Here is a 59,911-nt window from a genome sequence, read left to right on the forward strand (position 1 = left end):
AGGTCACTACTGGTATGTCGGTCAATACCTCTAATTCTATTTTGCATTTTTCCAATGATGAGATTATCAATAATGCAAATCAGCTAGGAATTTCACTAGGTAGTAATGATAGTGAAATTTCAACCTCGGTTAATGATATGTTGGATTTAGAGGCCGAACGGGCGCTTGAGATGATTCGTAACTTAGTTGCGGTTAAACCCATGAATAACTCCGATATCGATGCTTTGGGGGTCAGGGTGCTCGATAATTTTTGCGCGGATCTTGCTCATCCGTCTCCTGAGCCTGAGGAGGAGGATGAGCGAGTGGACAATGTGGAAGTGCGCACCTCTGAGACTGGTTGTGAGGACCAGCTGGAGAGTTTCAATATTCCTAAACGCAAATGGAAGCGGAAGATTTACCCAGATTCCGCAGTGCATAGGAGCGCTTGGATACGAATGGCTAAAAAATTCCATGACGAGATATGAAAGGAATCTTTTGGAATAGCAGAGGTCTGAAAGACTTGGCTAAAAGAAGGTTTCTTGCTGAGGCTTCTATTGAGCATAAGTTGGACTTTATCGCTTTGTCGGAAACTGGTAGAGCCAACTTTTCGACACAATTTCTCAATACTGTATCGGGAGGTATTGATTTTGACTGGCATTGTCTACCACCGCGAGGAAGATCGGGTGGGATATTACTCGGAGTTAGAAGTGATATGTTAGAAGTCCGAAGCGTGGTTATGGGAGATTTCGCTGTTAAGTTTAGGGTGCGGTCGAAGACCAATGGGTTTAACTGGGCTTTGGTGGCGGTATATGGTGCCGCACAGCTCGAGCTTAAACCAGATTTCTTGGCTGATCTGGTTAGGATTTGCAGTTATGAACAACTTCCTATCCTGGTGGGGGGGGGGGTGATTTCAATATCATCAGAAGGCGTGATGAGAAGAATAATGATAATTTTGACGGCAGATGGTCGTTCATGTTTAACACTATCATTGAAAGCCTGGATCTACGTGAAATAGAGCTTTCGGGCAGAAAGTTTACCTGGGCTAACGCCATGCCAAATCCGACGTTTGAAAAGCTGGATCGAGTCCTGGCTAGCGTCGAATGGGAGCAGAAATTCCCATATGTAACAGTCCAGGCACTTACACGTGGTATTTCTGATCACACGCCTTTATTCCTTGACTCTGGGGAGGCCACCCATTTGGGAAATAAAAATGTTTTTTCTTTCGAGCTTGCTTGGTTTGAGAGAGAAGGTTTCTTGGATCTCATAGCCAGAGAATGGGCTAGGGATGCAGGAGGTAGGACTGCGCTCGAGCGCTGGCAGAGTAAAATTAGGCATTTGAGCAGTTTCCTACGTGGGTGGGCTAAGAATCTCAGCGGGATTTATAAGATTGAAAAGGAACAGCTCCTTACGCTTATTCAGTCCCTTGATGTAAAAGCCGAAACCATGATCCTGCCAGCCTCGGAGCTTCATGCCAAGCTTGACACGGAGATGAGGCTGAAAGAGCTCCTTCGTGAGGAAGAATTAAAGTGGGCGCTTCGGGCCAAGGTCAGAAGAGTTGTCCACGGGGACGCGAACACACAATTTTTTCACATGATTGCCAATGGTAAGCATAGAAAGAAGAGGATCTTTCAGCTTGAACAGGATGAGGGAACGATTCTTGGTCACAAGAACTTAAAGCTATATATTACTGAGTATTACAAGCAGCTGTTTGGGCCTCTAGAGGATAACTGTGTGTCGCTGGATGAGTCTAGGATTGAGGATGTGCCTCAACTTACGGCTGTTGAGAATGATATTTTAGCTGCTCCTTTTTCTGAGAAAGAGGTGTATGAGGCCATTTCCCAGATGAAGAATAATAAGGCTCCTGGCCCGGATGGTTTCCCGACAGAGTTCTACAAGAAGTGTTGGCATATTATTAAAGGAGATCTATTGCCATTGTTCAATGATTTATTCTCTGGCCAGCTTCACCTTTTTCAGCTGAATTTTGGAACGATAACCCTTCTTCCCAAGAAGACAGAGGCAGTGAGGATTGAGCAATTCCGGACTATCTGTCTTCTTAATGTTAGTTTCAAAAAATTTACCAAGGTCGGCACGAATAGGCTCACACAGATTGCGTATACTGTGGTGCAGCCTACTCAAACTGCTTTCATGTCGGACAGGAACATCCTCGAAGGGGTTGTGGTCCTATATGAAATGCTTCATGAGATTCACACGAAAAAACTTGATGGAGTTGTTTTTAAGGTGGATTTCGAGAAAGCGTACGGTAAGCTCAAATGACCTTTCCTTCAACAGGCACTATGCATGAAGGGTTTTGATGAAGCTTGGCAATGCCAAGTTGAATCTTTCACGCAAAAAGGGAGTGTTGGAATTAAAGTGAATGACGATATAGGTCATTATTTCCAGACACACAAGGGCCTGAAACAAGGTGATCCAATGTCTCCTATTCTGTTCAACATTGTCGTTGACATGTTGGCAGTCTTGATAGGTAGGGAAAAGGAGGCCGGGCAAGTGGGTGGCTTGGTGCCTCATCTAGTTGATGGTGGTGTGTCGATCCTGCAGTACGCCGATGATACAATCATCTTTATGGAGCACGACTTGGCAAAAGCGAGAAATATGAAGCTGGTGTTGTGCCTTTTCGAGCAATAGACCGGTCTAAAGATTCACTTCCATAAAAGCGAGTTGTTCTGTTTTGGTAGAGCCAAAGAGGAACAAGATGCATATAAGCATTTGTTTGGTTGTGAATTGGGAGCACTACCGTTTACTTACCTAGGTATCCCCATTCACCATCGTAAGTTGACAAACAACGAATGGAAGTGTATCGAGGATCGGTTTGAGAAGAAACTGAGCTGCTGGAAGGGCAAACTCATGTCGTATGGAGGCCGATTGATTCTCATTAATTCGGTGCTCACGAGTATGCCTATGTTTCTTTTGTCCTTCTTTGAAGTACTAGTTGGAGTTAGGAAAAGGCTGGACTTCTATCGGTCCCGTTTCTTCTGGCAGAGTGATGAACTTAAGAGAAAGTACCGTTTAGCTAAATGGGATGTCATCTGCCGACCAAAAGACCAAGGGGGTCTTGGTGTTGAGAATCTTGAAGTCAAGAACAGATGCCTTCTCAGTAAGTGGTGATAACCCACAAGTGTAGGGGATCGCAACAACTTTGGAGGGTGAAGTACAAGCCAAATTTATTGATTTGACACAAGGAGAGCCAAAGAATATTCTTGAGTATTAGCAGTTGAGTTGTCAATTCAACCACACCTGGATAACTTAGTATCTGCAGCAAAGTATTTAGTAGCAAAAGTGGTATGATAATAAAGGTAACGGTAGCAAAGGTAAAGATAAATATTTTTGTGTTTTTGTAGTAATTGTAATGGTAGCAACGGAAAAGTAAATAAGCGAAGAAAAATATATGAAAAGCCCGCATGCAATGGATCAGTGATGGATAATTATGCCGGATGCGATTCCTCATGTAATAGCTATGACATAGGGTGACACAGAACTAGCTCCAGTTCATCAATGTAATGTAGGCATGTATTCCGTAAATAGTCATACGTGCTTATGGAAAAGAACTTGCATGACATCTTTTGTCCTACCCTCCCATGGCAGCGGGGTCCTAGTGGAAACTTAGGGATATTAAGGCCTCCTTTTGATAGAGAACCGGACCAAAGCATTAACACATAGTGAATACATGAACTCCTCAAACTACGGTCATCACCGAGAAGTATCCCGATTATTGTCACTTCGGGGTTGTCGGATCATAACACATAATAGGTGACTATAGACTTGCAAGATAGGATCAAGAACACACATATATTCATGAAAACATAATAGGTTCAGATCTGAAATCATGGCACCGGGCCCTAGTGACAAGCTTTAAGCATAGCAAAGTCATAGCAACATCAATCTCAGAACATAGTGGATACTAGGGATCAAACCCTAACAAAACTAACTTGATTACATGGTAAATCTCATCCAACCCATCACCGTCCAGCAAGCCTACGATGGAATTACTCACGCACAGCGGTGAGCATCATGAAATTAGTGATGGAGGATGGTTGATGATGACGACAACGATGAATCCCCCTCCCCGGAGCCCCGAACAGACTCCAGATCAGCCCTCCCAAGAGAGATTAGGGCTTGGCGGCGGCTCCATGTCGTAAAACGCGATGAAACTTTCTCTCTGATTTTTTTCTCCGCGAGACGGAATATATAGAGTTGGAGTTGAGGTCGGTGGAGCTCGAGGGGGCCCACGAGATAGGGGGGTGCGCCCTAGGGGGGAGGCGCCCCCCTGTCTCGTGTACAGGCCCTGGGCCCCCTGATTTATTTATTTCGCCCAGAAATTCTTATTAATTCCATAAAGTGCCTCCGTGGATTTTCAGGACATTCCGAGAACTTTTCTTTTCTACACATAAAACAACATCATGACAGTTCTGCTGAAAACAACGTCAGTCCGGGTTAGTTTCATTCAAATCATGCAAGTTAGAGTCCAAAACATGGGCAAAAGTGTTTGGAAAAGTAGATACGTTGGAGACGTATCAAGTGGCTATATAAGTTAGCAGCTGAGACTGAGGCAACTTGGGCGCGGATTCTTCGTAACAAGTATCTGCACTCTAAGACTTTATCGCAGCCGACAGTCAGACTGACCGATTCGCCGTTTTGGAAGGGGCTAATGAGAGTCAAAGCTACTTTCTTTAATAGAACAAAGTTTATTGTCGGTGATGGCAATAACACTCGCTTCTGGGAGGATACTTGGCTGGGAGAAACGCCGTAGGCGCTTCAGTATCCGTCGTTGTATCGTATTGTGCAGCGACGTGATGCTCTGGTTGCAACGTGTTTGCATTCCACTCCCCTTAATATTCAGTTTAGGAGGGTGCTTGTTGGTGACCTGTGGGAAGCCTGGATTCATTTGGTGAGTAGACTGATGGAGGTTCAGCTCATTCATCAGCCCGATCAGTTGTGTTGGAAGCTTACTAGATCTGGTGAATTCACAGTCAAGTCGATGTACATTGATGTCATCAATTCTAGTGTTATTCCTAGTTCCAAACATGTTTGGAAAGTTAAGGTTCCTTTGAAAATCAAAGTGTTTATGTGGTTTGTACATAAACAAGTCATCTTCACGAAAGATAATTTGGTTAAGCGCAACTGGACAGGCTCTACTAGGTGTAGTTTCTGTGATCGGGATGAAACTATCGAGCACGTTTTCTTTGATTGCCCGTTGATGAGGGTGTTGTGGCGCTCGGTGCAAATTGCCTTTAACATTACTCCTCCGAATTAGGTCAGGTCGTTATTTGGAACGTGGCTTGTTGGGATAGAGTCCGAAACAACTTGACAAATTCGCGTAGGAGCATGTGCGTTGTTATGGGCAATTTGAAACTGCAGAAATGATTTGGCTTTTAACAGAACAACAACTATTCATTTTTTGTAGGTTTTATTCCGGGCTATTGCGCTAATCCGTATGTGGTCCTTACTCACTCTGACGGAGGCCAGGGAGCGTTTGGTTACTGGATCTGTCCGGTGGGAGATGATAGCGTGGGATATCTTCAACCGGTTTGGATGGCGGTCATGTAATAGGATAGGCGATTAGTTTACCTATCTATCTTATGCGAGCCGGTTGTGGCTTTTGGGCCTTTTTTGTTTTTGTAGCTCTTTGTGAGCCAGCCTCTTATTTGTTTGCAGACTGCAAGACCTTGTTGTACTACTTTATTTATTTATAAATGTGGCCGTATGCATCATTCTGATGCAGAGGCCGGGGAGTCCCCCCTTTTCAAAAATAATAATATATGCCGGTTCAATGTTCATATTTTCCAGCCTTTGAACTTCACCCTGCCCTTCTAAGAACCAAGAATAATCTTTTTTAGTGCAATTCCTCATGTGTGTGATACCTTTCTCTTGATCGATAGCCTTCTTCATGTTCGTAACGACAGATTTCTTCATTGCATATGAAGTTTTGTTAAAAGGTTCTTGCGAACACATACAAACTTCATTGTGTCCTTTACATCGCAAATACTTAGAAAAGTAATTTGTCACATCTATATATTGTAAAATTTCCGGATAAGTTCTCTGCCTATGTTTTTTTTTGAAAGATCCAACATGTTGCTTGCTTGCATTGATTAATGTAGCAGGTTATATATATCCATAATATACACTGCCACTTTTTATTAATTTTTATCAAGCAAAACTTGTTGATTGATTATCACTGAATATATGTGTTTTTCACTTAAATATTTCAACACCACTACTGATGCTTTACCGCCATGCCCACTCTGTATGTGACAATGGCAACTTTGATTTGCTATGTCTATCTCTAATCCCGATTTTCTTTCGCCAACTTTCTCTCCCACTCTAATACACTCAGTAACTTTCATTCAACTCTCTTTTGCATGATACTTTATTATTGCATTTGTTCCAGCTCACCAATTATTTCATAGTTCGTATATTTTCCTATCAATACAAGTAAAATATTGGACAAGAACTCTTGCCAAGAACTAATTGCTTTTGTTTCTCTTCACAATACTTTCAGGTGGAGTACACCGAGGACAAGATGCAGAAATATATTGACAAAGAGAATGACACGCGTTTGTCTACCACTCAAGCTCGTACATGGAATCCTGAGCTGTGACACGCGTTTCATCCTTGGAACCGACAAGAGGCCCCCCATCACGACGAACTGGTCATGGTTTTGCCACCACGCCAACATGTAGGAAGTTGACATTTGCGTTTTCAATTTCAAGCGCAAAAGAAGGGCGCCGTCTCTCCCTCACCGTCCATCGTCTCTAGACGCAATCGCCTATGCATATCACTTGTCTATCGTTTTTAGCTTATCTCTAAGACTTGATATTCCCGCGCTGTGTTGATCCGATCAGCTCTGCCTCTCTTTTGGATGTCAAATGCCATTTGGAGCATTTTAGGCTTTGATTTCAATCAATAGTTGTGCTCTAGCATCCATGTTGTAAGACTATGACCTACCTGTTAATATGGATCTTCTGGCTGCAAGACTATGACCTACCTATTAATATGGATTTTCTGGCTTGATTAAATTGTTATGCTATATGAATGCACACTATAATGATCTATTTCTCTTAGCTGCGCTGGTTAAAAAATATATCTGACGGTCATCTAGGCCGCTTGCTTGACGATTGCACACTTTCCTTCTGGAATTGTGCGAACTGTATTCATATGTTAACAACTGTGCTTCTCTGACACTCATATGCACATTTACAGCTGCACCACTAAGGCAGATGCGCGCACAATTGCCCAGGAGGCGCGCCCAGGGCAATGCCCCAACCACTAGTACTATAGATTGTAAATGATGGACAACCAATTTGGACAACAACAAAGACAAGTGCTAGTGGGACGAGAGCTGGAGGTGCGAAAGAAGAAGTCGCCACCGTGGTTGTTGACATTCCTCACTTCTTGAAACTCGGCTTCAACCCAAGCCAACGTTGGTCCCTTGCCGACTAGGTCTCATGATGCGCGACATTCTTTAGTAATGCTCCCAATAGTAGACATTATCGAAATACATTTGGAGAAGACTGAAGAAAGATGCATAATTGGGGTAGTAGTTGTGGTCGGCACGGGCTTAGTAAAAGTCGAAGTAGTACTTGTACCCAATTAGATTTGCTCAAACAAAGTGTGAGCTATGACATTTCACCCTGCTTATAAACGTTTTTGGTTGCACTAGTAGAAAAAGGGCTTTTAGTCCCTGTTCATAAGGGCCTTTAGTCCCGGTTCTGGAACCGGGACTAAAGTGTCGTTACTAAAGCCTGCCCCTTTAGTCCCGGTTCTTACACGAACCGGGACTAAAGGCTCTCCACGTGGCCACTGCCTGGAGGTCCACCTTTAGTCTCGGTTGATAACACCAACCGGTACTAAAGGAAATTTTATGATTTTTTTTCATTTTCTTTTTTGAAAAGTTTTTTTGGAATATTTTTTTTGATTTTCAACTTTCTAAATTATTTTGACCTCTCATCTCTAATCACCCCTCATCACTGCTCAATTTAACCTCTAATCACCCCTCATCATCTAACTTCCCGGACGGTCACTGTCGGTGTCAAAACCGGCGGATCTCAGGTAGGGGGTCCCGAACTGTGCGTCTAGGCGGATGGTAACAGGAGACAAGGGGCACAATGTTTTTACCCAGGTTCGGGCCCTCTCGATGGAGGTAAAACCCTACTCCTGCTTGATTAATATTGATGATATGGATAGTACAAGAGTAGATCTACCACGAGATTAGAGAGGCTAAACCCTAGAAGCTAGCCTATGGTATGATTGTTGTTCGTCCTATGGACTAAAACCCTCTGGTATATATAGACACCAGAGAGGGCTAGGGTTACATAGAGTCGGTTACAATAGGAGGAGATCTACATATCCGTATCGCCAAGCCTGCCTTCCACGCCAAGGAATGTCCCATCCGGACACGGGACGAAGTCTTCAATCTTGTATCTTCATAGTCCAGGAGTCCGACCAAAGGTCATAGTCCGGTCATCCAGACACCCCCTACTCCGGGACTCCCTTAGTAGCCCCTGAACCAGGCTTCAATGACGAGGAGTCCGACGCGCTAATTGTCTTCGGCATTGCAAGGCGGGTTCCTCCTCCGAATACTTCATAGAAGATGTTGAACACAATGATAGTGTCCGGCTCTGCAAAATAAGTTCCACATACCACCGTAGAGAGAATAATATTTGAACAAATCTAATATGCTGACGTATTCCGCAGCGTGACATCATGCCACGACCAAGCTTTCATTTGAATCATTTTACTGTCCCACCTCAGCGCGTTTAGCGAGGCGGTTTCCTTGGCACGTCTTGTCAAAGCAGAGATCGTGTCCCCTTATTCTGAGATTCTCATCAATACGGGCGTGGGTAACCCAATCGTGCCTGTTGGTATGTTTTCTCAAGCGAAGGCGAGTCCCAAACGGTCACGGGGAGGGCCTTTGGTATTCAACCTCTTTATAAAGAGGCCAAGGCTCGACTCCTTTCTTTCAATCTCAATCAAATCCGCCTCTTACCTCGAGTTCTAACACCCAAAGCTTCAGATTCAGGCGCTTCGGACTTTCGACGATGTCCGGCTCCGACCTTCAGGGCCGGTGGATGCCTTCCTCCGTTACGAAAGAAGACGTGTTAAGGTTAAGAGATGCCAGGTATCTTACCGGTGAAATCTTGCATAGGCTGCCTGCTCAAGGGCAGGACATTCCCACTCCCAAGCCCGGTGAGAGCATGGTGTTCGCGTCTCACTTCCTTCGGGGGCTAGGCTTCCCGATTTGACCCCTTTGTGAGGGGGCTCATGTTTTATTACGGGCTAGAATTTCACGACTTGGCTCCGGAGTCCATCCTCCATATCTCATCGTTCATTGTCGCGTGTGAGGCCTTCCTCCATATTACTCCTCACTTCGGATTGTGGCTCAAAACCTTCAAAATAGAGCCGAAGATGATCGAGGGGCAGCGCGCGGAGTGCGGAGGTGCTGTTATAAGCAAGATTGCCGACGCTCCATGGCCCGAGGGCTCTTTTCAAGAGGAGTTCGGCTTATGGCAACTAGAGTGGTTTTATATCACCGCTCCCAGGGGCACCAAATGGGTGGCGCCACCTGCTTTTCGCTCGGGTCCCCCACCACAGCTAGCATCATGGGTCACTAAAGGGCTAAACTGGGGGCCGTCCAAGCACGTGCCCTTGTTGCAGGGTCGCGTTCGAGATCTCCTAGAAAGAGATATCAATCTGGCCGTAGTGATGCAGGTTATGTTGATTCGCCGCATCCTGCCCTGAAAACGCCGCCCCCTCTGCTTGTGGGAGTTTAATCCGGAAGGACCACGAGCCCTCCAACATTTTGCGGGCGCGACGCCCATGGAGATGTACAATTTGTTCTTCGGATCACAAGCAATGTGTCCGGATTCATCCGAGGACGCAGGTCTGAGCTGCAATCATCCGAACACTCAAGTAAGTAGCCCCATACCTGGACTCGCTATACGTATATTTATCATAAAATTTCCCTTAAAAGAGCTGTCCCTTAAGCAGGAGTGGATAGCGAAAGCAAAACTAATCAGGTGTCCGGCTCCCCTCCCCGAGACTACTCCAGATCCCATGTTAACCAAGATGCTGGAGGTTGCGCCTTTGGAAGAAGGCAAAGAGGGGAACAAGGAAGCTACCGCCTCCCCGAAGGGGGCTGTCAGGGAAGGAGGAATCAAGAATTCCTCCAACCAGGGAAAGAAGAGGACCGCCTCTGAAGACCCGGAGGCCATGGCCTCAAAGCGGGGGAAGAAATCTTCGTCAGAGGGTCCGGCGCCGGGAGGTGCCTCGGCTGCATTGCGTCCCCAAGGGGATCAGCTCTCCACCGAGCCGTAAGTAAAGAGGGGGGTTTTAAAATGAGAGATATCCCCGTTCTATTTCTGAGGAAGATAACCGAAATTTTACCTTGTAGTTCGGATCTTCGCCCTTCTCAGCAGAGCTCATCTTCAGGGGATCTTCGTCCGGAGATGATGGAGAGCGGAACGCCTCCCCCTGCCGTACCGCCTCGCGAGGCGGGCGGCCATGAGGTGTTGTCACGAAGGGTTTCTCTGAATCCGGCAGGGCCGGAAGGCAGTCGTATAGCCCCCCCCCCAGGACCCTCCGTGTCCGGCCTTCGAAGAAGGCCAGCGGACGAGTCCGGCACCGTCCGATGCACGGTCGGAGGAACTGAAGGATCTGCTCGGGCGAGCATCTATCTCAGAAGAGCATCGTGCGTTGATGGATACGGTGATTGGAAGGATTTCATCCGCGGAAAGCGGATTGTATGAGGCCATCAAAAGTTTACTAGCGGATTTTGAGGTACGTGAAACGATGTACCTTTTGACAGATCCGCATATATAAGATGCGTCCTGTATAGATAGTAGCCCCTAAGACTCGGTGTGTTGTCAAAAAAAAGGACGGCGCGCTGAGGATCATAATCCCAGGTATAATATTGCGCCTTTCTTATATAGGTGGCAAAGTGTTCGGTGGCTGGCCGGACTGATGAATTTGCCGAGCTAAAGCGGCAACTTGACGTGGCAGATGCCGACATCGCACTTATCAACAAGCAGCTTGACGAGGCACAAGGTATATAATTTCTCCGAAGACACCTGGTAAGAGGAGATTGATGCCCGTTCCTTACAACATTTGTGCTTGATGCAGATGGTGCCGCTGCCATGGAGAACCTTCGGGCGGAACTTGCCCGAGCCAAGGAGCAGGCCAGGAAGAGCGATGCGGCTGCCTTAAAGGCGGCTGAAGAGCTGAAAGCCGAACATGCTGCTCACTGCCAAAGTAAGAAGGAAATGGCCGAGATGGCTGAAAAGTTGAAGAATGCTGCCGACCGCTACAAGCTTCTTGAAAAGGAAGATCGGGTGGCACAAAAGGACCTAGAGAAGGTCACTGCTAAGGCCAAGGACACACGCTCTGCGATGAGAGCTATGAAGGAGGAGCTACGTCAGGCCGGAGATATCACGGCTGGGAAGCCCTATATGCTGCGGATGAAGTTCGGGGACCCTAGATATGCCCCGTTGGACCGGAAGTGGAGTGCGGCGAACACTTACCTGGACTTGGCGGCGTGTGCCGCGGACGCGGCCAAACACTTCCGCGATCAAAATGACCACAAAGTGGAGAAGCTTTTTTGGTCGCAGTTCCACAATCCAGAGCGCCCACTTTCAGTATCTGATCGTTTGGCCGCATGGGCAGAGCTGAATAGGATATCCGGACTCGCCATGAATCATGTTGTGAGTCATCTATGGCCGAAAAGGCCCGAGCCGAAGAGTTATTTTAGCTTGGTGCAGTAGTTCCTTGGTGCAGTGCCACATATTAATGCAACTAAGAGGTCAACATGCATAGAGGGTGCATAGATGGCTCTTGCCCGTGTCAAGACATACTGGGCAGATATGAAGGCCAGTGCTGTTGCATCCCAAGATTCGGACGAAAGCCGAGTACCTGCCGAGCACTATTTTCAGGAAGTTCTGTAGGGCGCTCGTTTAATAGAGACACAGTGCTCGCAGGATGTTATGTTCGAATAACGTATATCATTGTAAAACAATGTTTCGATGGAATATAAAAGCTTTTTATACTTGTGTTTTGAAGAATTAGAATACCTCCTGTGCGGCCGTTGATGTATATGTGTATATAACCTGAAAGATGGCAGTCTTCGGCTTCAGCCCCCATGCATATAATGTGGGGGTGTTCGCAAAAGGCGCATTTTCACACTTGATCCAACGTCTTGGTCCTATAAAGGAGGTGACAGCGCAACAAACTAGGCAACCGGACTATAATGCTTTATCACTTTCACTTAGCCATAGGAGTTTGACAGTGGGGCTACTATATAGCCCCTAGGGGCACTATGCTCTCCCGAATTCGGGGCACGTATGTGCCTGACCGGGAAACGGCCCTTCGTTAATGCGGAGGAATTCTAAAGATTCCGGCGGGTCATCGAGTGGTTGACCAGTCTCGCGCTATATCATGACAGTCAGTTTTCGGCTTTCTCTACTGAGGTGCTGGCCTAGCCGAACCGGGGCACAATCACAGTAGTTCTCCTGGTGCCGCCTTAGCCGATAGAGCGGAACATAAGGCAGTAAAACACAGGAGCCGGGCAAACCCAACATTTGACCAAAGACATGATTCGGAGCTGATGCATATAAGGCCAAACTCGCGACGCCGAACACTCCCTAAGGTGTTCGGTCTTTATGAAAACGGGCCAAACAACGCCCTTGGTAGGAAGCCCCTGGTGTCCAGGTACGCGCAAAATTCTGACGTGGCCAAATGCCAAGACACCAGCCTCCTCCTCGGTTATGGAAAGAAACCGGGGGATGTTATCAACAAGAGACAGTAAAAAAGGTTTACGCAGGGTCTTAATCTGAAAAGAATCCTTGGGACGGGTCCCTACTGCATGTCTGCGCCCGTGTCTCCGTTGTGCCGTATCCTGGACGGGTGTAGCACGATGCTCATCTGTAAAAGAGAGGAACTTAGTTGAAAACAATCATGCGAAAATTTATGTTATATTAAATAAACAAAGTATAGTTTGGGAAATGGGTAGGATTGAGCTTGATTGTCTCTTGTTGTACACGCGCGGAGCCCCTTGTACGGGGGTATGCGGCTAATAAGCCTTTGCATGTTTACACCAGACTCGTCTAGCCATGTTCGAGGTTTGAACGACCTATTTAGGTGCTTTAACTAGTAAAGCTGGTTTAGTGTGTGGCTGCCAAGGCAGTCGCACAGTATTCCGCACTCGAGGAACAATCGATATTTCCCTTTAATGAGATGATGCCTCGCGGACCGGGCATTTTAAGCGTAAGGGATGCATAATGCGGTATTGCGTTAAAGCAGGCGAAAGCTTCGCATCCCAGTAGTGCTTGATAGCTACTTGTGAATGGGGCGATGTGAAAGGTTAGCTTTTCGCGGCGGAAGTTGTCGGGGAAGCCGAACATAAATTCTAGCAGGAGAGAACCCGTACAATGGGTATCTGGGCCTGGTGTTGCCCCTTGAAAGGAAGTGTTGCCATGGAGAATTTTTGTTGGGTTTATCCCCATTTTGCGGATTGTATCCTCGTATAGCAGGTTTAGATCACTGCCGACGTCCATTAGGACTTGTGTAAAGTGGAGTCCGTCAATTATCGGATCTAATACCAAGGCAGTCCAGCCTGCATTCCGGATACTTCTAGAGTAATCCTGATGGTCGAAGGTGATTGGTTGTAACAACCAGTGGCCGGACTCGTCTGGAACAGGTCATATGGCGCGTGTCTCTATAGGCGCCACTCTGTATTTCCCTTTTGTCATGTGAAGTGACTTTACTGTTTTGACTTCTTGTGGGAGTTTCTTTTGTTCTCTGGTGCTCTGCTTGTGGGGTTCGTCATCATCCTCACTTGGTATGTCGAGCCCCTTGTGTTCGGCGTTAAGTTTGTCGGATTGCTTGAAGACCCAACAATTTATGTGGGTATGGTTTGCAGGCTTCCCGGGAGTATTATGGATTTGGCATGTTTTGTCCAAGATGTTGTTTAGGTTAGATAGCTCATCCCTGCTATCCTTGAGGGGCAGCTTTTTCTGATTCTGCCGAGAGCTTTTGAATCCGGCATTGACTACCGCGCTCTTCAGGCTGTTTCCCCTGGTTCGGCGCTGGTCCTTGCTATGCCGTGATTTCCCGTTTTCATCCCTGACTTCGGATGTACTTGGGTCGCTGGTGCGGCTTCTTGCCAATCAGCTATCCTCTCCTGCGCAAAAGCGGGTCATGAGGCTTGTTAATGCGGCCATTATTCTTGGCTTTTCTTGGCCGAGGTGTCTGGCGAGCCATTCGTCTCGAACGCTATGTTTGAAAGCTGCTAAGGCTTCGGCGTCCGGACAGTCGACTATCTGGTTCTTTTTAGTAAGAAATCTATTCCATAGTTTCTGGGCTGACTCTCCGGGTTGTTGAGTTACATGACTTAGATCGTCTGCATCCGGAGGTCGGACATAGGTCCCTTGAAAATTTGCCCGAAAAGCATCCTCAAGTTCTTCCCAACTTCCAATGGTGTTTTCGGGAAGGCTTTTAAGCCAATGCAGGGCTGGCCCTTTGAGCTTTAGGGGTAAGTATTTTATGGCGTGGAGGTCATCTCCTCTAGCCATGTGTATGTGGAGGATATAGTCCTCAATCCAGACTCCAGGGTCTGTTGTTCTGTCGTATGCTTCTATGTTTACGGGCTTGAATCCCACTGGAAATTCATGGTCCAGCACCTCATCGGTGAAACATAGGGGGTGTGCGGCACCCCTATATTTGGGTATCCCATGATGTTCGGATACTTGTTGCGTTGCATTGCTTACTAGAGCTTGCTTTCTTGGCCCGTAGATAGATCTGGCTGGGCCGTCTTTTTGATGCGAATCCTTGTGCGGATCGCGTGCCAGCTTGAGTGCGGCGCCCCTTGCCGCTCTATGTTGGCCGTGGGGTTGTTTATCCGACCAGGTGTCTTTTTTATTTTTTGATTGCGGGGGCTCTAAGGCCTCCTCATCAAATTCCGGCAGTAGTTTCCGCTTCGGATAGCTCTTTGTGTGACGACTTTCGCCGTACTTGTTTGTGGTGTCGAGTACTTTGCCCCATTTAATTCTGAGTGCATCTTCTGCTGTTTTGAGCTTCCACTTCTGCTTTTTCAGGCTACGCGCAGTGGCGACGAGCCTTTTGTGGAGGTTCTTATGCTCCAGCAACTTGTCCGGCGTGAGGTCGTCCGGACTATTATCTTCACCGGGGACGGGTTGTTTGGTTTGTTTACCCAAAGTGCCCTGTTTGGATGATTGCTCGATGGCATGTTCGTCGTCCGCCGGTTCTCCCTGCTCGTTGGCTGGGTTTCTGTCGAGGTGGGGTTTGGCGCGGTGCTTACGCCACCGCTTTGATTGCTTGTCAAGGGAACGATCCCTCGTTGCGTCCCTTTGTTCCTCGCCATCGCTTCTTTTAGGTGTGTCCACCATGTATACATCGTGAGATGAGGTGGTAGTCCAGTGCCCTACAGGCGCTGATTCCTGTTCGTCTCCTGCATCGTCGTCCATACCGTCGATGTCTTCGGAGTCGAAATTGAGCATGTCATTTAAATCATCGACAGTGGCTACAAAGTGGGTGGTGGGTGGGCTTTGAACTTCTTCGTCGTCCGCATCCCAACCTTGCTGGTCATAGTCCGGCCAGGGCTCTCTTGATAAAGAGAGATACTTTAGTGAATTTAGAATGTCGCCAAAGGGCGAGTGCTGAAAGATGTCAGCGGCGGCGAACTCCATGATCGGCGCCCAATCGGGTTCGATCGGCAGGGGCGCGGAAGGTTCGGAGTCCGGCACCTTGGAGTCACGAGCTTTGCAAAGGACAAGGCTGGTGTTCAGCTCGATCGCCTTGGAGATTGCAGCCCCCGAGGCAGTGTTCAGCCACCCGTCCTCGATTGGCGCAGTCGGCTCCGAACTAAGGGTCAGAGCGGACACTGGGGCGGCCTCCTGGGCACTGTTCGGCGACAGAGCTAGATCATGCCCACCGTGACAGTGCGGGGCGCTTGGCCGTGGCTCGAATCTGTCGAAGATCAAGTCTCTGCGGATGTCAGCTGTGTAGTTCAAACTTCCAAATCTGACCTGATGGCTAGGGGCGTAGCTTTTGATCTGCTCCAGATGGCCAAGTGAATTGGCCCGCAGTGCAAAGCCACTGAATACGAAGATCTGTCCGGGGAGAAAAGTCTCACCCTACACCGCGTCGTTGTTCATGATCGGAGGAGCCATCGGGCCTAAAGATGACGACATAGAGGAACTCTCAATGAAAGCGCCAATGTCGGTGTTAAAACCGGTGGATCTCGGGTAGGGGGTCCCGAACTGTGCGTCTAGGCGGATGGTAATAGGAGACAAGGGACACGATGTTTTTACCCAGGTTCGGGCCCTCTCGATGGAGGTAAAACCCTACTCCTGCTTGATTAATATTGATGATATGGGTAGTACAAGAGTAGATCTACCACGAGATCAAAGAGGTTAAACCCTAGAAGCTAGCCTATGGTATGATTGTTGTTCGTCCTATGGACTAAAACCCTCCGGTTTATATAGACACCGGAGAGGGCTAGGGTTACACAGAGTCGGTTACAATGGGAGGAGATCTACATATCTGTCGTGGAATTGTCACATCAGATGTCCTCGTGAAAGGACTTAGTTGTGGAGCCATCGCAACTAGGAAGCTTGAACGGGTTAAACGGGACAAAGGACACAGGAGGGTTTATACTAGTTCGGCCCCTTACGGTGAAGGTAAGGCCTACGTCTAGTTGGGTTGGTATTGATGTTTCGATGACCAGGGAGCGGGATACGCTATGCCCGGTTCTCTATGAGTTGTTTCTTGCCCTAAGCCGCCCTCAGATCGTCCCCTTATATACACGGGTTGACGCCCTGCGGCATACAGAGTCCCGGTCGGCTTATAACAGTATCCGGCTCGATGACTAGTTAAATCTACCTTATGATACAAGTCATGCCATTATGGCGGTTTACTACAACGGGCCTTAAGTCGCCTATGGGCCTTAAGCCCTTTATTGAACCACCATCTTCTTGTTTGGTCTTGGGCTTCTTTCTAGTGAACCTTCTTTGCGTAATCCGGCCCCTCCTGGGCGGCTTACAAATAGTTATATCCCCAACATTAGGCCCCAGATTGATTTGACCTCTTCATGTCAATCTTAAAATACCTTAAAACATAACTCTTCAGTCTTCTGACTATGCAAAAACTTTAACCCGTCGTGACGTCATCCTCTGGATCCAGGTCAAATCACCATGACGTCATCTTTAATAAAACTCATATTTTATTCCAACGGATCTGTTCCCTTACTGACCATCCCGAGAATCGAGGCATCGGGGCCGCTGGATAATGATGTTTATCTCCTTGTTTCTCGCGCCGTCTCAGTCAGCCTCTCCTTATAAATAGGCAAGACCTAGGTCTTCTCCATTCTCCCCCTTCGGTCGTATTCTTCCTCTTGCTTCCTCTCGAGCTCCGCCGCCGCCGCCGTCGAACCCATCGTCTTCACTGACTCAGGCTGCTGCATCAACCTGACTCTGACCAGAAATCGACGGCAAACCTTCACAGCTCGTCCGCATCTGTGAGTTCCTCTCCTTCCTTTTCTTAGATCTACATTGGAACTTTGTTGAGTTCATCGGCGTTTATCACCGCCCGACACAAACCCTCGCTAGTTTTCACCTCCAATGCCTTGTTTAGATCATAAAAACTACGTAGAACTGCTGCGGTAATGGTTTGTGTTTATCTTGCATAGAAACAGATCTCATTTCCCTTGTTTGGAAACTCTCTTCGAGTGTATGAACTTCTCTGCCCTGCTTTTAGGTCTAGAAAATTTTCTTATCAGAACAAACCTTTGATCTCAAATTTTAGCAGAAGATTATGAAACCTGTTTTTATCACCCGGAAAACTTCTTCTGGTAGATGCCCTTAAACACAACTGTCCAGGTGTCCGGTTTAAATAGATGACACTGATCTATGAGCCTTGCTTGCTTCTCATGACTTTAAGAATTTTTGAACTGCTCTTGATACTCGTAGCGGCTTAAGTATTGTTGCACAGTCATCCTTATGTCATTAGGCCCCTTCGTAAGCCGCTACCTTAAATAATTTGGATATGTCTCCCGGTTTAAAATTTGAACCGGAACTTCTTATTTTGTCATAGGCCAACTGTCGTCATGGCTCCTAAGGCGGCCAAGGCCCCTGTGACCTGCAATTGGGTCCCATCCGTAGTCACCAAAAGTAAACTGGCTGAGTTCATGAAGTCTGGCCACCTGCCAAAAAAGGAGGTCATGTCTTATCGTGCCCCTGACCCGTCTGAAGAGAAGCCTCAACCCAAAGAAGGGGAGGTGGTAGTTTTCACGGATCACATGAACCGGGGATTTGCCCCTCCCGGCTCAAAATTCTTCAGGGAAGTTCTGAATTTCTTTGATCTTAGACCTCAAGACATTGGACCCAATTCCGTGTCAAACCTTTGCAATTTTCAAGTCTTTTGTGAGGTGTATCTGGGAGAGGAGCCAAGTCTGCTTTTGTTCAGAGAACTTTTTTACTTGAACCGGCAGAATGAACGGGCCAACGGGCCTAGTCTTGAGCTTGGCGGCATCTCGATCCAGCGACGGAGGGACTGCCTTTTTCCTTATGCTGAGCTGCCGAGTCACCCAAAAGATTGGAACCAGACATGGTTCTACTGTCAGGACACTTCTCCGGCTGATGAGAAGCCTCTGCCCGGCTTTCGCGCCCTGCGCCTTGAGTCCAACCATCCGCTGGCGGATAAACTGACCGCTGTTGAACGTCTGCCTCTTAATCCCACCATCAAGAAGATTAAAGCTCTTTTGGGAAATGGTTTGAATGGCATCGATCTGGTCCGAGTCTGGGTCACTTGGCGAATACTCCCATTAAGCCACCGCTCCGGCTTAATGTGTACTTACATGGGCGAAAAGGAAGATCCAATGCGTCATAGTACAGATGACATACCAGATGATGTGGTAGATGCTACAACCCAGTCACTGTTGAAGGAGGGCACTGTAACCAGTAACACCTTTGGCTTACTTCCCTTCTGCAAGAAGAACCCGGCCCCTGCAGTGAGTTATCAATCTTTAACAATACTCTCTGCTTCGTTATACCTTATTTGATCTCATAATTCTTTATCCTTTTCCACAGGACAATGACAACTTCTGGAAGGTCAAATATGATCATGACGCTGCCAAGCAAGCCAGGGCAGCCTTAAAAACTGAAAGGAAAACCGCCAAGACGGGAACCTCAAAGAAGAAGAAACCCAGCACCTCTGAGTTATTCAAATTGGATGTACTTCTTCGGATGATGAAGAGGCAATCCTTTAACTTTCTTAACTCCCTTGTCGCTATTTTACTGACATTCTGTCTTTTCAGGAGGATACAGGGAACAGTCAAGCAGTTGAAGAAGAGGTAACTATAATCTCTTCCTACTCAGAGCCTTTGCCAAAACACAAAACCCGAAGGGTGACCCAGAAAGTAAGATTTTCACATCCTCTAGCTTATCAAGATCCTCAATTTCTTTTGAAGTAACAGCAACTTGAGAACCAGAGGTAGACTCGGGCCACTCAAGATGCAGAACTCTCCTCCGGCTTACCCGATGTAACTAGGAAGCGTCGGGGTTATCTCCGATTTACATTCTATTTTACCTTTGGCGGGTTTCATTCGTTAACCTCTCAATTCATATGACTCTAATTATCAGGATACCTCTCCTTCTTCCGACGAGTCTATGCAATCAAACATGCCGGCTTTCAAAACGGCTCCCGGGTAATGTAGCCTTACCTACTTTAAGTTTTACCATACTTTATGCTTTAATACTCATCCTTCTTCCTTTATTGATAGCCTGCAAGTGAAGCCCAGCAAGAAGGCGAAGAAAAATAAGCCGTCCCAAGACCCGGTTGTCATTAAATCGGCGCTTGACTCGTCCGCTCCTGCTAGCTCCACTCATCAGCCACCGCCTAAACTGGCTTCTGATATTCCGGTGCCAACCTCTGACCCGCCTGCAGAAAATGTTATCCACAACTCTGATAACCCGGAAATTCTTAGCCCGGCCAAGACGACTGACCAGAAGTTTTCTATCTGAAAAGTCAATTTGTTGAACCGGGGCGGCCTACTGTTCTTTCCCAATGTACTGCCAAGGAAGAATTTGCCGAGCGTCGAAGAGCCAAACAGGACATCACTGACTATACTCACTTAAGAATTGGTGATATAGTCTCGGGCTATCTGAATCAGGTGCATAATAGTCGTGACCTGGAAGTTGACATGGTGAAACAAATACAGCACAAATCTGAGGTATAACTTATGCTATTTTCCTGAATCTTACTTACTGTACCAGCCCCCAAGTCTATTGCTTATGAAACCATATGCTGTAGACTTAGAAATCTGCTTATTGTTTGTTTGTCCGGTTCAAAGAAAATATATTTAACCCAGTTATAACATGATAGTTTTGAATTTGCGATATGCATTAGTCCCCAAGGGTCAAGTATCTTTACTTGTAAAGTGCTTGAGACTTAATATGTGTGACCCGGTATGACATGTTTAAAATTCTTCAGCATACATTAGCCCCCAAGTGCCAAGTATCTTTACTTGTAAAATGCTTGGGACTTTGAATGTTACCTTACCGTGATGCTTACCATAACCTGTTTTCAATGCAGGCCACCATAAGTCAATTTGAGTCGCAGATTACGGTCCCGAAGAGTCGTCTGGAAACTCAAGAACTTGAAACTCAGAAGGCCAACTCCAAATTTGAATTCAGTGTCTCTGAAAATGAGAAGTTGAAGAAAAATTTAAAGTCAGAGAAGAAAGCTTGGGCTGATGAGAAGGCTTCACTGGTGACCCGGGCCGAGGCAGCAGAAGCATCTCTTGCAAAGGCAACAACCGAGCTGTCCGACTTAAAACGGCAGATATCTCAAATGGTCTCAGCCATCTTCAGTAAGTTACTGTGCAAAAACTCAAACATTGTAATCTTCCAATGACTATTGTAATAGTTACCTCCGGCTGACTGTTATATTTGTGCACACACAGGCCCCACGAGTACCAACCTTAAGCAAAACATGCTGACCAAATTGAAAGCAGTGTACACCTTAGTGGAACAGTTGTACTCCGGGTCACAGCATGCCTTGGCTGTTGTAGCTTTATCAAACACCCCTCCCCGCCTATTACAAGACGTGCTGAAGCATCTTGCCGTGCTACCTCGGCGAATTCTGGACTTAAGACGGGCATCTGCAAGAGCCGGAGCCGTAGCTGCGTTGAGCCGGGCAAAGGCATGGACGCCAGAGCTTGACTTAGCTGATCTCTCTCTTGGATACCCGAGCCTTAAGGAGGACGGTACTGCATTTGATGAGTAGGATTTCACCGCTTGTGTCAAAGTCGTACGTCCCTTGGCTACCCTTATTGGGAATGATACTGATCTTACTAAGTATTCGTCGGGCTACGACAGCGAGAACCGGAGAATTCCAAACATTCCCTATGACCAAGTCAGCCTGATCCCTCCAACGCGTAAGCATACCTTTGCCCCTGAAGTGGACCTGGCCAATTTAATAAATGATGAAGCTGAGTTTGAAGCCTTGTGTGGCATTGACTGGGCCTCGTCCACCTTCCAGGACAAAGCAATCGACGGAGAGGCGGAGAAGGATAACCCGGAGCCTTCAAACCCGCCGAAGAAATGAACCTCCAGGCATTTTATAACTTCGGAAAAACAATGCTCCACTTATTCAGACTCGAGGAGTCTTGTAATAGGATAGAAAAGACCTCTCTATGTTTGTCATGCCTTCACGCATGTTTTTGGCGCTTAATACTTTCATAAGCCGCCATTGTTAAATACTTCAAGCTCATGTTGATCGTTTGTCTCCTTGATGTTAAATTTGCTTGCCTCATCCTGCAATTTCTTTGGTAATCCCACCTGTTTATGTGACCTTCACCATGTGGATGGATTCAACTCCTGAAAGTTGGAACATATAATACTCACCTAGCACTTAACAACCTGGGATAATCGATATTAAGCCGGAAGAATAAAAAGCCACCTCACAGTGCTTTCAAAAAAGGTCTCAAAATAGTCAAGTAATTATACTTATAACATATAATAAACAATGTTCAGAGGCTTCTGATTCGAATACGATCAGCAAACCGTTCCAAAGGGGTTAAGCTAAGATTCAGATACGATCATATAGCCCCCACTGGCTTTGGCGATGCCGATCAAGTGGGTATCAACAACTATGTTCTCGTTGGTTCGAATACGCCCTATGTTTGAACAGGAAGCCCCCAAGTGACCATAAGAGTTGTTTAATGGCGCAGATTCGAATACGATCCACGTCAGAGCCAAAGGAGTTAAGCTGTGATTCAAATATGACCAGGAAGCCCCCAAGTGGGTTTGGCAGTGTGCCGATCGAATGGGTATCGACAGCTATGTTCTCTTTGGTTCGAATACGACCTATGTTTGAACAGGAAGCCCCCAAGTGACCATGGCTAGATTCAGATATGATCATAAGGCCGACCAAAGGGAAAGCCGGATTCAGATATGATCCGCTCCCTGTTGGTAGTTTCCACCACCTGACAAAGAAGACATAAAAACATTCTTTGAGGGAAAAAAGGAAAGAGGTTCTGCTTTATTGCTTTATATAATATATACATCGTCAAAAATATATACATCTAAAGAGTCGGTGGCTCAAGTATAGTAAGGCCGAAGATGGGCAATATTCCACGGCCGGCGGGTCTCCTCCCCCGACTTATGTGAGTCTTTATGCTCTCGAACATCAATGAGGTAATATGACCCGTTGTTTAGATTCTTGCTGACCACAAAGGGTCCTTCCCAAGGCGGAGATAGCTTGTGCATGTCAGATTGATCTTGGATGAGCCGGAGTACCAAGTCGCCTTCCTGAAAGGTTCTGCTCTTAACCCGGCAACTATGATAGCGGCGCAGGTCTTGGTGGTAAATTGCCGAGCGGGCTATTGCCAAGTCTCGCTCCTCATCCAACAAGTCAAGTGCGTCCTGACGAGCCTTTTCGTTATCCGCCTCAACGTAAGCCACCACGCGAGGTGAGTCGTGTCGGATGTCACTTGGAAGAACTGCCTCTGCTCCATAGACCATGAAGAAAGGTGTGTAACCCGTAGATCTATTAGGCATAGTGTTGATGCTCCATAGCACAGAGGGTAACTCCTCCACCCAACAACCCGGAGTCTGTTTTAAGGGGACAAAGAGCCGAGGCTTGATGCCTTTCAGAATCTCTTGACTAGCTCTTTCCGCTTGACCATTGGATTGAGGATGAGCAATAGCCGAAACATCAAACCGGATATGTTCTCGTCGACAGAACTCTTCCATGGCTCCCTTGGAGAGATTTGTGCCATTATCAGTTATAATGCTGTGTGGGAAACCAAAACGAAAGATCACTTTTTTCTTGAACTGAACCGCTGTGGCCGCATCACACTTACTGACTGGCTCCGCCTCAACCCACTTTGTAAATTTATCCACTGCCACCAGGAGATGTGTCTTTTTATCCTTAGACCTTTTGAAAGGTCCAACCATGTCAAGCCCCCAGACTGCGAATGGCCAAGTAATTGGGATCATCCTTAATTCTTGAGCCGGCACATGAGCACGTCGTGAGAACTTCTGACAACCGTGACATTTACTGACTAGATCCTCCGCATCAGCATGAGCCGTGAGCCAGTAGAAACCATGACGGAAAGCCTTGGCCACAAGAGATTTTGAGCCAGCATGATGTCCACAATCTCCTTCATGAATCTCATGCAGTATCTCTTGTCCCTCTGCAGGCGACAGCAGTATCTCTTGTCCCTCTGCAGGTGACACACAACGTTGAAACGCCCCAGTGGCACTTAGGTGATGTAACTCACCGTTAACAATCGTCATAGATTTGGAGCGCCTAAGGATTTGTCTTGCCAAAGTCTCATCCTCAGGTAACTCACCCCGAGTCATGTAAGCCAAATAGGGCACTGTCCAATCCGGGATAACGTGAAGAGCCGTCACCAGTTGTGCCTCTGGGTCTGGCACCACTAGTTCTTCCTCGGTAGGCACCTTGACAGAAGGGTTATGCAAAACATCGAGAAAGGTGTTAGGTGGCATCGGCTTATGTTGAGATCCCAGCCGGCTTAAAGCATCCGCCGCCTCGTTCTTCCTTCAATCAATGTGCTGCACTTGATAACCCTTGAAATGTCACGCCACGGCACCTACTTCACGTCGATAAGAAGCCATGAGAGGATCCTTGGAATCCCACTTGCCTGACACCTGTTGAGCCACGAGATCTGAGTCGCCCAGGCACCTTACCTGGCTTAAGTTCATTTCCTTGGCCATCCGGAGACCATGGAGTAAGGCCTCGTACTCTGTTGCATTGTTAGTACATGAGAACATAAGCCGGAGTACATAACGAAATTTGTCACTTCAAGGGGAAGTTAAAACAATTCCAGCCCCCGAGCCTTCTAGCTGCCTGGACCCGTCAAAGTGAATAGTCCAATATGTGTTATCTGGCTTCTCCTCAGGTGCCTGCAACTCCGTCCAATCATTGATAAAGTCCACCAAGGCCTGAGACTTAATAGCAGTACGTGGCATGTACTTCAAACCATGAGGCCCCAGCTCAATAGCCCACTTGGCGACTCGTCATGTAGCCTTCCTATTCTGGATGATGTCTCCCAAAGGGGCAGAACTTACCACAGTTATAGGATGACTTTGAAAGTACTGCTTCAACTTCCGGTTGGCCATGAACACTCCGTAAACGAGTTTCTGCCAATGTGGATATCTTTGTTTAGACTCAATGAGCACCTCACTGATATAGTAAACCGGCCGTTGAACCAGATGCTCCTTGCCAGCTTCCTTACGCTCCACCACGATGGCAACACTGACCGCTTGTGAATTAGCAGCCACATACAACAGCAACGGCTCTCTGTCAATGGGAGCCGCAAGAACCGGTGGCTCAGACAATTGCCTCTTCAAGTCTTCAAGGGCAGCATCCGCAGCATCGCTCCACACAAAGGTGTCAGTTTTCTTCATCATCTGATATAATGGAAGGGCCTTCTCACCTAACCGGCTTATGAACCGACTTAAAGTGGCAACACGACCCGCCAGTCGCTAAACATCGTTGATGCACGCTGGCTTAGCCAGAGAGGTAATCTCCTTAATCTTCTCCGGATTAGCTTCAATGCCTCTGTTTGACACCGGAAAACCTAAGAGCTTGCCTGCAGGTACACCAAACACACACTTGGCCGGGTTAAGCATCATCTTGTAAACCCGGGATTATCAAAGGTCTCTTTCAAGTCAGATATCAAGGTTTCCTTTTCTCTGTACTTCACCACAATGTCATCTACGTAAGCATGAACATTACGCCCAATTTGATCGTGCAAACAGTTCTGCACACACCGCTGATAAGTCGCCTGGGCACTTTTGAGTCCAAATGGCATAGATACATAGCAGAGGGCTCTAAACGGAGTGATGAAGGCTGTCTTCTCCTGGTCCTTAACTGCCATCTTGATCTGATGATAACCAGAGTAAGCATCCAAGAAGCTCAAACATTCACAACCCGCCGTAGCATCAATGATTTGATCAATATGGGGGAGAGCAAAGGGATCGGCCGGACAAGCCTTGTTTAAGTCCGTGTAATCCACACACATCCGCCAAGTGCCGTTCTTCTTGAGCACCAACACCGGGTTAGCCAACCACTCCGGGTGAAAAACTTCAACAATAAACCCGGCCGCTAAGAGCCGGGCGACCTCTTCCCCAATGGCCTTCCGCCTCTCTTCGTTGAACCGTCGGAGAAACTGCCTGACTGGCTTATACTTTGGATCCATATTGAGAGTGTGCTCAGCGAGTTCCCTTGGTACACCCGGCATGTCAGAAGGTTTCCAGGCAAAGATGTTCCGGTTCTCACGGATGAACTCGATGAGCGTGCTTTCCTATTTAGGATCCAAATTAGCACTAATACTGAACTGCTTAGAAGCATCTCCTGGGGTAAAGTCAACAAGCTTTGTCTCAGCGGTCGATTAAACTTCATCGCCGGGTCATGCTCCGTAGTTGGTTTTTTTAGGGAGGTCATATCTACCGGGTTAACATTATCTTGATAAAATTTGAGCTCCTCCGTAGCACAGGCAGACTCAGCATAATCCGCATCGCCATCTTCACATTCCAAGGCCACCTTTTGACTCCCATGCACAGTGAAGGTGCCCTTGTAACCCGACATCTTGAGCTGTAAGTAAACGTAACATGGCCGTGCCATGAACTTAGCATAAGCCGGTCGCCCAAACAGAGCGTGATATGGACTCCTGATTTTAACCACTTCAAACGTCAGCTTCTCAGCCCTAGAGTCGTACTCATCTCCAAAGGCCACCTCCAATTCAATCTTACCAACCGGGTAAGCAGACTTACCTGGAACCACCCCATGGAAAACAGTGTTGGATGTTCTCAAATTCTTCTGAAAGGTCTCGTAGTAGAGGATATTGATGCTGCTACCACCGTCCATGAGTACCTTAGTGAACTTATATCCACCAACTTGGGGTGCTACCACTAAGACTAACTGACCCGGATTATCGACCCGTGGAGGGTGATCCTCTATGCTCCATATAATGGGCTGTTCTGACCACCTCAAATAACGAGGAATTGCCGGCTCAACAGAATTCACGGCCCTCTTGTGAACCTTCTGGTCATGTTTGCATAAACTAGTGGTAAACACGTGATACTGCCCACCACTCAACTGTTTCGGATGGCTTTGATAACCCGACTGCTGCTGCTGCTACTGCCCTCCTTGACCAGACTGTTGCTGATTATTACCGCCTTGATGCCCCTGAAAGCCGGAATTTGAACCACCGCCCGGGCCATGAAAACCGCCAGCCCCTGAGCCGCCGCCAGATCCATGACTACTGTCAAAGGTGTTGGAATTTTTAAATGCCTTCATGATCACATAATTCTTCCATAGGTGTGTGGCGGGGTGCTCCCGGGTGCCGTGTTTCGGGCAGGGCTCATTGAGTAGCTGCTCAAGAGATGGGCCTGACCCGCCGGATCGAGGCGGCTTACCATTATATCTCTTATTGTTACCTTGCACATTAGCATTGGCCACAAACTCCGGGTTACCGTCCGCCTTACGCTTATTGCCGCCTTGGTTCCCCGGGTTATGCTGTTGACCCTTTCCATTGCCGTTCCTTTTTCCCTTCCCTGTCTTCTCATCGTCAGACGCGGGATCCTTGGTACTATCAGAATCGGCATATTTGACTAAAGCCGCCATCAGCGTACCCATATCATTGCAGTCACGTTTAAGGCGCCCCAGTTTCTGCCTCAGCGGCTCAAAGCTGCAATTCTTCTCCAACATAAGGACTGTAGAACCGGCATCCATCTTGTCAGATGAATGAATTATCTCCTTGACCCGGCGCACCCAATGGGTGGTGGATTCACCTTCCTCCTGCTTACAATTCGTCAAGTCCATGATCGACATAGATTGCTTACAGGTGTCCTTGAAGTTCTGGATGAAACGGGCTTTTAATTCTTCCCATGAACCAATGGAATTGGGTGGCAAACCTTTTAACCAAGACCGGGCCGTTCCATCTAGCATCATGGTGAAATATTTAGCCATTGCCGCATCACTGACTTCCAACAGCTCCATGGCCATCTCATAACTCTTGATCCATGCTCCGGGCTGTAAGTCGGCCGTGTAATTTGGCACCTTTCGAGGTCCCTTGAAGTCCTTGGGCAGGCGCACGTTGCGCAAAGCCGGTACCAAACAAGGAACACCACCGGTTCTAGTGGCTACTCCCGCCTCAACAGAAGTCGTTGGATACTCTGGGATATCCTGATAAGCCGCCTGTTGAGCCGCCAGCTGAGCCGCCCGCTCGTTCTCCTGACGTATTCGGTCTTGCACCGGGTTATAGCCACCATGTTGGTTACGGCGTTGGGCGTTGCTTGACAAAGCTTCGGATTCCATGTGCCTGATGTAACTCGGGCTCCGGTTCTGACGAGGCGGTGCTAACCAAGGCGGAGGAGTTGAATGAATCCTGTCCCTGCTGTAAGAATAGGTCTCTTGCTGAGCCAGGGCCGTCTGGAGAAGCTCTCTGACCCTCCGGGTCTCCACCGCTGTCGGGTCATCACCGTCCATGGGCAGAGCCGCCAAGCGCGCCGAAGCTGCGATTAAGTTCTCCATGGGGTTGGAAAAGTGACCCTCCGGTATCGGCACATAACGCGGTGGTGCCATGCTCACATGAGGAGGTGGCATCTCTCGAGGCTGAGCCGGTCTTCCTGCCCCGGCTGTCATAAACTGATTGGCATCTGGCGGGTTACTTGGGCCGGCCCCGGGTGTAGCGAAAAGAACCCGAGGGTCGTAATTCAGAGGCAAACGAGATCGGGTTTTCTGGTGTCTCCTCCTCATTACCTCATTGGACGCGTTTAAGCTCATCGTGAGTTGGTAAGCTTCTGACTGAAACCGCTGTGCCCGGGCATCGAGAGCCGCCCGCTCTGTAGCTAGTCTAGTATCCTCAGTTGCCAAGGCTTCCTTGGTGTGAGCTATCTCCTCACGCACCTGTGCCACCTCCGCGTCATGCTCATCCTTGTTCGCAGGGATCACCGTGGCGGCTAACAGGGTCGTAAGCTTGTCCATGAGGTCTATCAGCACCTGAGCCGGCGGGCGCACAGGGCCACCTGCCCCGGCTGTCCCTATTCCGTATGTTATTGCTGCAGAAGCCGTAGAGTTAAAGCCGGGCAAAGTTCCAGCCATAAAGATTCCTGCCCATCTTGGCGGCTCATAGGGGTCTGGAATACTGATGGCATCGGAACAGCCCCCGAGCACGCCGTCTTGCACCTAATACAACGAATCTGTTGAACTGGCGGATGAATCACCATCTGAGAGGACGGCCGTCTCACCATCATCTTCAGATCCTTTAGGAAGTTCCTCTCCGTGGATGCAGCCCACGAAAGCACGCTTCATCACGGGTTGAGCTCGGGTCTTCTTCGCACGCTGAGCCGTCTCGATGAGGTCGGTGCCGTTGTCCGGCTCAGGTCCCGGCTCTCCGATCCGGCCGATGAAGACGTGGATTCCGCCGAAGGGGACCCGGTACCCGTACTCAATTGAGCCGGCGTCGGGGCCCCAGCCTTCGTCGTCGATGTAGATCTTGCCGCGACGACTCTTGGTCATCCGGCCCGTTACGTATCCCTTGAGCCCTTCGAAGTTACCCTTCAAGAACTCAAATCCACCGTGCGCTGGCCCCACGGTGGGCGCCAACTGTCGTGGAATTGTCACGTCAGATGTCCTCGTGAAAGGACTTAGTTGTGGAGCCATCGCAACTAGGAAGCTTGAAGGGGTTAAACGGGACAAAGGACACGAGAGGGTTTATACTAGTTCGGCCCCTTACGGTGAAGGTAAGGCCTACGTCTAGTTGGGTTGGTATTGATGTTTCGATGACCAGGGAGCAAGATACGCTATGCCCGGTTCTCGATGAGTTGTTTCTTGCCCTAAGCCGCCCTCAGGTCGTCCCCTTATATACACGGGTTGACGCCATGCGGCTTACAGAGTCCCGGCCGGCTTATAACAGTATCCGGCTCGGTGACTAGTTAAATCTACCTTATGATACAAGTCATGCCATTATGGCGGTTTACTACAATGGGCCTTAAGTCGCCTGTGGGCCTTAAGCCCTTTATTGAACCGCCATCTTCATGTTTGGTCTTGGGCTTCTTTCTGGTGAACCTTCTTTGCGTAATCCGGCCCCTCCTGGGCGGCTTACAAATAGTTATATCCCCAACAATATCCGTATCGCCAAGCTTGCCTTCCATGCCAAGGAATGTCCCATCCGGACACGGGACAAAGTCTTCAATCTTGTATCTTCATAGTCCAGGAGTCCGGCCAAAGGTCATAGTCCGGTCATCCGGACACCCCCTAATCCGGGACTCCCTCAGTCACCCATCCTCTCACTACTCGAGCCTGAGCACGCTTAACTTCCGGGTTCTATTCTCCCTCGTTTCCAAGTCTGCACTTGTTGTTTTCTTGACAATAGTAAGATGTCAATCCTATTAACCTCAGGAATTTAGCTTGAGCATGAAGTCACACATTTCACTGTTTGAATTTGAAACTATTGTTCTAAAAAATAACACTAATATTTAGTAACACTAATATTTCTTGAATAATTAGTTTGACCATTGTTTGACCACAGTTTGACCATAGTTTGACCAGATTTGACCAAAATTCAAAAAAACTGAAATAATTATTTAGTAACACTAATACTTCTTGAATAAGTAGTTTGACCATAGTTTGACCAGATTTAACAAAAATTCAAAAAAAAAGCTAAAATTTCAGCATAACTTTTTTTCCTTTTTCATATTACGTATCATATTTTGAAAAACAATTCCCGAAAAAAAATTCAAAACTAATTTTTTTTTCTGTTACTAGTGGCGCAACTAGCAAACGGTGCGCCACTAGTAAGTTTGAATTTTTTTGAATTTTTTTGCCTCCAGATCTTAAAAGCCCCGTAACTTTTTTTCTGTTAGGTTTTTGAGGATTTTGAAAATGTTTAACGGTTCGTGGGAAACTTTTTGATTGGAGGATTTTGAAATGCGATGCCACGCGCCCTGTTAAATTCGGATGTAACTTTTCGAGTAGATGATTTTTCATATAAAAAACTTTTTCATCCGAGTTAGTATGCAAAAGTTATGCCCATTTTACAAATTTCAGAGATTTTGCAAATAAAGTCGAAATTCACATTTGCAAATTTTCCCAACAAGTAGACCACATATCACATGGGAAACTTATTTTCTTTTATTTTTTTGACATTTCCATCATTTTCTTTTATTTTTTTTAAACTGAAAAGGCGATGGGGGGGTAGAGTTTGAAAATGGGACCTTTAGTACCATGAACCGGGACTAATGCCTCAAACCCCATTAGTACCGGTTGGTTGCTCGAACCGGGACTAAAGGTCTAACCTTTAGTACCGGTTGGTGCCACGAACCGTTACTAATGGGCATCGCACCCTTTAGTCCCGGTTCGTTGCACCAATCGGGACTAAAAGGTCCAGACGAACCGGGACAAATGGCCCACGTGGCCCGGCCGGCCCCCTGGGCTCACGAACCGGGACCAATGCCCCCATGGGTCCCGGTTCTGAACTGAACCGGGACTAATGGGCTAACCCGGCCTGGACCAAGGCCCTCTTTTCTACTAGTGTTGTATCCACACCCAATCCAAATCTATACTACTATATAGTGTACCGGTTTTGAAATTTTGAATCTCAAGACTGGCAGTGAATGTGAACCGTTGATATAGTCCATCGAATGGTTCAAAATGCTGGGATTCACATCTACAGTACTAGCTACAATGCATCTACAGTAGCAGTGAAGATTCTGCTGTTCTCCGGGACCATCTATAGACGATCAATTTAGGGAAAGGTCACCTGCTTGCTACTGTTGTGCATCTGTGTGTAGCAGGCCGAGCGAGCATACGCATGGACATGCAGTCTGTGAACGCCCGGCGGCGTGTGTGCTAGTCGCATTAGCAAGGAACGAGGTGATGTTTAGGGAGAGTTCTAGAGTTGGCCTTAGTGCAAGGTACTGACAGACTTGGGGAATTGCGTGGTTGGCATATGCTTATTCGATGGGATGATTAGAGAGTTTCGGATTGAGAAAGAGAAGCGAGAGAGTCTCAACCATGGAACACAACTATAAACATTTTTTTGGACAATATTGAAGGGGGTGGAAATAAGAACAAAACAAAAACTTCTGCTGTACCTCACAAAAAAACACTTTTGCTGTACTCCCTCCGGTCCTTTTTACTCTGCATATTAGGTTTGTCTGAAGTCAATCTCATCCAACTTTGACCAAGTTTATATAAAAAATTATTGACATTTACATAACAACACCAATATCATTAGATTCATCTCGGAATATATTTTCATATTATGTTTATTAGATATTATAGATGCTAATAATTTCTAATATAAATTTGGTCAAACTTAGCTAAATTTGACTTTCGGCAAATCCAATGTGCAGAGTAAAAAGGACCGGAGGGAGTATATAAGAAAATTTCATACAGGAAGTGTATTCATGTAATAGTTTATATTTTTTTATATCACAATTCAGAGATAATGTACAAGAATAAAACAAATATAGTCTCTCTAGAATCTTTTTTATGCAGACCCGTGTATGTATCATTTTTAAAATTTTAAATTCAATATTTTTAAATAAATTTATAGTCAGATAAATGTTCTTCTCACAATGTAATAATTCATATATATCTCAATGGACGACTTATTGAATTCCTTTATTGCTTGCCACACTGACAAAAAACTTGATAAGTTTGCAACATTGTGATAATCAATAATGAAGTTTTAACATATTATGAAATTTAACATTGGGATGGAACTAATTCTAAACACCTGCTGCATGGCATACTAGTACTACATATTTGAGAAACAAAGCAAATTAAAATAAGAAATAGTTTGTTTACACAACCATTTTATACCAAACATTTGTACTTATTTAAGTGTATTTTAATTGTATTACAATATTAATAATTATAATGTCTATTATTTAGTTGACATAGTTAATCACATAATAATATAAATTTCGTGTTGAAATCACATAACTATGTTATTAATTATTAATTATAATTTTATTTTTTATCATTTGTAACGTATCGCTGGAATTATGTTACGACTAAATTTAAATTATGTTTTATAGAAAAACTTATCTTTGAATTTTTTTTGACACTTGCATAACTTATATAGTGCATACGTATATGTCTGTGCACATTTGTTTATATATATTTTAATACCATCAACTATAATGATATAGATCTCTAAAGTGTATCGTCTAACTATTATCTCAATAGTGGTTCTACTGTATTATTAGGTAACTATATTCGTAGAATCTTCCAGAGTATAAATTGAACAATTCCTAAATGTGTGGTTCACTAAAAAGTTTCCAATGTGCGCATGTTTCATAATTGGCATTGAAATACCATTAATCACCGACAAGCAAAACATGTCATCAATTTGATTTTCATACATACAATTTGTTCATTCGATATGCTTGTCTAGAAGTTTGGTTTCTTCTATGTATACAAGAGCTTCTGCCATATTTTTTTTGAAAAAATGTTTTGCATGCCCCATTTTTTATGGTGTGAATGTCAAAGGAACTTGTGCCATTTCTTCAAGTTGGTTGCTGTTTGATGGGCACATTTTTTCCCTTTGTTCTTTGAGGCGAAATTTGCACGTAGCAGGATTGACGTTGGTCATCGGCAGCCTTGTTGGTTGCCATACCATTATGTGTAGCACACGTGATGTTTGTGTTATTACAAGTGTGGTCGAGCTATGCCGGTTCGATGTTAATATTTTCCGGCCTTGAACTTCACCTTGGCCTTCTAAGAACCAAGAATAATCTTCTCCGTGTCATCCATCAATGAGTGTGATAGTTTTCTCTCCTTATCAGTAGCCGTCTTCATGTTTGGAACCACAAAATTCTTCATTGCATAGCACATACAAACTTTGTGGCATCCTTTAGAGGAAAATACTTAGTAAAAATATCTGTTAAATCTGATGTTTGAAGAAGCTTGAACTCAGGTACATCTTTTGCAATGTGACCCACAACTAAGGTATCAAATCATGACCTGGCACAAACAACACTTGGTATGTGATCCATCGGGTCAACGCCCTTCGCGTGCAAGACAACATTACCACCAACATCATCATTTGCATCTATTCTTGATAGTATTAATGATTTTGCTTTCTTCTGGCTGCATAAGAAATGTATCTGCTTGTGCATAAAGACAATTATGGTTTCTGACAATTCATATCCATGTAAAAAAACATCGAGAGCATTTCAAGTAACATTTATCTTTAGGAGTTGGACCCCTGCTTACACCCGCGCTCGCCTAGAAGCTATGTTGTTAGACCTTTCATGCCACCTACCGTCTTTCCCATTAGAGCTTCCCCTCCCCCTTCCCGGCCGGCTTCCACTTGGGCTTTACACCACGACGACAAGTGGAGGTGGCACGGAGGAGGGAGCAATAGAGGCGGCAACCTAGAGGTATGAGTAACCCACGAGTGACGTGTGGGCCAATCACCACAATGTTAATGTGCAGATATTTGTTTTATTAAGCAACTTGGCGTTGTTTGGTTCTTTGTTTCGAGTGGTTTTCATGCTTTTTTTTTATGATTATGTGTAGGAGAAAGTAGGAGTAGATTTGTTGATCTCCTTGTGACTATCCATTTTTTTAGGCTTCATTTGGTTTAAAGGGATTTTGTAGGAATTCTAAAGGACAGGAATTTTGTAGGAAAAGTTTTTTTTTGAGCCCTTTGAATTTTAGGAATGGATTCCTATTCCTATATAGGATAGGAACCAATCCTTCACATTTCAAAGAAAAAAAAGGCTAGACTTAGTGAAATAGTTCCTATCATATGAATCATGGGACATCTCTTTTTCTATAGAAATTGAGATACATGTCATCTCATTTCATATAGTTTATTTGTGGGGGTTTATTGTTTTTCTGTTCATATGATATTCCTGTCTTATGATCAAAGGAGGCCTCAGTTTCCAACCGATGGAAAGAAGTTGTCACAAGAGGCAACGCTGCTCTATTGGTTCGATACAAACTTGTTCTGATGGTAAGCTGTCAAAAAAGGGGGGAAAAGGAACTTGCATTGCACGGCGCGCAAGGACCAATCATTTGATCCAGCAGATTCAGTTGTACTCCCTCCATTCCTAAATATAAGTCTTTGTAGAGATCTCACTATGAACCATGTACGGATGTATATAGATGCATTTTAAGTGTAGATCCATTCATTTTGCTTCATATGTAGTCCACCTAATGAAATCTCTACAAAGACTTATATTTAGAAACGGAGGGAGTATGAAGAAAAAGATGGACATGCACGCATGCATGCTGGTACTAGTTTAACCGTCATTGTGTGAAAGAAACATGTATTAATCCACAGAAACACTTTCGCTGAAACCCTGCATACTTATACATATATAGATACACATCGTTTATTTATCATAAAATTAAGAATATGCATACATGTATAAATAGGTTGTACTATAGATATTCCCCGAGACCTATGGACTATGGTGGCGGTCCAGTTGGATAACCCATTGGAGGATACGTGCCCTTGTAATTATCATCTGAAGCAAGCAAAGAAGCAAAGCATTGATCATGTTTACAAGTGCAGATACACATACATACAGAGGGAGCGAGCGAGAGATCGATCCGGTACCTGCTTCATCTAGTAGTTTCCTAGCGGCAGCAACCTCCATGGCGAGGAGGAGGAGGGAGAAGGCCACGAGCATGCACAACACAAGCCGGGTTTTGGCCGCCATGGCCATCTTTCTCGCGTTGTTTGTTGGCGCCGGAAGGGAGGGAGGGAGAGAGATATATATATGGTGAGAGTGGTGGCTGGCCTCCCTCCCTCCCTCTTGGCACACATACTTATATCATACTGTGGGTGGATCATTTCCTCGTCCTGGTCAATGTTACTGGTGAGATCTGGACTGTTTGTGTTCCACCATTACTCCAAAGTTGAACACGAGTACACAAGAGTCTCCACTGCACGCATATTCATTCATATCTACTACTAGCTCATAGCCGCAACAAAAGTCAGGTCAGGCATGCCTCGGTGATCATCACAAGTCACCCTCTGCCTCGCTGGTCTCTGGTAAGCGTGGCAAATCAATCAAACTACCTGTAGCTCTCCAAAGGAACACAAAATGGCAAAGGCCTTTGACTCGGCCATAGACAGGGAAAATGATGCGAACCAGAACCATAATCATCAACGCCATCGAACGATTTTGCCCAGAAGAAACGCATCCGCAGGGATAAACGATTTTGTCCGGAAGAAATGCATCCACAGGGAAGAGGACATGGAATTCTTGTCTTCGTAGCAAAAACACGAGCTCCATTTACACAAATGACCAGAAAGGACACGGATTTTGGTACATCCAATGTCGGGCGCAGAATCCCAGTGGTATCTTACTAACAAGAAAGGACAAGTTCTACTACATGCAGTGCATACACCATATGATATGCAACCGATGTAATGATACGCTGAAAAGTGTGGAAACTGAAAGCCACAATGGACAGTGTCGATAGGCAGATTCTAAGCAGAGAGGATACCTTTACAACGGTATCCAGGTAGTACCAGGTCAAACCTACAGGAGAAAGAAACAACATACCGCAGTACATAATTTCCTGGAACATCAGTGATGCATCCGCGGAGACATTCATGAGCATGACAAAGTCTCAAGAATAGCTTGGATCGTCCGAGTTCATCAATATAGTACTAGGGAATACAGGTTCAGTACGGCTGCATTAGCCAGTTTTGCTATAGTGGGGGACGTGGTGGCGGCCCAAACTGAAGAACGTTAACTTTGCTTATCTTGCGAGGCTTTGAGACGGCCCTTGATCCACGCCTCAAGAGAGGATAGCTCTTCCTTCGCGATCGAGTGGCCTAGATCTGGGTATGCCTGATAAATGTGCATGGGCAGTTGAGAGCTCAGATAGGAACCGGAAAGTTGTATGAAGAAACATAGAACCGAAGCTTGCCTGGAGAAGGGGAAAAAGAGGATGCAGAAGATTACCTTAAATTCACAACTGATGCCTGCACTTTGCAAAAATGGTGGGCCGGCCTGACCGGCTTCAAATAATACCACTTGATCAGCGATTCCATGCGACCACAGAATAGGTGTCTGAAAAGTTCCGGGAAAAAATTCAGCCAAACAAAATTAATGCTCTTATAAAGAGTACAAATTTACTCTCGAACTCCTATTCATATATTGAAGGGTTCATCTAGCATTCTTCAAAGTTTACTAATTTTCTCGGCAAGTGCTTCCCTCGATCAATCAGGCTAATTGCATCAAGCATGTTTAACAAATGCCTGCAATCTGCTTGTTTTTCATCTATACATTCTCGTATAGAAGAGTCGACGCTATATGATTTTACTGCCAAGACTATTAGCATTGCTGAATGTAATAGGTTAAGACAGTGTCAGAGATCATATCACTCACAGGTTCATGAAGGTTTTACATACGAAAGGAACATCACACGAGTAAATAAAAATGCTGATGGCATCCTTCAAAGTTCAATGCCATTTATCTTTCTTGTGGACAAGAGGGTTGTTGACTGGTTAAAATACAAAAGTTGATATGGTGTAATTATCATTGTACAGTCCTAAGGTGGGCAAAGTCGCTTCTTCCTCCTAAATGTAATAATTTTATATGTATGCTTGGATCACAGATTCACAGTAGGAATATTGCCATATTTCTAATCCAAGAGGTACCACTGGATATTAAGTTTTAGGTACCCACTATGAAATAACTGAAGTTCAAATATAGTGAATTTCATTTGGGAACATTGAGGTCGGTACATTTTGGTCTTTCAGCTGTTTTCACAGACTAGTTCAATCTAATATATTAGGTGCCAAAACTATACTTCCATAAGTCAGTTGTTGAGTATGCTCATGTTGATCAGGAATTAATGCAAAAACTACATCGTTTTGTTCCAGGTGTAGACACAATCCAATTAAAATTGAAGAAACCTTTAGATGATGGATCCTGGGTATGGCCATACTAGTGTAGGCAGAGTTCCAGCAGTGCTCGGGCACATGATAAGAAATATTTCTATTCAAAAGGCAATGACAAGGTTGTACATAAACATCACCAACCACATCTCTTGTTGACTAGCGTTCAAGTTTATACCAACCAATAAATTTTGGCTTTCTCACATCTTGTGACTGTGTGCTAAAACTAAGGAGAAGGCTATATTTCTATTCAAAAGGCAATGACAAGGCTGTACATAAGCATCACCAACCTCATCTCTTGTTGACTAGCGTTCAATTTTACACCAACCAATAAATTTAAGCTTCCTCACATCTTGTGATTGTGTGCTAAACTAAGGAGAAGGAATCAAGAGATAAGAATTGTTTCTATTCAAAAGGCAATGACAAGGCAGGACATAAACATCACCAACCACATCTCTTGTTGACTAGCGTTCAATTTTATACCAACCAATCAATTCAAGCTTCCTCGCATCTTGTTATTGTGTGCTAATTGCTGAACTAAGGAGAAGGCATCAAGGGGTGACTGTGGCACATACCTTCCTTGCTTCGGGTGAAATCCTCTCAATGACCGACGAACCGAAAGGGACCCAGCCACTGAACACGGCACCGCCACCTAGCGTCTTCGGATAAAGCAAAACACTTGCTAATGTCAGAGCACCTGCAGTTCGACACAAAATCCAATACACATCAGTTTACGGCACGAGAATTTGCCCTCTTCAGAATATATCCAACACCCATGCATCAATCCTACCTCCCTGACTGAACCCACACACAAATATGTTGTCGGGATGGATGCCGCCGGCCACCTCCCTGTCGATCATGGCGTGCACATTCTCCACGGCCTTAAGAACACCGCTCTCATCTTGCGGCGAACCCTAATATTCACAGATTTCATCAAGATCAGTTTCTAATGTTACAGTTACTTGTCTCTCATCCGCGGATACAAGCGGGAGGGAGTGGGTGCATGAGTGAACTCACAGGGCTCAAGGGAAGCTCGTGGATATCGAACCATGACGGCATCACGGCGCCATCTGCAAAAACAGCAATTATTCCTCAAAATTAGATGAAGCGACGAACCAATCCCCTCGAGATTCGACGAGGCTGTGAAGGTGGGAGAGAGGAGGAAGGGGTGGACGGAGGGGAGGCGCACTGTTGCAGGAGACGGGGGAGTTGGGGGCGGAGGGGAAGGCCCACTTGGTGTGGCGGAACTCCGGCGCGGCGAAGAAGGTGCGGATGGGCTCGTTGGCGGGGCCGGAGTCGCCCAGGCCGTGCAGCCACAGCACGAAGCTCCGGTTGCGGGCCGCCATGGGGCCGGGGACGAGCTGGTCGGGGAGGCGGGGCGGCTGCGCGCGGCGGCGGAGCGAGGCGGCGAGGAGGGAGGCCGCGGCGATGGCTGCGGCGAGGGAGAAGAGGAAGCGGACGCGTCTACTCATGGCTCATATGGGCCGGGCCGGGCCGTAGTAGCTCGTCAGCCTGTGCGCTTGTGCTGAGTGGTAGAAGAATCACTGCCAATCAGAACTTCAGAAGCAAAAAATTCTCAAAAAAAAAAATCAGAACTAAAAATTTACCCGATTTTTTTCTACCAACTATATTACATTCAGATAGCACTACAATTTTAACTGTAGAATTAGGGTTAAATATCTTGGTACGATCAGAAAGATAAGACGAAATGAACATCATCGACGAGCCACTGGCCATGTCGGATTCACATGACAGTTAATCGGAGCATCAACGAATAACAGAGCAAGTCATCAATCAAGCACACGAATTGAGACGGCACACGAAAAAGAGCAAGTCAACTGTAACAGTATCATAATCCTTTCGTTGGATATCATAAAAAACAACTTTCACTGGATCATGTTCCAAAGCATTCGTGTGGCAAGATAAAACTGAGATTCAGGTCACGTATGTGGTAGCAATGTGCCACCTAGAAATGGTGCCAGTAAGTTTGTGAAGCACCCTAGCTAGTGTAGATCTTCGTGGTTCGACGACGACGATGACGATGGTCTTGCAGCTTCAGTTCCTTGAGAGATCCCTAGACGATCGAATATCCATCGTCGAAAATACTGGAGCTCTTCATCCACCAACGAATGTCCAAGAGTCAGATAAGTCTGATAATATTGAAGAAAAATAGTCAGAGAAGCTAAAACCGAAGCTCCAATTCAACGGTTGTGACTTCAGGTATGCTTTTGTACCACCTTGAATTCGCAGGCCATGCCAAGCTCTTGGAGAAATGCGCATCCAGCGTGCCCGGCTTCGAATAGTACCACCCCATCTGCCATCCCATGGAACCATAAAACCGGAGTCTGCAGGTTTGCAAGAATTCAGAGACAAGACATTTGCGAGAGGATTCAGCTACGAAATATATTTAGTTTAACCATGATTTGCTGGTCTGTTGTTACCTTCCTGGCTTCAGGTGTCACCCTGTCAGCAAATGATTTGCTGAGAGGAACTGAACCACTGAAAACAGCACACCCACCTAAAGTCTTGGGGTAGAGCAGAACACTTGCTATGGCTAGAGCACCTGTGGAGACAGATTGGAAATCAAAATTCCGTCGTAAGTAATGTCTTGAAGACAGAGAAGATTAGATGCATATTTCACCGCCGTACCTCCTTGGCTTAATCCACAAACGAAAATGTTTGTAGGACTCGTCCCGGCAGCCACTTCTTTGTCCAACATTTCGTGCACGTGCTCAACAGCTTCTAGGACTCCTTGCTCATCTCTAACAGTGGTCTATGAAACAAAGTGGGCACAATGAGCAAAGTACATAATAATAATGCTATAACAGCAAAACAGGTATTGGCCTGTAAATGTTTAGAGACTTGAGGTTAGTTTATTATCTGTCTTGGTCATATTTTGAGTTCTAATACTCTGCTTTTGTAACTTGTACACTGATCTCTTTGAATGGTCATAAGCATTCTTCAAAACGGTTAATTTGGCGCAAGCGGTCTGCTATGTTGCGAAGTGCTAAAGAACTTTATGTTTTAAATCTTCAAACTTATGAGAATCTGATTTTATGTTGTTCTGAAGTGACAGTGCAAAAGACACTAAACCTAACAGTCTTATTCATTATATTCTTCAACGATATTTACTTTGTAAATTGACAGCAAATCGCTCTGGCAGTTCCAATCTACTGATTATTTACTGGAGGGGGAGCAGTGTCAGAAACAAAGTGTGAAGCAAGCTTGATTTCTGACGCGTGCATACTCTGCAGCATCGACAAATAAGACTACCAATTTTTTTAGCAACAAATATAATACACTGAAGAGAGAATGGAAATAGGCAAATGGCTACTGAATCACTCGACAGTAAGCAGTGAGCTGAGCAGGAAATTACAGCGGTTGTTTCTGAATCACTCAAACAGTAAGCGGCTATTTCTGGGGCTGAAGTGAGGAGAGAATTACAGCGGTTATGGGGACCTCCGGGATGCCGAACCACGCATTGAGCACCACGTCACCTGCAGCAGCAACACCGCAAATCGATCGAGCAACTGAATAAAATCGCAGCTTTGTTTCCCCGTCGAATCAGGAACAGCAAGTGTTGGGGCAGGGAGCGTACCAACGCAGGCGATGGGGGCGGTGGGGAAGGAGAGGCGGACGGCGGGGCCGGCGGAGAAGTAGGGCGCGATCTGGCCGCGGCTGTGCTCGCCCGTCTCGGCCGAGCCGTGCAGCCACAGCACCAGCCCGCCGGCCCTCGCCGCCGCCGCCGCAGCAGCAGGAGCGGGGGGAGGCGCCGCCATCTGGACAGCGCGGAGTCACCGATCGGTCGGCGGCGCGGCTGGCAGTGCAAAGGGGCGGCGGTTTGTGCCGATGAAGGGTGCGGGCAGGGCGAAATTAGTGCGGGCGTGGGAGGCGTGACGGTGATGGCGGCAGCGTGCGGGGCGTGGGCGTGCCGTGCGGTTGGATCGAATATACCCTCACCCTACCCCGTGCCGTTGCGTTTTGGCTCTGGAACCATCGCCCGCCGGCGGGACGGAGCGACGGCGAAGGGCGCCGGCCGGCAGGCGCAGCCGCGGGTAGATTGCGTTGCTTTTTTTTTTACGGGGGATTGCGTTACTCCCCCCAAATCTCCATCTCCATCTTCATCTCCATCTCCACTACTATTAAACATCTCCACTACTATTAAACAATCAAACAAAAACTTTCTTACGTGCACCCGCAATTAGTCCCACAACACTGCATGAACCAATCAGCACCGCATAATTAGACCCATAAATTTTAATCTAACAGCCATCATTTATCTAATAGTAGGATGGTGTGGATTTAGTAATTTCCAATGACTGACCATACTCCACCAGCAGAAGAGTATTCGTTGGCCTATAGATGCCGCAGCCCACAATCTGCTCCGAAATTCATGGCGCAAATTTCAAGAGGTTTAGTTTTTCCTTCCCACGCGTGATGGAGATTAACCGTTGACGCTGCATGCAAGCAAATCATTAAAAGCTTGAGACGTTAAGGGAGCTATGCATGCAGCCCTCCCCTCCAAATATCTCGCATATTAACTTCAGGGCCCGACGCCGCCTTCCACCTGGGCAGAGGTCGTTCCGGTCATCGGTAGGGCTGGACTAACGAGCAGCTCAGTTCGTTAAGCTCGTGCTCGTTAAGGCTCGTTAAGATTAACGAGCAGAAAACCGTGCTCAGCTCGGCTCGTTTGAAGCTCGTTAAGCTCGTGAGCGCTCATTACCAGATTATAATGTGTTACGATATACATAATGAATGTGTAGGTATTGTTTTCAAGATAAAATATTATGACTAAGAAAAGAAATGAAGTAGTATGTTGCCTCATATGTCGATTAGATTAAATAGATGGGCTGAGGTGCTACAAAAAGTTTGTCACGTAATATGAAAATATATGTTGTGTTGTTACTAACGAGCTTAATGAGCTACTCGTGAAACTCGTTAGCTCGCTTGTTAAGCTCGTTAAGCTTAACGAGCTAAAATCAATGATTAGCTCTGTTCATTAAAAAGAGAGCTACGAGCTTAACGAGCCGAACTATCGAGCGCTCATTAAGCTCGGAAGCTACGAGCTTTTGGTCCAGCCCTAGTCATCGGCAACCTCCTCGACGTCGCAGGCAAGCTGTGGCACCAATCCCTAGCGTGCCTCGCCGAATGGTACGTCCGGCTGATGACACTCCGGCTGGGCACGGTGGTCGTGATCATCGCCTCCTCCGTGGCCACGGCCCGGGAGGTCCTCCAGAGGCACAACGCCGTCCAGTCCTGCCGCAACCCACCGGACGCATGGCACGACATGGGGCACGCCGCCAACTCCGTTTTCCTCCTGACGCCGCGCCACAACCCGCAAGTGGCGTGCGCTGCGGACGATCGGCGCCGAGCACCTGCAGTCACCTAGGGGATCGACGGGGATGCACTGAGGCCGTTGCTATGGGACACCGTCCTCGGCATGCTCCGCCGCGTGTCGGACCTGGCGGCGTCCGGCGCGCCCGTGGAGGTCGGCCACGCGGTGTTCGCGTCCATGATGGACCTGCAGTGGCGCGTCATGTTCTCTGCCGTGAGTTGCACGGCTTCACGCGGGAGGCCGTGGCGCACTCCTTCAGGCCCAACGTCTCGGACTTCTTCCCGGCGCTCGCGGCTGCCGACCTCCAGCGCGTCAGGCGCGGTTTTGCCACACACTTGGCGCCCTCTATGGCGTGTGCGGCACCTACGACAACAACGTCGGCGCCCTCAACGGCGTTCGCGGCGACATGCTCGCCCATGCTCTTCATCGACGAGACGATCCCGGCGCGGAGCCTCTTCAAGTCGTAGCAGCCAGCGGCCGTTGCAGGCACCGAGGTGCCGCTCGCCATCCTGGTGGTGCCGGCCCCCTAGGAGACCGAAACCCTGGCCGCCCATGTCATCCGCGGCAACAACAACACCATCTACGACTCAACAACTTCCCCAAGTCCATGTACCAGGTTCTTGAGTCCGTCCGTGTGCCCCTCTCGCTTCCATGTACCAAGACCTTTGTGTGGATTCAGTGTTGATTCCAATAGCCAAGATAGCATCGTTGTCTGGGTTTGGTTTTGAGTTCTTGATCACGCTGGGGATTGGATTGAATGGCATAGTACTACAAAGAGGCCCAAATTGGATGGCAATTGTATTTCTTCATTTTGCTGTCAAAACTTCTTTTTGGTCGATTACTTGTGTCGTGAGAAAGAAAGAAAAAATGTTCTGTTGTTCGTGCCAAATGGCTCGTCGTTTCTAATTTGTCTGATTTTTATTGCCCATGGCACTTAGGCCATCTACGACAGAGGCGCCCTCAACGGCGTTCACCGCGACTTGCTGGACGTACGTCGTCTCGGCAGTGTGCGACAGCACCCTCGACGACATGCGTGGCGGGGCATGACGGTATATGTGTCCAATTCCTGATTCCTTCAGCTATTTATGTTTCCTTCATGGGTGTCTCGCGCGTGCACGATGACATCATCTAATTCTTTCTCGCAGGGAGTTGTCAGCACTAATGTTGAGTTTTTGTCAAGTCATTTCTTTCATATGCAGTGGTTTGAGAGAAGGAAGCACGAGATTGACCTTTTGGTCTTTGCGATATACAATTTTAGAACAGAGTCTCAGTGTTGATGTTTTACAAAATGAAAGAACTATGTAAAAATTCCTCCTGATGCTTAATTGTTACTTATTTCTCTGCTTTTCCATTGTATTCTGATCGAGAAGATACTCTTGGGCCTATGAGAAGAACATCAACTCTTTAATTGCTGCTATAAGAATAGTGGCAACAGCTTTATACGCAACATGCGCGTCCTAGAGGGCCCTGAAAATTTTAAACAGTCAAGCATGGTTCCTTCGGTGCAATATGCAGAAACTGGAATTGTACATGGTAAGCACATGACTTGGATATTCACGTGCAGTTGTATGGCGAGATGAATGCTATTGTCTGATGGGGAACAATGCACTTTACATTGAGGTGGAAGTTATATTTGACCGGTTGATCAAGTTATGTCCACAGCCTCATGTGTTATATACACACATTCATAAGATTTCACTTTGAGGACCAATGGCTTGGACCAGGAAAAAGCTGACATTAGCCGGTTGTCATGGTGAATAGTCTACATTCTATATTCATATGTATTGTAGGCATGTGATTTCCATGATAGTTATATAAATGTATGTGCATGACTATTACAACCTTCGAAACAATTGGTACACATGTTGACATATTAAATGTGAAGGTCAAGAGCATCCCTCACTTTGTGCGGGATTTGGTCAAGAGCGTCGTTTGACTCATGGTAATAAATACTTCCTCCGTCCGAAAATACTTATCATCAAAATGAACAAAAAGGATGCATCTAGAACTAAAATACATCTAGATACATCCTCTTTTATTCATTTTGATGACAAGTATTTCCAGACGGAGGGAGTATGTTCATTTGGATTTTGGGTACAAGTCACTGGATATTTTTATATTAGGCCATTGTATTGGTTTTATTATTTTAATACGCTGAATTGCTTGTAAGCAAAAATTGATGATGTATTAGTCCAATATTTATTATTATTTTGAACAAAACATGTTTTCTTTATTCGTGTGTGAAAATAGAGAAAACTATGAAAATTTGCAAAATTCCCATGGTCTTAAAATTGGCCGAGGTAGGCTAGGATGCATGTGAGTGTCCGAAGTCCGAGACTGCGGGCGAATGCAACTCAAATCTCTTTTGCTTCAATGTTAGATAGCTGATTGATGTGTGATCTCTTTGCTCATTTGCAACTCTATGCCGATGATAGACCATTGAAAACCCTTATTACAACATGTCCGCAAGGCAGACTTTGTGTCTAAATCTTTAGACCTTGTCACTTTGACTCCGTATTTGCATGTGATGCTTATTATTTTGTTCCATCAAAGACAGAGTTTGTATTATTTATTTTTTTAGTAAAAATACTAAGGAGATGATAAGTAATCATACAATTAGTTTTCCATGTTACTCCAAGTTGAGAAGAGAAGTACATGTCATTCCTGATTATTTTGTTGATTATATTTGTTAGGGTATGGTGTGGTCATAATTGTTCTAGGCTGTTGCTATTCATATAAGAGGATACGATTGGTTTTGTCTTGTAATATCTTTCAAATTCAGTAAAATTTCACAATGAAAAATACAATTTTGAATTTGGAGCAATCTTGAGCGAGACAAAAAACAGAAAAAATGTGTGATCATGTAGTGATAAGTAGATTTGAAAAACTTGTGGAAAACTTTTTTTAAGGAAGACGTGCATTGCACGTGCATACTAACTAGTAGTTCTAAAAAATTAGAAAAAAAAGTACTACCTCCATCCTGGCTCATTAGTCCCTTTGTATTTAGTGTCATATCTTGACCATGATTTTAACTAACAAAATATAAATTATACTTAATACAAGTAATATCATCGTAAACTAGGTTCAAATACAAATTCAAAATATAATTTTTTGTGACATGAATTAACATTTTGTTAATTAAATCTATGATCAAAATTTAACACAAAAGTGGACCAATAAATCAGGATGGAGGTAGTACGCCCCTAACATAATTCGACCAGTCACACAAAATGTGGCTTATCACCGAGGAAAAGAACACAAAAGTGTGTCCCAGTATGTCTCTGGAACCACGGAAGCTGGTAAGAAATACTCGACTTTTTCTTTTGTGGAAACAAATACTCGAGTATGAAGTTTGCATTCGTACGACTTTACAAGTAGGTTACTGGCGGGACATCTACCTCTTATCGGAGAAAGATGTAAGTCCCTGTAATTTGAGTGCCTTTTCAAAAGGAAGTCTCGTTACATACAAAATCACATATTGTAATTCTAAATTTAGAGAAATGAACCTGCTCAGGCGATCAGGATGACGCTAAACACTCTACCTGCCCGTAGAGCTCACGCGAGATATTGATTGCTATGATATGTTTCATGTTTCTATCATGGAGCATGGTATTTCCCTACACAAAACCATATTATCAACTCGCTAGACGACACTACCAAAGCCGCTTGAAAAGGTATCATAAGTAAAGAGCATAATTAAAAGTGCTAGCCACAACTGCAGATAAGAAAAAATAATGAGATGCCTTCCAGTTTTTTTGTTTTCCTCCCATATCTCATAGCTAGGAGATATATTAGATGGGGATGTGAAGAAATGTAACCCTATAGCACGAATCATTTGCAAGGATTATCACGCTAAACCTATACATGTTGTTTTGTTTTCAAACAAGTTATGGAAGCGTATATATAGCAGAGGGGTGTCATTCTAGAAGGTGCTCATTTGTTTTCGAAAATAGCTCATGCGGAAACATCTTGACTTCATGTATATTATTTTTGTTGTCACTAAAGAATTGTGAACACAAGGTACACTTAAATGATGTAAAATGATATGAGTGTTTGGTGTTAGTTGTGGTGTAGTGAGAAATGCATGATGAAACACACGAAGTCCTAGGCCCCCTAATCTCTACTATCAAAGGAGATTTCGGTCCGTCACCTCCAGTCCAGTTAATTCCCTTTCCAAAGGCGTCTCCTCCCACCGGTTCACCTCACTTCCTAACTTGGTTTTTTCTCCTCCTGCCCACCCCCACTTTGAATTACTGTTTTTTTTGTCTGATGCCGTACGAAATAAAAACCAATGTAAATAGAGTACTTGGAGTAACCTATACCAAATCGTACATTCCTAAAATAGTGTCCTGCATCTATTCAATCAAATCTAGCCTTACCCTGCCCATACCAAATCAAATAAAATCTTACCAAAACCTCAAATAAATCAAAACATTTCTCTAACTTCCCCTAGCCATACTCAAATCAAATTAAATATTACCAAAATTTGGAATATGATGGCTGTAAGGTATATGTCAAAAAAGACTGACGATGAACTGCTAAAATATGTATGCCTCCGAACCAACGCATGGGAAATTAGCTAGTAAGATTTAAATTCCACCAACTCAATATAACACAGCGTGCCGATGATTCGACTTAAAAATTTGAACCAAAAGATGAGTTCACACTCTTTCATTGCGCGGGGGGAGGGGGGGGAGTCATCTGAATAGGCGGAGTTCCCAATCAATCGGTGGCGCGGAGGTTATATGTTGGTAACGGTGCGGGGAAGGGGAAAATCACTCTCCCTAGGGCATGGGTTGTGCATATGCGATTCTGGACGCTGAGTATGCATGGGTGTGCTAGTGTTTTACCACACAATATATCCTAATATTCATCCTGCCTTCAGTCTCTTGAACCATCGTCCAACAATGTCGACAAAGGGTTTTGGGAGGGGATCCATGGGATTTGCCGCTAACTATTTTAGATGGAGGATGTTCACATCGATTTTTATTTGCCACTAGTGCAGTTACAAAGTACTCCCTCTGTCCCATAATATAAGAACGTTTTTGACACTAGTGTAGTGTCAAAAACGTGCTTATATTACAGGACGGAGGGAGTATCTCATAGGCTAACCTTATCATTTTTACATCGGTAAAGCAAAAATGTGTCAAGTATGTCTAGCGATCGATCAGAATTGCTAAAGTACGAGTGCTCAGTTTTTAATTCACATATTATCAACAAATCATTCATTCACATGACTTTTTGCAAGAACCATTGGGAAAAGATTCAAGTGCCTATAATATGAGTGCCTTGTACAAAACCGTGTTACAAGGACATATTCATAATTTAAATAAACTTAGTGAAATGAGATGGTTCCAGTCTTTGTCGTAACTATCTTCACCATTCTGAATGCTATGAACGGGTTCTATTTTCTGTGGTGAAAGCATAAGATAATTTCACTAAGTGGCGTATGTCTGTTTGAAAGGCGTACATGATACCACACATGAAGATTCTTGTGTGGGATCTATCGAGAAACAAACATAATTAAATGCATTCACGTTTCTTTGCTTTCCTCCAGTATCGCCTCCCCGTCTTTCTACAAAGGCATTGATGAACGATGACGAGCAGGAATGGCGGTGACGACGGGAAGCAGGAACTGATAGAGAGTGAGTTGGGAGAGAGTGCGTCGGGAGAGGGCCGGCTGTTTGGACCAGCCAGCGACTCTGTCTGACCGAGCCAAACGGCTAACGGTTGTCAGGTGGGCGCCATCTCGCACCTGCCGACGTGGCACCTGACAGGTGGGGCTGGCCTATCATAATCCGGTTTCAAATGCCCGGTACCTAACCAGAAGTGGTAGTTTTAAACAAAAAACTAGAGGCAACTTGGTAAATTTGTAGGCAAAAATTGTAAAGTGGTAGCTTTGATGGATGGTTGCCTGAATTGTGATTGTTTTTCGTTAAATACTCTCTCAAGAGTCCACTGTCCCCTACGATAAGGCCTAACTAAACTTCCAGTAGCTGTCAGTATCCTTCATATGGCTTCCGTAACAAAGTTGTCCATATGTCCAGGATTTCCGTGGTTCTTCACATAAGAACAAACTCCGTAATGCCAAAAGATGAGTTGCAAGACTTCATGGGCCAATAATGCCAGGTTTAGTAGTTCACATGATCAAACTCCAAATAGTTCTCATAATGTTGCTGCCTTTTTTTAGAATGCGTTGGGTATTACCTTCACTAAATATTTTGTTATTTCATATAGAAAGCTTTTGTCAATTTCAAGATCATCACATCAAGTTGATATAATAATCGTGAGAACACCCACGACCTCTCGAAGGATACACACAACCAGAAAAGTTTTAATCAAAGTCACAGATGGACTGATGGCAATCAATCTGAAGACCAGATATGGGAGTGTTTTTTTTTGTAATTATTGGGAGTGTCTATTTGATAACTGACTGAAAATCAATTGGACATCATTCAAATTTTCGACCAATAACAAAATGACACTTGTATGTATCTGTATGTCCATATTTTTGTCCATGCTCAGTACTTATGTCAACGCTAAATGACTCCACACAAACAAACCTTACCGGGTTGGAACAGGACCCGGGTTCAAACAGATCAATCGGCTAAAACTACAGCTATAAACCTTACAAGTGTCTCTAGCATCACTCCATGGTCACAGGATAGCTCTGTTTGTTAGATCCCATTACTACTCAGAAGTTCTCTAGGGGAACAAGGGCTGAAAAGTACAGTAGATCACATGAGTAATAGTTCTGTCAAAAAATCCTCTCTAGCATTGCTAAGGTTCAACAGTAAGAAATCTGACAGAACAAGCAAAAAGAAGAGCCATGGGTATTGTTCTGTTGGAATGTGAAATCCTTTTGACAGAAAAACACACAAACATGCATCAAGCTATTCCAGTGACACCTGCATAATACAAATCCTTTTAGCTAACTGTAAAAAGGGAAAAACAACATAACGAGCGGACTAGAAAATTAGTGTTATCCGACATAGATACATGCATCAAGCTATTTACTGTGACACATACACATTAAAATCCCAGTAAGCTCACTGTAACACTGGGGGCAGCAAACAAACTTAAAAGTCTATGGTTCAAAATTACTATAGCTTTGCAGGAGAATTACAGCTCTTATTGCACTGTAAATAACAAAGAAGATGCACTACAAAAAAACAACAGCAGTTTAGTATTGAGCAGCAAACAACTTTAAAACTATGGTTCAAAATTACTATATCTTTGCATGAGTTTTACAGTTCTTGTTGCACTGTAAATAATACTCCCTCCGTCCCATAATATAAGAGCGTTTTTGACACTACACTAGTGCCAAAAACACTCTTATATTATAGGACGGAGGGAGTACTACAGAAGATGCACTGTAAACAAATAACGTTAGTTTAGTATCCAGCAACAAACAACTTGAAGAGATGGTTAAAAAATACTATAGCTTTGCATGAAAACTACATTTCGTGTTGCACTTTAAATAATACAGAAGATGTACTGTAATGCAATAATAGTATAGTTTCAACTGGGAGTGGCACACATATTGAGGTAAAAACACTAACAAAAAAATTACAGTCATGTGATCTACTGTATCTTCTTGCTTGGGAATGCACTGTAAAAAAAACTACAGTTCTTGCAACCATAGTCTTCAAATATCGAGTGAAGGGGCCTTGCAAATTACATATTTTTTACACTGTAAATGGCACATAAATGCACTGTAAAAAAAGTTAAACCTTGAAGGGGCCTTGCAAATTATAGTAGCCCTGATTGGGATTACATTTTTCACCACATTGGAGAAAAACTTCCCAAAATAGCGAGTAAAGGTTGTTGAAACAGGAACATTGGTAGATCTCTTGCACTTCTACAGAAACAGAAAGGATAAAATGAAAAAAATCAGAAATAAGTGATAAAAATAGAAAACAATCTCTTAAAGTAAAAGTAACAGTACTAGTACACCCAAGTATACACTCTGCTAAACCAAGTAAATTCTGCTGCATTAATCATAGAATCATACGATACATTACTGAACTTACTGAAAAAAGTAACAAGAAGCAGATTGATAAGACAAGTTCAGAGAAACAGGAGAACCATACTGCAAAAATATGTATTGGCGGGCAAGAAGCAGATTTTCAGAGTAACAAGAAGCACATCGATAAGACAAGTTCAGAGAAATAGAATTAGAAGAGCTACAAAACAAGGCAAAAACATGAACAGAAACCTAGCTAGGATTGGCAGACGAGAGCTCAAAAATCCACGAACCAAGATCTAGAAAATGAATGCAGAGGAGGGAGAACAACAAATACGAACCGCTTGGAAGAGCACCTTTAGGCACAGCGGCCGGCAACAACAACCAAACGCTCAAGCAACAAGAGAGGAAGAGCTCAGAATGGAAATCGCCATAGAGTCGCCCCTGTCCATGCTCTCAATGTCTTTGCTTGAACTGTCGCTGACGAAGGGGTAAAAAGAAGACAAGCTACAGAGCGAACAGAGAAGTTTCATAATCGAAGCGAAAACAGGCAGCAACACGGGTTAATGGGCAGCCCATAAACACATGAGCGAGCCCGCTAAAACAAATAACCAAGCGAGCACGCTCGAATCGCTGCCTAAGGATCGAACGGACACAATATCCAACTGAAAACGAATTGTTTTCAGTCGTATGAAAATTAGCAAAACCGTAGATATTTTAGTCGGTGCCTAGGTACTCTGTTACAGTGTAAAAGAAAAGAGTAATTACCAACACAATCGAGTAAGGGTGAAGTAATTAGGATTCCTCATCTTGTACAGGACTCCATCGTGCCGGGTCCGTCTTCCTTCTAACAGCAAAGCCAGCCATGAATCCGAGCAGCATCGCAAGCATCACGCTGCCGGCAATTCCCAGGTATCTCATCTTCTTCGGCATCGCACCGACCAGCTTATCAGGTGCGCTGTCGGTATCGACTTGCGGCGAAAATATTTCAACCATGTCATGGACTTGCCCATCATGGTTACCAATGTATGTCAGTGTCAACTTCTCCCTTGTGGCCACAAGTTTTGCGTACCCGAATTCAGCACCACGGTACATGGACCTCTGCGGCTGAGGGAATATGGGGACTTCAGGGTGGTCAGGTCTCGGTTCCCAGCTTGCTTGGTAGTCCTGCCCAGCCATCCCGATCACAACATGCGCAGGAGCACCAGGGTACACGAAGCTCGACGAAGTGTTAAGGCACTGATAGTTCTTCATGGGGCAAAACCTCTCATACCAGTGAACATGCCCCCACAGAGCGAGTGTCACGCCGTGTTTCACAAAGAGAGGCTCCAGATGCTGAATCATCTGCTCCCTGTGAGCCGTGTCCTTGGACTCGTTGCTTGAGGTGTACATCGGACGGTGGCCCTGGAACACGACAAATGGTGTTCGACTCCGGTTGAGGCGCTCGAGGTCGGCTTTTATATAGTTGTATTGATCACTGCCATGAGTGAAGTCAGTCTCAGTAGACATGTAAACAAAATGAACAACACCTGCGTCAAAGGAGTAGTAGAGATTCCGGGTGTCAGGAGCAATGGTGCTGGTAGGGAGAGAAGAATTTCCAGGCATTTTGAACTTGGTGCTGTATGGTACTCCGCATTCGCCGCCAGCATCATTCCCACCATATATGTTTGCAGCCCAGGAGGGTTTCCAAGGTTGGGAAGGCCAGTCGTACTCATGATTCCCAATGCAGACATGGTATGGTGTATTGGCAGCAATAGGCTCAATCTGTTCGAAGAAATGATCCCATAACCACGAATAGCCCTTAGGGTAGCTGATGTCACCGATATGTGAAATGACTGCAGGTTTGTCGTTAAGGGCCTGGAGATCACGGAGAATCCATTTCACAGTTGACAAACTTTCTTGAGGTGTTCGAAAGTAGGTGTTGTAAGGAACGTAAGTGCCCAGATCACCAAAGAGGAATGCGATGGTCTCGTTGGCCTCGGTGTCGCGTGAGATGAAGCTGTATGTCTCACTCCAACCTCCTAGATCATTGCCAACCTATGAAGAACAGTTCAAAGTTCAAAAGATTAGGTGAATGTGGTATAGGATGCAATACTTATACCAAATGCTGACGATGTTGGATGCTCATTATGGTTGGAACTTGAAACTACGTATGAGCTATGAAAAATAATTCTTTCGTCATAAACTAGACTCAAACTGAAGCTAGTGTTCTAACAAACTGAAGCTAGTGTTCTAAAACGAAATTTGGACAACTTTCAGACGATCCCGTCTGAAATTAAGCATAATTTGGCACATCACAAACTAGGATTTCAGACAATGGGCTTTGTTTATCTGGAAATAAAACATTCAGACCACTATGTCAGCACAAAATTAGTACTATTAGTGGCCACAGTTCACCAGGTCGCTACCTTGTAGAAGTACCTTGACCCAGGCTGCAGCCCCTTCATGACGCCGTCGAAGACGAACCCGGGGTGGCGCCACCCGACGCTATGGTTCGCCGGGTAGCCGCACATGTGGCGCCGCTCGTACGTGCTCGCCTCCGCCGGCACCTCCTCCCACTCCTCCTCGCGCCGGCCGGCGGGCCCGTACCTCACCGACCTCTCCCCGCCGTCGCCGCACACGAACAGCACCCGCATCTCGTCCACTTCGTCGGTGAACGCCAGGTGCAGCTGGGCGGGCCGGGCGCCGGATCCCTCGTAGGCCACGTTGCCCGAGACGGCGGCGCGGCGGCTGGCGTCGGGGAGCGGGTCGGCATCCTGGTCAACGCGCGGGTTCTGGCCCCGGAAGAGGCGGAACTGGTAGGGGGCGCGCAGGTCGGGCAGGCGCGGGAGCGTGAGGCTGCCGGCGCCCGTGGCCCAGGAGGCGGAGGAGTTGAGGAGGAGGAAGCCGAGGTAGTCGAGGTCGCCGGAGGACGGCGGGGAGTAGACGGCCACGTAGTCGAGCGGGCTCGGGTCGGGGAGGTTGGACCATTGGAGGGTGACTGCGTGGTCTGGTTTTGTCAGCTTCGCCGGAGTGGCGGTGAGCGTCGTGATGGAGGCGGGCTCGCCGGCCGCAAGGTGGGCGGCCAGCAGAAAGAGCAAGGCCCAAGGCGACATTGTAATGGCTCTGCTCGGGAAGAGCAGATCAGTTTGAACACGATCGGGTTCATGTGAGTTCAGTTGACTCAACGGGTCGGATACACGCAACATAGCACACTGTCCTCCTCCTCTTTCTCCAGAGCCGGATCTGCTCATCGCCAGAGCTGTGCGACTCATCACTGTCCTCCTTCTCCTCTTTGCGTGAGCAGTCCAGCCATAGCACACACCGTCCGATTCTGCTCTCGGACAAAGGCGCGCGTGTTCCTCCGCTGACGCTTCTTTAGAATGCAGACGCGGATGTCTTCCTTCTTCGCGGCAGCCCACGCTGCCGCATCAGCCGCCTCCGCCGCCGCCATCTCGGCAGCGAGTCGGGCCTCACCGACCCTTATCCTCTCCTTCCCATGGCGGGCACACCGGTCCTAGTAGGACTCATACTCCAGCGGACCGGTGAAGGGGAAAGGTGTCAGGACCCCGATTCTAAGTCACACCGATCAAGCATATAACACATCATATCACTTTGCGGCCTCACGCACGGTATTCCTATAGGTGCCACCTTACCTGGTCCGGGACCGTTTGCGCCTTTTGGCTCACATATATGATAGTGTCGCTAGCATCCATATGACGGAGAACCCGGGCCGACATGACTAGTCGTGAACCCAAAGAGGCACTAACTTACAGGGACAGGCATACATGACCCAACAACGAACGTGTCGGTCATCAGCGAGTGAATTCGGGCTGTAGCAACTGGGCTAGCAAGACTCCGGGATTCCGGGCTGTAGCAGGCTAACAGGACTCCGAAAGACACCGCGTGACATTTCCCCGAAGGGACAGACACAGGATCGAAGAAGGACACATGCCGGCCAGTCTAAGTGTTCCGGAGCAGTAGCAACTGGGCTAACAGGACTCCGTTAAACCGGGCTGTAGCAGACTACTATGGCTTGGTGGAAGCACTAGACTACATTTCCTCATAAGAGAGGCTACTAAGGATAGACAACTAGGTTGTCGGATCCCACACATACCAAGCATTTCAAATCATACACACAATATGCTCGATATGTGCAAATACAACATGGCATCATAACAAAACTCTACAACTCAAAGTATTTATTCCTTAGGCTCCGATGAGCCAAGTATTACAAACATGGATCTCATGACCCCAACATACAGAGCATACAAGCAACAAGCACATGCGGAAGCTTAACTTGTCTGAGTACAGACAACTACAAAAGAAGAAGGCTGAGAAGTCTGACTATCTACAAGACCCTCCCAAAGGTACAAGATCGTAGCTGAGGTAACAAGCTAAACATCGAAGTCCACGCGAAACTACTAGCGAGACTGAAGTCTCTCTACAAAAACATAAAATAAGCAAACGTGAGTACAAATGTACCCAGCAAGACTTACATCAGAACTAGCTACATATGCATCGGTATCAACAAAGGGGTGATGGAGTTTGACTGCAGCAAGCCAGCTTTGACTCGGTTGCTATCTTGAACTACAACTGCAAGTAACTCTTTCGAGGTGGCGCACACGAGTCTCACATATTCACCATATCAATACACCACTATGGATCCGCTCCTGTCTCCCTACGAGAAGGCCATCCATAGCACTCACGCTTATCTTGCGCATTTTAGAGTATCCACTTTCACTTGTCTATGAACTGTACAGGCAACCCAGAAGTCCTTTTCCGCGGACACGGCTATTCGAATAGATGATGTTAACCCTGCAGGGGTATACTTCTTCGCACACGCTCTCGCCACTTACCACCATGTACACGTTGTGTATCTCGGCAACCTTCAAGCGGAAGCCTGGCGAGGGAGTCGGCCACGACCTGACTAACCACACAAGTCTCTAGTCCAGATTTATCGCCTATTCGGGTTCCATCCGCAAGGAGATCCGGCCGGGGTGTCGCTCACGACCCCAAACGATGTGTACAGGGTTCCAAGCCCACCAAACAGGCGACGCTTGGCATACCCGGCCACGGTGCCTAGTCTGTCCCACGCCCACCTGTACCGGGTGCCATTTGGTAGACTACTAACACAACCTACAAACACCAGAAACTAGTTGCAACTCCTAGACAGAGATCAGGTTGATTAATAAGTCGAGAGAGCTTGGAGTGCACGGAGCCCAATGTGTGGTAGTAGCTGTTCATGGATCACAAACACAGAACAGTTCCTAAGGACGGTTTCAATGAGACAACCCACCATGTACTCCTACATGGCCTCTCACCATTACCTTTACCAAATCGTGTTCACACACTTAGCTCTCAACAGTAAGACATGCTCACCACATTCTAATTCATCCCCGATGAATCAGACCTGACTCAACTCTAAGCAGTAGCAGGCATGACAAACAAGCATAAATGAGTAGGCACATCATTGCTCAAACAACTCCTACTCATGCTAGTGGGTTTTATCTATTTACTGTGGCAATGACAGGTCATGCAGAGGAAAAGGGGTTCAACTACCGCAACATGTAACAGTTGAATCTTTGTTGTCCTAATGCAGTAAAAGAGAGCAAGAGCGAGAGAGTGGGATTGTATCGGAATAAACAAGGGGTTTTTGCTTGCCTGACACTTCTGAAGATAGTATAGTTCTTCATCGGTGTCATCGAACTCAACGTCGGAACAACGTCCACTGAGAGGGAACAACACCGGCAAACAGAGAAAGAACGCAATCAATGCAATGCACATTCACATGAATGACATGTCATGTTAAGGTACTGAATTCACCTAATGCAATATCTAGCCAAGTTAATTGAAGTGGAATTCAAACAAGTCCAACTCCAAATGCTAGTTCATGAATTGCCCTAATCATGATTTATCCTATCTAGTGAGGTTCACTTGTTCAAACATGAATGAAAGTGCCATAAACAGATTCTTCATATTTTTCTGATAACTTTTCATATATAATTTATTTCATTCTAAGCTACGGTTGATTTTCTATGATTTTTAGAAGTCTTAACTATTTTCTGGAATTTCCTGAATTAAATTAAACCCAGAAAACTGTTAATTGCGTCAACACTACGTCATGCTTGCGTCAGCAAGTCAACAGTGCTGACTGGAGTCAAACCTTACGCGTGGGGACCACACGTCAGTGACACAGGGTTAACAGGGGGTTAATTTTAGCCTAACTAAAGATTAGGGGCGCCGGGGCCCATTGTCAGTGTCACTAGGTGGTGGGGGAGTAGTGCTAATTAGGTTCCTGACCAGCGGGGGCCACCGGTCAGCGGCTCAGGTGGCGGCTCGTGGCCGGCGACCTCTGGTCGCGGTGGTTGCCCACGCTGCAGGGCACGGGAGCAGCGGCCAAGGCCACCAGAAGGTAGCCCGGGCACGTATGCATCCAGCGAAAGCTGTGGGAAGAGGTGGGGTGGTCGGGGCTCGCCGGAACGAACCTCGCGGCGGCGGCCGGAGTTCGGCTCTGAGCGGGCGCAGGCTATGGCATGCGGGCGAGTTAAAAAGAAGAGGGGAAATGACAGCGGGGCTCACGGTGGACACGCAGAGCAGATCAGCGGGCTCGCGGAGGCACGGACGGTGTCGTGGCGTTGCCGGCGATCTTGGCGGCCAGAGGAAGAAGAAGAGGTCGGGGATGGCGCTCCGAGAGCCTTCCGGTCGCGTGGATCGGCGGAGACGGCATAGCGGTCGACCGCGGAGCTCGTGGACCGGTCGGACAGGCGAGGGGGAGGTGGTGGATGCGGCGGTGCTTGTCGGCGCGCTCCTGGGCGTCTCGGGAAAGAGGGGGAGAGGGGGAAATGGCCAGGGGAGAAGGTGGGATCAGCACGGGCCTCGTCCACGTCTCCTGGGCGCGGAGTTGGGAGGAAGGAGGCGTCAACACGGCGAAGCAGGAGGTGGCCGCTCGGGCGCGTGCGCTGGCTGCCAGTAGGCGCAAGGTTGAAGACAACCTTGCCCCTAGTGGGCTGGGCTGGCTCTTGGGCTGCTACTACAAGTATATGGCCCAGATAAGTCTCTCTTTCTCTTTTGTTTCTGTTTGCTATTTTATTTTTCTGTTTGGATCTAGTTTATAAGCCAAATCATTTGTTTAGCTTCTGAAAATTATTATGTGGCCTGATACAATATATTCAGAGCCACTCAAAAGTTTTCAGAATTATTGGAGTTATAAAAGTATTTATAGAAATTTATATCTCCAATTCAAATAAGTATTGATTTAATTCAAGACCAAAAATGTCCTGGAAAAATGTGGATCATCTCTCGTTAAGGTTTTCACCTTTTTCCATAAATCATGAACATTTTTAAGGGCATTTTGGGTTCATTGAAAATATTTTAGGTTGAACCTATTTGATTTCCTTTGATGCTAGGGTTTGAAACAATCCCCATTTCAAATTCCATGAAATTTAAACATGATGCATGGATGCAATGCCACTAGTTACAAGCAAACTCTAGGGCTGTGACAACTCACCCCACTAAACAAGAATCTCGTCCCGAGATTCAAGCGTAGGGTAAGATGAAGGGAAAACGCAAACTAACATAATCTTCACGATCCAGGTTGCACTTCATAAGGCGTTGATTTAATCACCATCTTTGTCTCGTCGTCTTGCTCTGAGAACTCCATCCAACATGACAACGAGAGGAGAAGGAAACTCTAGAAGGATCAATCTTCTCGAAGAACGAACAACTCAGTATCAACTCACGAGTGAGACATCAAAACATCTCGCGAGCTGAGACACGAACCAAACATCCAAAGGGATGGAGTGAAACAAATGACGAAGATTCACTAGGTAGGCAACAATTCCACACCTAAGAGGGTGGTGAACGGTTTTGAACGTAGCGAGGAGTTGAGTTGCCATGATACCATAACGGGGCACCTCAGGAAAAATGACTCATAGAATTATTACCTTAAGTGGAAAAAAGAATTACTTTTGATATAGAGATCATTGAGACTCTCTATACCAGCCTAAGGCAATTCTCGAGCGATCGTTTGGAGGAGTTCGGTAGAATGGCATACTCAAACTAGGATGGATGATGTGGACTACCTTGTTGGACCCATGGTAAGCCCACTTTCGTAGATGATCTTGGACAACAACTGCTGACAAAAACATCCCATGGAATTTTGCACGATGGTGGTGTAAGCTAGGAACAAAATGCAATTGTTGGGAATGTTCCAACCATCATATCTGCCTAAGATTCAGATCTGGTTGATGTCAGAATATTCCAGACTCATCCAGTCTAGAGAGAAATATGAAAATTTGCAACACAAATCGACGAGATGACGTTGCGAGATTCTCGGGAGATGAACTACGATAGCAAGCTCCAAAACATGAGCTGGTTCTGCTACATACCTGTGAACACACTGTCCTAGACAAGCATGCCCACATAGTAGTCTTATAATAAAACACTACCGAGTTCAGGAGGGAAACCATCAATGAGGATATCTGAGTCTTGTGCATGATCTAGAATTAACACAACAGACTCCTTTTCCTTGAGCAAATCAATCAGTGGCTTGAGGTGCTAGGGAATACATATGGAATGGAGGTTGCAAGTCTCCAAACCACAGAATACTTCGCACATATGCATGACTGACTTGGGATGATTCCATAGGAAGCAACATTGACTTTCTCGAATTCACGACGGCAACTTGCATCGAATGCACATGAATTATAGGGAGTCACTTCTTTCATCCAAACATAGGCTTCATGAACGGAACACGAAGACAATGCTTACAAAAGTTTCCAACACTAGCTTGATGTTCAACATGAATCATGGAGGAGATAAAGACGTTGTCGATTGGCCCAACAACAATTTATCAAGATTTCCATAAGATGGGGTTACATGGTTATGTAAACAAGATGATAGCAATGTAATGATGTATGCTTGAGGGATCAACCACGAGCAAGACAACATTACGAATATCGTTGGTACTGATTTGATTTGGTGATAGCCCATACTCAAATCAAAGTTTTGATAAGACAATAGGTCCAACAACTAATCACAGGGACCAATCGATGAAGATATCCTCTTTCTTCAACTAACACACAAACACAAGGATATCCCTTTGGAACGAACTAAGTTAGGCAAGCTTTTATCTTCCAACTCTCCAAGTTGTTGTTTAACTCAACCGACTAGTTCAGGGTATCCAACACAGAATCTTGAAGAATGGGTGGTTTGGAGG

General features: G+C 45.9%; 3 protein-coding genes across 5 annotated transcripts; all 3 read right to left on the bottom strand.

Moving 5' to 3' along the window:
* Positions 1 to 35,774: 35,774 nt before the first annotated feature.
* LOC123047286 (probable carboxylesterase Os04g0669500) lies at positions 35,775 to 38,913 on the bottom strand. The gene is made up of 6 exons (XM_044470784.1): positions 38,601 to 38,913; positions 38,429 to 38,481; positions 38,202 to 38,325; positions 37,987 to 38,108; positions 36,474 to 36,581; positions 35,775 to 36,359 (listed from the first exon to the last, which is right to left on the bottom strand). The coding sequence occupies exons 1-6, from the start codon at positions 38,881 to 38,883 to the stop codon at positions 36,258 to 36,260; spliced, it is 792 nt and encodes a 263-aa protein (XP_044326719.1). The 5' UTR covers positions 38,884 to 38,913; the 3' UTR covers positions 35,775 to 36,257.
* Positions 38,914 to 39,233: 320 nt separating this feature from the next.
* Positions 39,234 to 41,512, bottom strand: LOC123042632 (probable carboxylesterase Os04g0669600). 2 transcript variants are annotated; one of them, XM_044465054.1, is made up of 6 exons: positions 41,010 to 41,512; positions 40,856 to 40,908; positions 40,061 to 40,184; positions 39,853 to 39,974; positions 39,649 to 39,756; positions 39,234 to 39,524 (listed from the first exon to the last, which is right to left on the bottom strand). In XM_044465054.1, the coding sequence occupies exons 1-6, from the start codon at positions 41,188 to 41,190 to the stop codon at positions 39,486 to 39,488; spliced, it is 627 nt and encodes a 208-aa protein (XP_044320989.1). In that variant the 5' UTR covers positions 41,191 to 41,512; the 3' UTR covers positions 39,234 to 39,485. The 2 variants fall into 2 exon arrangements, with proteins under 2 accessions (XP_044320989.1, XP_044320988.1); XM_044465053.1 differs by having other exon boundaries at positions 39,234 to 39,561; positions 41,010 to 41,510.
* Positions 41,513 to 49,263: 7,751 nt separating this feature from the next.
* On the bottom strand, positions 49,264 to 53,874 carry LOC123047287 (probable inactive purple acid phosphatase 2). Of its 2 annotated transcripts, XR_006422892.1 has the most exons (4): positions 53,121 to 53,874; positions 51,481 to 52,749; positions 50,480 to 50,607; positions 49,264 to 49,654 (listed from the first exon to the last, which is right to left on the bottom strand). XR_006422892.1 is itself a non-coding variant. In XM_044470785.1 (3 exons), exons 1-2 carry the CDS (start codon positions 53,805 to 53,807, stop codon positions 51,508 to 51,510), a joined length of 1,929 nt encoding a protein of 642 aa, XP_044326720.1. In that variant the 5' UTR covers positions 53,808 to 53,874; the 3' UTR covers positions 50,263 to 50,607; positions 51,481 to 51,507. The 2 variants fall into 2 exon arrangements, 1 of the variants encoding a protein (XP_044326720.1); XM_044470785.1 differs by lacking the exon at positions 49,264 to 49,654 and having other exon boundaries at positions 50,263 to 50,607.
* Positions 53,875 to 59,911: the final 6,037 nt, after the last annotated feature.

The sequence above is a fragment of the Triticum aestivum genome, chromosome 2B (genome assembly GCF_018294505.1).
Source record: "Triticum aestivum cultivar Chinese Spring chromosome 2B, IWGSC CS RefSeq v2.1, whole genome shotgun sequence".
NCBI classification, from domain to species: domain Eukaryota; kingdom Viridiplantae; phylum Streptophyta; class Magnoliopsida; order Poales; family Poaceae; genus Triticum; species Triticum aestivum.

Coding starts and splice junctions, on each gene's coding strand:
- LOC123047287 (XM_044470785.1), bottom strand. CDS start 53,807: ATGTCGCCTTGGGCCTTGCTCTTTCTGCTGGCCGCCCACCTTGCGGCC. Junction 52,750..53,120: donor GGTCAAGGTACTTCTACAAG/GTAGCGACCTGG, acceptor TGTTCTTCATAG/GTTGGCAATGATCTAGGAGG.
- LOC123042632 (XM_044465053.1), bottom strand. CDS start 41,190: ATGGCGGCGCCTCCCCCCGCTCCTGCTGCTGCGGCGGCGGCGGCGAGG. Junction 40,909..41,009: donor CGCCCCCATCGCCTGCGTTG/GTACGCTCCCTG, acceptor TTGCTGCTGCAG/GTGACGTGGTGCTCAATGCG. Junction 40,185..40,855: donor CGGAGGTCCCCATAACCGCT/GTAATTCTCTCC, acceptor TTTGTTTCATAG/ACCACTGTTAGAGATGAGCA.
- LOC123047286 (XM_044470784.1), bottom strand. CDS start 38,883: ATGAGTAGACGCGTCCGCTTCCTCTTCTCCCTCGCCGCAGCCATCGCC. Junction 38,482..38,600: donor CTCCCCCGTCTCCTGCAACA/GTGCGCCTCCCC, acceptor CTGTTTTTGCAG/ATGGCGCCGTGATGCCGTCA. Junction 38,109..38,201: donor GTGTGGGTTCAGTCAGGGAG/GTAGGATTGATG, acceptor GTCGAACTGCAG/GTGCTCTGACATTAGCAAGT.